This window comes from Carya illinoinensis, chromosome 8 (assembly GCF_018687715.1).
Source record: "Carya illinoinensis cultivar Pawnee chromosome 8, C.illinoinensisPawnee_v1, whole genome shotgun sequence".
NCBI lineage: Eukaryota > Viridiplantae > Streptophyta > Magnoliopsida > Fagales > Juglandaceae > Carya > Carya illinoinensis.
This window is the reverse complement of record NC_056759.1, coordinates 14,412,771-14,473,718: the sequence shown is the minus strand read 5'-3', so window position 1 is coordinate 14,473,718 and position 60,948 is coordinate 14,412,771. Positions and strand designations below refer to the sequence as shown.

At 32.5% G+C, this 60,948-nt stretch overlaps 4 protein-coding genes and 1 pseudogene across 5 annotated transcripts in view; 1 reads left to right on the top strand and 4 right to left on the bottom strand.

The window, feature by feature from the left end:
• The first annotated feature begins 7,996 nt into the window (after positions 1–7,996).
• Positions 7,997–8,410, top strand: LOC122274437 (antifungal protein ginkbilobin-like protein). Its single transcript, XM_043083475.1, has one exon. The coding sequence runs from the start codon at positions 7,997–7,999 to the stop codon at positions 8,408–8,410; it is 414 nt and encodes a 137-aa protein (XP_042939409.1).
• Positions 8,411–9,618: 1,208 nt separating this feature from the next.
• On the bottom strand, positions 9,619–10,752 carry LOC122318370 (annotated as a pseudogene).
• A 10,675-nt stretch (positions 10,753–21,427) lies between these two features.
• LOC122319424 (small nuclear ribonucleoprotein SmD1a) lies at positions 21,428–28,958 on the bottom strand. The gene is made up of 4 exons (XM_043137488.1): positions 28,800–28,958; positions 28,598–28,674; positions 21,807–21,998; positions 21,428–21,723 (listed from the first exon to the last, which is right to left on the bottom strand). Exons 1-4 carry the CDS (start codon positions 28,811–28,813, stop codon positions 21,662–21,664), a joined length of 345 nt encoding a protein of 114 aa, XP_042993422.1. The 5' UTR covers positions 28,814–28,958; the 3' UTR covers positions 21,428–21,661.
• Positions 28,959–30,562: 1,604 nt separating this feature from the next.
• LOC122318920 (uncharacterized isomerase BH0283-like) lies at positions 30,563–33,141 on the bottom strand. The gene is made up of 6 exons (XM_043136675.1): positions 32,980–33,141; positions 32,684–32,890; positions 31,917–32,225; positions 31,438–31,599; positions 30,900–30,983; positions 30,563–30,814 (listed from the first exon to the last, which is right to left on the bottom strand). Exons 1-6 carry the CDS (start codon positions 33,007–33,009, stop codon positions 30,707–30,709), a joined length of 900 nt encoding a protein of 299 aa, XP_042992609.1. The 5' UTR covers positions 33,010–33,141; the 3' UTR covers positions 30,563–30,706.
• Positions 33,142–57,541: 24,400 nt separating this feature from the next.
• LOC122318921 overlaps positions 57,542–60,948 on the bottom strand; it is a 4,784-nt gene continuing 1,377 nt past the window's right edge. For both annotated transcript variants that reach the window (XM_043136676.1, XM_043136677.1), the window contains exons 3-7: positions 59,958–60,066; positions 59,408–59,490; positions 58,945–59,103; positions 58,424–58,525; positions 57,542–58,015 (exon numbers count right to left, since the gene is read on the bottom strand). In XM_043136676.1, the coding sequence (XP_042992610.1) occupies positions 57,863–58,015; positions 58,424–58,525; positions 58,945–59,103; positions 59,408–59,490; positions 59,958–60,066 (606 nt within the window). In that variant the 3' untranslated portion in view covers positions 57,542–57,862. The remainder of the gene's footprint in view (positions 58,016–58,423; positions 58,526–58,944; positions 59,104–59,407; positions 59,491–59,957; positions 60,067–60,948) is intronic.

Genomic DNA, 60,948 nt, shown 5'->3' with positions numbered 1-60,948 from the left:
GGATGCGGCTCCGCCGGAGTTCTGAGTTAAAGTTTAAGCTTTGTTGTTTGGTTTAAAACTATATTTGTGCTTTCTAATATTTTATTATGTATGTTTTGAACAGCTTTGTATTAAACTAAGAAAAATTCTGGTACTTAGTTATTGACTTTGCTATCCGCTGCGTGTTTCTCGTGCACATTCATTGCTTATACACACACTTGGCACACGTCGATAGGGTAGTGACCCGTGATGTCATCATCCAGACGTCTTGTTTTTCCGTGTCCGTGCGTGGAGATTTGGGGGCGTCTCATGTTATGTCATATGCCATCTGGCCATCAAACACTTGGCAATTTGAATGTTAATATTTAGAAAGGTGTTTATAATTTTCAAAGTGTTCAATAAAGTCTGATAAAGAAAAATAAGGATGAAATTGAGAACATGATGTCTTGAAAAGAAAATAACTCTGATTAAGAAAAAAAAAAGAATAATATAAGTACAATCTACAAAGAATGAATTAACAAACCATTGGTATATATATCAAACTATTAATGTGAGGCCAAAGTAGATTGAGACTGAGCTTCTTTTCCAAAATTTGTCTCTACAACAATTAAAATCAAAATTGATTTTTATTAATAAATATAAAACAATGTAGAACAAAGGAATGATTTAAGAGCAATTACTGCTCCTATTGTGATCAACTTGGTCCTCATCCTCGTAATATAATACAACGTCAATTTAGTTGAAGTCCACCACATCCTAAACTTGAATTGGCTATCAAATTCTGAGTGCACATCAAGCCCTCCACTATGCTAGGATACAATAGACTTTTAAATTGGTGCAATATGCACCACTGGTGGTAAAAGTGGACTATGAGATTGTGATAGAAAAAAAGATGGTCAAAACACTACAAACTATCGTTGCTACATAGTTGAATGTAGATTATACTATACATATACTAGTATACTATATATAGTATGTTTACATAGTATATATACTTTATATATACTACATAGTATTTTGACATTCGTTCTTTATAATAATATAAATAATCTTCTGTATTACAATTTTAAAATATATGAATTTGGATAGTTGAATGAGATTTATAATAATTTGATAAATGTTTAGTATATATAGAGAATACTTATATTTATAATATACTAAAACATATATTATATAGCTTTAGTTTCTATAATAAGTTAATTAATTTATGTAGATTAATAGAATCAAGTACATAAATTAATGAAATTTATGTTCTGCTGTTCAAATATAACTATATTGTCAAAAACTATAAAGTATATTCGAATGCAAATATAACATTTGAACAATTAATCACGTAACGTTTGAATATTATATAATCTATTTAAACACAAACTGATGTGAATAGATACTCTGTTGGTACACATCATTCAAATTTCAAATTTCTCTTTCTCACACCCATTAGAATACTAAATCTCCACTCACCACCATCACCATCGCACAGTTTCCTAGCTGCCAAAAGGTATTGTTTCTCATTTATTTAATATAGCTAATTCTTTGAATTCCTTTTGAATGGATTTTGAATTCCTGTTTGTGGATCCGAACACCCTTTTTTTCGGCCACTACACATGGTGGATGGCCATGTGAATGAAGAAGTAAACTCATTCCCATTAATCGCAAAGATTGATGGCTTTTAATTTTAGAATTTCAGGAACGAGTTGACTCGGACTGGGTTTGGAATACCGAGCTCTACTTTATTTCTCCAATTTAATCTCCGCACAATGAATTGAGCGGACCTCTTGCTTCTTTCCTGCATCGAGTTCCCTAACCTCTATCTCCCTCTCTCTCTCTCTAGCCAAATCTGCAACCTCCTTTTGATAAAACTTGAATTGACAGGTCATTGTGGAAGCGGATTTTGTTTTATTTATTGATTGAGTTTATAACATCTTTCTTTTTTAATTATTTGCATAATTTGCTAACGGTTTATCTCAAGTTCTCTTGGATAATTGCAACTTATTATATTTGATTGTCTCTATATTATTTTTGGCATATATAATTTATAGGCTATATATTAGACGGCTCATATAACCCATAATAATAAATATTTTTTGGCTATTCATTGTCATACTATGGACATGCTTATTATAAAGTAATCTTTGTCGCAATGAAGTGTTCTTAAATTAATTATTTGATATAGCACAGAATGGAGGGAGGAAGTGGTTCGAATAATGAGCCCCAGGTGAAGTCCAACAATGCAACCGAAGGTGCATCAAGTAGTAACCAATATCCAATGTGAAATGGATACCAAGATTGGAGAAGGCCTGATAACATACATTGGAATCGTATAGCCATTCTATTGGCTATTGCAGAAGAGGTGGAATCTATAAGGCCAATGGTTGAGCGAATGCCGCAGCATAACATTGGCTTATGCGGATAAGACTATATAGTCATAATCTTCAATGGACATCCCAAAAATTGTAGAAACATGTTCCGGATAGAAGTTTATGCATTCTAACTATTATGCAATACATTAGACATGGATACCATTCTGGAATCGACAAAAAGTGGTTTCCATGGAGAAGGTCGTTACAATGTTTACATTCACTGTTAGACATGGGACAGTTCAGCCAGTCACAGGCGACCAGTTTTAACATTTGAGTAAAATCGTTAATCGACATATTTACGTAGTGTTGTGAGCACTATATCACCTTGCACTTTAGGTGATTGCACCTACACATATCGCTGGGGTTGCGCCTTATATTGAAGGTAATCCCAAACATTATCCATGGTTTGAGGTAACAATTTCTTACTCTAAGTTAAGGAATGTGATATGCGGTTGACACTTTATAATGTGGTTGGTCTAATATATTAAAAATTTGAGAAATCGTAATTTTATTATATGATTGCATAAATGTTATGGTGCAATCAATAGGACTTATATCGATGCATGGAAACTCGCCAAGGCAACTAATGCGTATATATCTTGGCATCAATGAGTTAGCCAAAATATACTGGCAGCCTGTGATTTTGATATGAAATTCACGTTCATATAAGCTAGGTGGGAGGGCACTGCCCATGATGCGCGCATATTTATGGATGCATTGAGTCGTCTAGGGATCAATTTTCCATGGCCTCCTGAGGGTAAATATTATTTATTAATTAATTTCTAAACAAACAGTTTTTCGTAAATATTTTTGATGTGTTTAATATTTTTAATGTTATTATTACTTAGTAGATTCCACATTTATGTGTACTGAGGGATTTATGCCCCCATATCTTAAGGTGCGGTATCATAGGTCTGAACGTCACGGCAACCGTTCATTTCATAGATATAAAGATTATTTCAATTGTCGGCTTTTTTCCTTTGGAATATTATTGAGTGGACTTTCGATGTGTTAAAATAATGATTTCAAATTTTACAATCAATGAACCCATATAAGTCAATAAGGCAACAATATATTGTTGTAGTATGTTGTGTCATACACAACATTATTCGTACAATTACATCTGATGATCGCATTTTCCGTTGTTTTACCAACTCGAGTCATTATGAAGGCCAAATAAATGTAAATTACCCGAATCTTCTATTGCTTACTCTTGACATGTCATCTGCAGTGGCACAAACCATGGCTGCAACTAGAGAATCTATCACACAACCTATGTGGGCACAAAGGAGTGCGAATTGATAGTTGTAATATTTTGTATCATATTGTGTAACCATTTTTGTACTTGTCAAACATGTTTTGAAAATTGGAAACTTTCTGTCGTTATATATAAGTATTTTTTATCAGCGAATTTGTTAAATGAGAAATGCAACTGATGTTGAAATTGGGTGAAAATTTATGTAGAAGATTGAATATTGGTTTTTATCTCTTTTATAAGCACACTGGCAATTAAAAAAAATTGATAATGGGTGAAGCATGAGAATATCATCTTCATAATTGAAATAAAATGATTTTTTTTACAAGTTTGGAATTAAATAATTTCCATTCTTGAAGAATTTTAAATGAACAACTTGTTGGCATAATTTGAAAATTTTTAATTAAATAAGTATTGATGTGGTAAAAAATATTTATTACGATAAAATATTTATTATTATTTACATATTTTTAATTAATAAAATTTTGGAGAGAAAAAATGGTAAAATAACTCAACTAGTTGTGATCATAATATATAGCCAAAGTTGGGAACAAAATGGGGACATGAGAATATTGTAGGAATAATTAGTTGGTATTATATATATTTTTACCAATTTTGATTTAAATAAATTTCTCTAAAAAAAGCTTGTAAAAAATTAATTTTTAAAGGTGTTGAGAATCATTTAGCATAATAATTATGTTTATAAATACAACATATAAATAAAATTAATATTTCACCATCATTATTAAAATTAATCATTGATGAGATCCACACTTTTTTTCAACTTCCTACTCAAAAGTCAACAACAAGTCAACATACTTCATACATCCAAACACATTAAACTAATCTCAATGGGAATGCAGAAACCCACTCAATCTCTACTCACAACTATTCACAACTATTCTCAACTTTTTTCAATACCCAAACGTAACCTTGGCCATTGATTTCTTCTCGAGTCTCTCGTTCAAATATCTGCTCTAAACGTTTGAATGCTTAAAGTTGTCAAACACTATTTTTTAACGTTCGAACACTAGATAGTAGAGTTAGTTCATTACTTAAGGTTTAAATATTAGTTCAACATAGCTCTATCCATTCGGACCATGTCGGTTGGCTCAGACCATGTCGGTTGTCCATTCAAACATATAAACAAAAGTGTTCTAGTTACGCTTTGTTTACATACTACTTGTTGTTTTAACAAAATTTGCATTCGTTCGAACACCAACCTAAATATGTGTTCAACTTTCCACTTTTGTTTATATACTGCTTGTTGTTCAAATGAAATTTACATTTACTCGAACAACAACTCGAATACGTAGTTCAACTTACGTTTTGTTTACATACCGCTTGTTGTATAAATTTCATTCGAACAACAACCCATATATCGATTCTAATAACACTTCACATATAGTCTTTTGTTCGAACGACATTCATGTTTGTTTGAACACACATCAAAATACATAACCTACTTAAAATACCAATGTATCGGAATGCTTCAACTATTTATAAATCTTAACGATCATTTTTTTTAGTTCTCAAACTTTATACATCACGTCTACTTCTAGGTCAAAACCTAGATCATCAGAGGGAACATCGTTGATTGCACTGAACTGGCCTCCAAGGTCAATACTTACTGAGATGGTCATTAAGCTTAATGACTTCAACGACATCATTTGGGAGAGTAGGACCTTGGAGTCTATATTCACTGACAAGGAATGAGGTCCCATCTCTAACCAATCAGGGATTGCCTATCCTAACCTAGTGTACGAATTCTATCAGGTAGTCAATGAGACGGATGTTGCAAATGAGGCATTCACCTTCACTATACAGATGTGAGATTTACGTTCCTATCCGACAAGATAACTGTATTGGAAGCGGTTGAGCAAAAGGATAGAACTGAGGAGCTCATGAAGCAGATTGTCCCAAAGGATGAGCTTTCTAATGAGAAGGTATGTTGGTTGATGGTCGAGGATTCAGCTCCTCCTTATCATGGTGGCAAGGTCATTCGGCAGGTTGACTGCACAATATTTTTTTAATGTTGGCACTGATCGCCGCATATAACATAGACCCAAGGAAGCCTATGACGAATTTTAACATCTATTAGTCTAGATTCATCTTGCAATTGGTGAAAGGCTATCCGATTTATCTACCTCTATATTACCTATCCCAAATAAGAGATGAGTCTCGATACTTGTCCGGAAGTAGTCTGCCATTTGTGCTAATGAACTCTAGACTACTTCTGCTTGCAAGTGTAGTGCTAACTCTGGCTAAGCATTAGTAATCACAAATCGCACCAATTAATATCGTCACTTTCGACAAAAACACGTGCCACCTCCATAGTAAGTAGATGTTAGAGCCTAGCCACGAGTACTCCACCATTAGGGAGACCTACTACCCCAACCATAACAACTGGACATGCAGATGAGATTGGTGATATTGTGCACACAGAGATCCATACAACATTTATTGATATTGTACGTATGCACAGAGATTCATGTTGCCATTGCTGATATTCTACCCACAAAGTACGGCAATTGCTGAGCTACTGACAAGTCTAATCAATGATATTAAGAGGAGCATGATGCATCTCATTCATCGACTAAACATGATTGGTTGTTATTTTTTTATGATAGAGGAGATTATTAGGAGTCTGTGCATGTAAATTAATTACAAGACATATATTTTGTTTTATGACTTGTTATACATTTTAATATGATTTTCTATTTAGTTAATGATTTGACACAATTGCTATTATGTAAAAATATTTGCAAATGATCTGTTTTTATATTAATGAAACTTAAAACGATGTGAGTTCAAATGAAATCTGTGCATTTGAACAACCTATAGTTTGTTTGAATACCATATATTCTCTTTTGAACAACATTAATTACGTTTGGAGTACAACATTTTAGTTTTAACAACATTCAATACTTCACACCCAAAATATATTCAATTCTCCTTCCAAAATGTCTATTCGAACTACTATTATATGTATATTCGTTCACAAGGTGGGCCATCAATTCAAACAACAAATCTGTTTGGGGACATATTTTCATCCCAGATCCTTCCATTGGAACATCACGTTCATTATTTGAATGATTATCGGACGGTTAGGACTTTCTATGATGGAAATAAGAATTCTATCCCTAAAAGTGACATTTTGGGAAGAAATCGTCCTAAAAGATCATATTTGCTGTAGTGATAGTTACAACTATATTTATAATACACTTTATTGATATAATTATATGCATGAATATTATATAACAACATACAAATAATCATCAATGTGTTATAAAGTTTCCCTAATTCTTTGTTATTACGGCGGATGTTTTGGTATTAGTCTCTATTCTTTTAATTCGCATATAAGCTACATATCTTTATGCAGATTTGGATTTTTATTAGTTTTTGTGAAATATATATGTTGTAAAAAATAGTTTAGGTAGAGATATTAATGTTATTTAACTGTAATATACATTGTTCTTGTTGTTTGAAAATGGTTTATTAGAAAGAAAAATTATATTCATAAGTCTCATACACCACATACCACTCTTTTTGTTATTTTTTTTTTATTTTTTTCTCTTACCAAATGTGTAATATATGAATAATTAGTAGAAGAGTTCAATTATTTCAAAAATAATAAAATTAAATAAATTTTTAAAAAAAATTAAAATAAAAAATAAAAAATTATGTGATGTATGGTGTATAAGGTTTATGAATAACAAAGCTCAAAAAGAAACTTTGGATATAACAAGATTTTTGTAATCTAGAAATATATACTTTTATAAAGGTCATTGAGATGTGTTTAAGACTAGATCTTTTATTTTAATTTTTGAAGTGAGATTGAAATTTATGTTTGCTACATGACAGAAAAATGGTTAGATATTATTTATTGAAGTTGTTGTTAGAATAAATAATTGAATTATTTGTTCTTGGAATGTTATTAGCTATAAATATTGCTTGAAATATGGTTACTTTATCAAAATTCCTCCTTCCAATAAATGTGTCTTTTCAGGTGTGTATAAAGAAATGAGTAATGCTACGTACAGTTGTGAAATATATAAGTGTCATATAGCGATTTTAAAAAAGAATGAGGTTTACTATTAAAAAATTAAGTTATTTTTTATAAATTTTGCATTTATTTATTATTTTTCAAAATAATTATATGGTGCTTGCATACTACTACAACTATCATTATTAATAAGAAAGAACCAAAATAATCAAAAGAAAACAAATCAATAAAGACAAAATATATATTACTATATATCATAAAGGTGAATGATGGGGAAACTAACGAGATGGCCACATAAAAAAAAAAAAAAAAAAAAAAAAAAAAAAAGTCAAAATCAGAACTTCTTCATTTCAATTGGGAAGAAGAAAAATCCAAGAAAGGAATAGATACAGAACGATGGGTTTTCCTCCAAATACTTCGTTGATCTTAATCACAATCTTCTGGCTGTTCATTATTCCAGGAAGCATTCCAAACACTACAGCCATAACTGCACTCTGCAACATGGGGATGTATTCTCAAGGTGATCCCTTTGGCATCAGCCTCGACTACGTTGTTGCAGAATTAGAGAGGGCTACACCAATGAGCAAGAACTACGATTTCTTTAACATTTCACCTTTTCCTAATGCTTTTGCCTATGGACATGCTACTTGTAACCTAAATCTCACCAACTCGGATTGCGCAACCTGTCTTGGTGCAGCAAAGATGACAATGTTCGGCACGTGTCTGAGTCGGATAGGGGTTCGTGCAATGCTCCAAGACTGCACAATCAGGTATAAGCAATACCCATTTACCGATGAAGACGATGGGTAACCAGAAGAACATAGGAAGACTGTGTGTGTTGTGTTTTCCACCAAAGTGCACCATGTTATCTATTTCTTATCACTCTTTTGGTCAATGGGTTCTGTTGCATCTATCTTTTCACTCTGTTTTTTTCGTTAAATTCTATCCTGGACTTATTTACAAGTTGTATGTTCCCCTGTCATCCATGAAGGTCTTAGTGCACTGAGTCAAACCAATTGTCTATTGAACTGTGATGTAGTTGATTCGATTGCTGATGAGCTTTGACAAAAATAATTGAGGCATTCTCCCAGGTTCCAACTGAATAAAAACAATTTCCAAATTTTCAGTGGTAGATTCAATCTAGGATTCCCCCAGTACTCGACCCAAAACCATAATTCCAAATAAACAAAATGAATAAATTAATCCACATCTAGCTAAAACACAATTAATCTTACTTATGAAATGGATGTAATAGTGTTCTTTCCTAGCAATCGAGGCTACTGCACATGTAGATCTGTTCCTTAGTCAAAGATACCTGCCTTTGACGGAAGTAATTTGATTATTTGGAAAAGTAGTAATGATAAGATGAGATAAAATGAAATAAGATAAAATAATTTCACTATCCAAATAGGAGTCTAAAGATTTAGTGGCAAACTATTGCCAAGTATGATAATTTTCACATTACAAAGTCATCAACTTTGCTGCACCCGCTAATGATTTTCATCAAGTAATACTTATTAACTTGTCCCCTGTTAAATTAACAATGTGGAAGCGAAAGAGTTCATAGTTACAAATAATTAAATCAAGTCAGATGCATTTTCATGGGTTTACTTGGCATGGCATTCTATGATAAGATGGAAGTAGCACGTGTTTGTACTCTGAGACTACCTAATAATCACTTGTTAGCATTCGGGTAAAAAACCATTGAACGACCTGGATCTCTGTTAGGCCCCCCACCAAAATAGGAAAAGGAATTAATGAACAAACATGTATATATTATCCATCCAAGAAAGTGAAAAGTCATACGCACTATCTTCCTGGTCGATACATGCTTGCTTCCCAAAGGTTTTTGTTGAACAGTTGTACAGATAAACTTGTATTCTCAAGTCAACTAAGAAAATGGGATCGATTATTAGCTAGAGAAAAATTGAATATTACATTAGAAGAATTAGAAACTTTGAGGGTCTGGCTAGAGCATTTTCAACTAAAAAGTGATCAAACGAAAGGGGCAGATCCATTTATAATATGCAGTACAAAAACATCATGAACGCACCAATGCCACTTAGGATGCACAGTCTCTCGAACCTGCTTTCATTTCTTATCTTCTCCTCTTTTAACTTACTCTGTACTTTTGAGTACAAATGACAAGACTCGAGAACTTCACTATAATTTTTGCTCCTGTGGCAACTCAATGCTTCCTTTAGGATAAGCAAACTGTTTCTTCCATTAACATGGGCACCTTCCATGTCTTCAAACTACATGCTCAGCTCTGTTACTTTGAGAGTTGTCTGGCCGCCATCTCCTTCAGTATGGGTCACTCTGAGTTTCATACTAAGGATGCATTTAACAACTTGACATGGAAGAACGTCTTTGGCAGGAAGGACAAATCCAAAGCGTAACACAAAATCCTTGTCTGTTGGCCAATGCCTTTGCCCACCAAGAGGGCTCTAGCTAGCAAGATTAGTAGCTTGCTTTATTCTTCTATTTACAACAATCCAGCTAAGCTGGAATCCATTGCAGAGCTCCAGCCATAGCTTCCCATCTTTCCTTTCTCTTTCTATTTCTATCGATGCAATTTGTGGCAGACCATCAGAAATAGAAAGGGTAAACTCCCCATCATTTTCATCATCTCTAGCTGCATAAGTTAGAAGATCAATCCGAAATGGGCAATCATAAAACCAACCATCAAAGCCAGTTGCATTTGGAATGCCCCAAAGGATTTCTGAGCATATTGGTTTCTCCTTGTACCTAATAGCCACGATAGAAATAAAATCGAAGGGCAACATACTTTCAAATTCATCCATGTCACCGTAGTATTCAACCTCAGTCCATTCTTTAGTGTACTCAGGATAGTTGTTCCATTTGTTCTCAAAGACTTCTTTGTTTACAATAAGGGGAAAACAATTTGCATAGAACTTTCTGAATCCACCAATGGATGAGATTAAACTTTTGACATCTTGCCGATTGGTTGAAGGCCACATAGAAGAGCACATATTTTCCCATAATTTCTCTTCTTTTGATATGGAAAAAAATGATGCACAAGCACAAGATGCACTTGCCAAAGTTGGACCATCAAGACGCCTTAATATATCATAGTAGACATCACTGCTAAGTGATGCCAAACTCCCAATCAGTGCAAGTGACATTGCCATAGAACTCTAATCGTTAGAGGAATGAGTTAAAAGTAGAAAACACCAGCTCAATCAATAATAACAAAAGAAAAAGGAATCATGTTTCAATGACAGATGTCAAAATGGGGTCAACATATTTTTTTTCATCAATGAGAAATTCAAGATATAAGCACAATTAAATGTATCACTCGCACAGGGCCTTGATTATCTCTTGGTAGATCAGTTAAAACAATTTCTACTGGGAGACAACTACACTTCCCCTACGCAATCCTCAATAACGAGGTATTCTCTATTCAAGGACATATTTTTCAATTGCTAAACATTCAAGACCATCAAGCGTGGCTGGCCTTGGATTTGATAGTTTATTACAAAGTTTTGAAATCCGTTCCGGAGACCATTCCGGTTGAGACACTGGAACGGAATATTTCAGTACCAGTACGTTTCGATGTACCGTTTCGAGATTAATTATATATTATATATAAATATTTATATGTATATATAAACTAATAATTAATAAAATAAATACATATATATGTAAGTGTGTGATATGTATATGTGTATATATATAGAAGAATTAAAGATTTATAAAATGAATATATATTGAAAAAAATCACAAACTTGAGTTAAGACACAAAAATAAAGAAAAAAAATTAAAGAATAGACAGATTATTAAAAGTAACAATACTTCTAGTACACGGAAAGGGATATTTGAATTCTAAAAGTACAATTTTATTCATTATTTTTCAACTTATTTACAAGAGAGTTTTTTTTTTTTTTTTTATGACCAGAATTACTATTCCGGCTTGAATTTGACCCGGAACGGAATAGATACCTATCCCATTCTGATCACTATTCCGGCACGAAAAATTTCAGCCATTCCGGCCGGAACGGAACAATTTTCAAAACATTGGTTTATTGTCAAAAAGAAGGTTTCTCCCTGCCTACACTTAGTGCTGATGTTTCTACATAAAAGCTAGTCACACGCTTTATATAGGGCCTTTGATTTTATTCTTGAAGAGAATCGACCAAATTTGATTTTCCTTCAATAGAGCATTTTAATATCTTGAGCATCCCCATATGCAATAATCTGTAAAGTGCCACATTTTTTATTTTTTTATTTTATTTTTTATATAACATACCCAAATCTATAGCTTCTAAGCAACATCAATTACAGTAAGCCCAATCTTCCTATAATTTCTGGCCAAACTTGGAATTTGAATCAATATGAACTTAATTGGTGGGACTTTGGAGATTGCAAAATTGAATAATAACAATTATATATATATATATATTACATATAGAATAATAACAACAGAGTTCACAAGTTTTGTAATAAAATTCTCCAAACAGAAGAGTGGCATGTTGGAATATTTAGGACAGGCACCTGTTCCTCCACGTCTAACAATCATTCGGAGGAGTTCTAAAAGAAATTACCTTTATTCGACTGTAATGTGAAAAAAATACAATTTTCATTCATTTTCATCACGGAAGCTGCGCATGATTGTTATTTTCATGGCTCTATACGACATATGGTTTGTCCACTTAACACAAACTTTTGAAATTATCACTAGTATGAGACCATGTCCCCAAATTGAAACAACTCAAATTTGCATGCAACCCAGGCCCAAGACTACAAATACTTTTTAATGCTACGAGCCTTTAGAAATTTTTCATTAAATTGCTTGAATTCATTTATCAAAAGGCATAAGGCATTACAATAGTTATACTTTAAATGAGTTTAGGTGCTAAAAACCACAATAGTTATAATATTTATTAGTTAAATTTTTTCAAAAGACCAAGAATTTGATTCATAAAACAAAAAAGGGCATCAATACTTGGGAACTTCTCCATTTGCGAGATCTTTCGATCTCCATCAACTATTCTGCTTACTGAACATCTCACATTCTTTTTTAATTTTCTTTTTCTTCTTACTTAAAAAAAAAAAATCTCCATTAGTAAGAATTTTCGCCATGGGAGATTCGCAACATTACAATCTGATTCAAAGAATACATGGTCCCAAACATTGACACGAAGGATAATTAACCAGAAACACGTCTAAGGAATAAAGCCTCAGTCCAGGAAGGCTCAAGTGAATTGACACAGGATTCTAAACAAAATTACAAATAATCATGTGATAAATGAGTTGATAAAACCACGTAGGAAATAGGAACGAATTCTAAACTCAAAAAAATAAAAAGGCAAAAAATGTAGAAGCTTAGAGCTTTTTTTGCACCAAAAACAAATTCCAATCATCAAATAAAACACAGACAGAGGAGAATGCAAATACAGCATATACTTGCTACATGGGTGTTCTACCTTATTATTCTTCGTTATTTACAATGAATATGGGCATTCATTTTTTAGTTTTTTCAATAAGATGGCCCTTCAACTTTTACCCAATGATCTAAGATATACAATCTCAGAACATTTATATTCATCCGAACAACAAGAGTTCCTGGAAAATGAACGGTAAAGGTTCCAAATCCTTTTAAAAAGTAAAATTCTACAAGTACATCATCATAAATTGGAAACCAACCATGTAATCATGTGCAGTAAGTGTGTGTGTGTGTGTGTGAGAGAGAGAGAGAGAGAGAGAGAGAGAGAGAGAGAGCAGGCACCTCTCATAGACTCGCTAACTGAGGTACCCAGACAAGAAAGAAAGAAGCTTTTTGAGGAATGTAAGGGAGACCCAAATGGAAGGATGATGATCCTATAGCGAATCCTTTCTAATGTTGGTCAGCTAACCGGTTTAAATGTTTAGTTGAATTGAGAGCATCCGCAATGGCCTAGCCATTGCCAATTGTAAGTCTAAAATAACTAGAATTGAGGCACGAATTGGCTGCAATGGCCTCGCCAAATTCTGAAAGTTTAACATAAACGCTACAGTATTTGTTAGCTGCTCTCCAGACTTGACGAGGGATTGTACCGAGTCGAAAGAGTATTTTATCATTTTTCACACTACCCGCTCTCTCCCTTTTCCCTCGTTTTCTCGTTTTCCCCCAACAAACAACACTTTTCTCTTTCTTTCTCCCGATCAAACTGCTCGGATTTGCCCTTCTTCTTCAGCGGCCGCCATGAATCAAGTCCAGTGGTCGCCTTCTCCAGCAGACGCCGTCGTCTCCGAACTGTCCAAAGTAAGTATCTCTTCCTCGCTCTTCTCTCCCTCTTCTCTGTTAGTATTCCTCTGAACAAAACTTAGCCCTCTTCTCTCCCTCTTCTCCGATTGCCAATGAAATGTTCATGTTTTTTGATCCATTTCGTGCCCTGTTTTTCCCAACCAGGTCGAGTTGCTCAGCATCACTTCTGATACCTGATTCACGCCGAAGGCTCCACGAATCTCCAGTACAGGTACCGTCTGTTTGGGGAAATGCATAGTTTTTGGTTTTAGGTTTTATTTTTTTGTAGATGAAATGGTAAACGGTTGGTTGGCATTATTGTTTTTATTTTTCCTGCATTTGGGCGAGAAATTTGTTCTCCTTTAAAATCTGGAAGTGCTTGGTTTGTGAAGGTTTGTTTGACGTTGCTTGATCATCCTGTTTGGGGTTGTTGCTTGACATTGCTGGGTTTAGAGTGTTGTTTGTCTGTTTAATTTTTCTTCAATGTGTTTAGCAATGTCACATCTGTAGTTGGGGATTGCTATATGTTCTTCCCACAGGTACTTGTAATTATTCTGGCGTACATGCTTGACTATAAAATTTTCTTGTTGATTCTTCTTATTTTAATCATTTGCGAAGTTTGGAAACGGCGGATCTCTAGAACAGCATGGATTTGCAAGAAACAACATTTCTATAATTGATGATAACCCTCCTCTGCACCCTAATGATTCCCATGGCAAACCTTTCGTTGACCTACTACTTAAACCATCGGAAGAAGACCTAAAGTTCTGGCCCCATAGGTATATGCTTGAGTCCTGTTTTATTAACGAGAACCACAAGTGGTGGAATTGACATATGATGTATAGCACTTCAGAGTTGGTTGTAACTTTTATGTTTCCATTAACTATGTTTTACACCATCAATTTTGCTGTAGATAGAAAATACAGCAGGTGAAATATAAGGTCTTTTTTGGTGTATATGGTCTAAATTATTACTGAAATTAAGAGGCACTACTGGTATCCCAAAATGTACTAGATAACATGGTAGCAAAATTGAGTTGAAATTTTGGAATGTTGATTTTTTGCTATTGTCAAACTATGGGACCGCGTACATCAAGTTTCTATAGTGACCAACTCAATCTTCAAAACTCTCTGTTTCTGGCCAACATGATAATGTCTTGGTTGTATCAATTATGAAATTCTCCTTTGATCTCCATGTGGGCTGTTCTCCTTTGGATCATACGCAAAATGATATTGACATAAAATGATATATGGACTAAGATTGACATTATGATGTTGAGATGCTTTATGATTCTTAGCATCTTGATGCTGAGGATTTAATATAAGACTTGAGTATTGGGCAACTTTTCTGACTCCTTGAAATATTAATATTTTTCAAGGATGGAGGAACATTTTTATGATGACCCCGTCTTCACCACTCTATTGCAAAGTGGAGGAGGAGGTTGTAATAGCACCCAACGCAACATGATAATGTTGTAGTCCAAGCAACTCCAAATGACGGTGAAAAGAGGCACACATCAAAAAAAGTTCAACGTGATGCATCTTTCACTGTTGAAGAGGATAACCTCCTCGTCTCAGCTTGGCTCAATATTAGCATCGATGCGATAAGGGGTACTGATCAAAAATCCACGCAAATGTGAGAAAGAATTACCACATTTTATCATGAATATAAAAAATCGAACAATGCCAATCGTTCGGAAGGGTCATTGATGAATCGGTGGTCTATGATTCAAAAATTGACAAATAAATTTTGTGCATATATAGCACAGGTAGAGTCATTGCACCCAAGTGGTGCAACGGAGCAAGACAAGGTATGTACCCTAAAACCTTTTTGAATTATTAATATGTAATGAACTTATTTATGAACTAAGTAATATTTCTTTCACCTTGGTAGATTGAGAAGGCGAAAGTGTTGTACAAAGAGTTGGTAGGGACCAATTTCACAATGGAGCACTGTTGGTGTCTTTTGAGACACCAAACAAAATGGCAGCAACACATCTCCACCCTTGGTAAGAAGAGAAGATCGCCTGAAAAAGTGTCCAATATTATTGATATTGACCAAGCTGAGGAGGACAGAGGTTTTTGTTGAGAGACCTCCAGGCAAAAAAATTGAGAAAGAAAGGGAAAGGAAGCGGAAGTCCATGGAAGGCAATGATGGTGAGATCAAGACCGCATTGGCTAAAATGACCGAGGATCAAGCGACGACCATGGAAGAGCGTAGATCTGCGAACCTGAAGGCATCCCGAGAAAGATCAGCAAAATTTGAATTAAAAAAAAAAAGGAAATTCGAGGCAAAGATGATGTTGCTAGATCTCATTGGCCTGAATGCCATACAACAAGAATACTTTGGCTATATTCAACGGAAAACTTTTGAGGAATGGAGGAAGAATATCGGGGATACATCTACATCTCCTTCGACACCTTATGAACTTCTCTAACTCTAATGTTGGTAGTAATGATGTAATTTTGAATATTTAGTGGTTGCCCAGCCACATGTGGGCTGGATAAACATGTGGCTGGGTAGCAACTAAATTAATGGACTGTTTTAGATAAATTAGTGGATTGTAGTAATTATTTTTGTGGACTGTTAGTTTGTACATTTATTGACTATATTGGAAATATGTAGCAATTGCAATCATAGATGTTAGTATTATTTCGTAAATCCTTGTAGCTCTAATTACTGTTTTAGTAATTTTTGAGATGTCATTTTTATGTTTTTACAATTTTCTAATATAAAAGTTGGGTAGAATAAATATTGGTATGTTTATATATGTTATTGTTGGGTGAATGGTTGGCAAAATATAATTATTTTTATAATTAAGTAAATTATAAAAATAGTATATTTATAATAATTTGAAGTTAAATAGTTAAGTGCATATATTAGTTAATAAAGTTATTAACTAATATATGAAGTGTATTTGTAAAAAAAAAAAATTATTATTATTAAAATATATAATATTTTATTATTAATTGGACTTTAAGATAGCTAGTCCAATGTAGAACAATATATCTAGAAATCTATTTTAGACTTTAAACTTGACATTCTAGCTAAATTATGAACTCTGCAATGCCAATGCTCTGAGTTAGGATAAAAATTGAAAGTTGAATAAAATATTATTAAAATATTATTTTATAATATTATTATTATTTTAAAATTTTAAAAAAATTAAATTATTTATTATATTTTGTGTTGAAAGTTAAGAAAGTTTTAATAATTAAAAATGAATTGAGATGAATTAAAGAAGAGTTGAGTAACAAAACGCGGCTTAAATGAAAAACGAAAACAAGTTTGGGTTTATCCACTATTTTTGGGGACTGGATTGGTTACCAAAAATTAAATAATTTTATTTTATCTCTTCTCATTTAATTATTATAATTTTTTTAAATTTTATATAAAATATAATAAATAATTTAATTTTTTTAAATTTTAATATAAAATTAATAATAAAAAATTATATTATAATAATATTTTTTTTTATTATTTAAAATATTTCATCTCATCTTATCTAAACTGTATAACTAAATATAGCAAAGAGTTTCGTCTGGTCTGTCAAGCTTTCCTTGCTCGGGTGCGGTGCTTCGCTATCCTGTCTGTAGCTTTGCCACAAAACTCTACTTTGTTCTGGGTTAGCAACTTTTGCTCCCCTCTCCCGTGATTTCATGGATTGACATAGAATTTCGTCCGAATTATATATACTATGATATTAGATGTTTACATATGCAACAATCAATATTGAATGATTAGAGAAGAGAAGAGAGAGAGAGAAAAAAAAAATCAATCAATATTGAAATTTTTTTTATCATTATCCTTGTACTACATATTATATATAATTTTTTTATTTTTATTTTTTATTTTTTCTTATTAAATACGTAGTGTATAAATAATAAGTAGAATAATTTAATTAGTTTAATAAGAATAAAATTAAAAAATAAAAAATAAATGTAAATATAATATATAATATATTAGAATGATGAATAGTAAAGCTCATAAATATTATAAACTGATGAATTGCCTATCAAAACATATTAGCTACTTCCTAGCTGTAAAGAATTAACCCTTAGAATAGCTGTTGTCCACCTTTCATTGAAGCCCATAAATAAAGATAAGGAAAAAAAATTATAAAAATAAAATATTTATTTGAAAAAAAAAAAAAAGAAGGGAGAAGAAGAAGAAAGAGGTCTTTAAGAAAGATGCATGTGAGTGTAGGTGGTACCATTCTATCCATTAATATTCGGGTGGTGGAATGTCCCATTCTATCCATGTGATGAGCTTAGGTGGTATTTATTCTATCCATTTTGCTTCCCAAACAATTCTATGGTTGGATCTCATACTTTTGGTGAACTTGATTACAAAGGCAATTCCCACTTGGATGTTTACCAATTTCGTTTGTTCCTAGAATGTTTTATCGCTTCTTGGGTATGCCATTTTATAGTTTGGCTTTTCTATTCACATGTTCTTTTATAGCTAGCATCTTTTAAAGCTTTTAATTTTTATATGAATTTTTTAAAACTAGAATGAAAAATAGATAACCATATAAAATATATTATACGGTATTTATTGAGTATTTATTTTTGTCAAAAAATCCATTTAAATATTGTATAGTCCACCTAAAATCCATATCTACAACTATAAATGTTTATTTGGATAGTAAAATGAGATGAGATGATTTTAAATGAAAGTTGAAAGTTGAACAAAATATTATTAGAATATTATTTTTTTAATATTATTATTTTTTTAGAATTTAAAAAAGTTGAATTCAATATTTGAAAAATATGAATTGATTATTATATTTTGTATGAAAATTTAAAAAAATTGTAATAATGAGATGAGATGAAATAATTTTTTAATCCAAACGGCACCTAAATGTTTTGTCATCTCGATCAAGGTGAGCCTCAAGAACTTTTTTTAAATATTCTATCATGCCAATAACTAATCAAGAGAATTAAGACAAGTGAGTGGAAAACAAAAATGAGGGGAAGAGAATCTGAGTGCATTTCCATTTCTGTCTATTAGATCGACAGCATGAATCAACCTTAGATGATAAACATAGTTGGTGTACAAGAACTAGCATTAGGATAAGGGTGATACTTCTTTTAACAAAGGAGAATCAATAATTTTCATGTGAAAACTATGCTTATTATTATATTTATAATTAGGGCTGAGCAAAAATCTAAAAAATCCAACTCCAAATCGAGCTTCACTCTGACTCCAACAAAATGGACTCGTAGTTGGATTTTTTTTTTTTTTTCAATTTTTCAATAGAGTTAGAGTTGGAGGTGTCTCTAGACCAACTCTAACACCGATCCGATCTGACTTCGACTTTTCCCTTCAACTCTAATTCTAATATTGTACATATTTGATAAAAATATATATTTATCATATATATTAATATAGTCATATAACTAGAACTTATATAGTTAAATTCAATAGCATACTAGTATGAGCTAATTCTTATTATAAAATAATATACTCAATACTATAATATAAATAAATTAATGATAGTTTAATATATGAAAACATCATAGTATTACTACCATACATAATCAAGTATAGAAATAAGTTAGATACTAATATAATATAATAACATGTAATATTATAGTATAACAGCATAATTAGATACTAAAAATAATATGTAATATTATAGTATGATAACATGTAATTAGACATTATAGTATAAGTCTAATATAAAAATAAATTAAATATTAGTATATAAATAAATTAGTAGTGAATGATTTAGTTTTAAGTTTTAATTTTCTCAAAAATTGATATTTGAAAGTCCATAAATTTTTTTTTTTTTTAAATGGACTAAATATAAAACTTAAATGAGGAAGTCCAATGCTGAAAGCCCAAATCCGGTTCCATTTCAGCAGGGCAAAATCGCATCAAAGTCTACACAAGTTAGAATCGGAATTGGAATTCAAATTTGAACTCTAAAAAAGTAAAAGTCAGTCAGATTTTTAGAGAAATCTAACTTCGCCTAAGTCGGTACTCACGCATGTTCATAACCAGTTGTGCCTCCTTAACTTGATAAATTACTTATCCTTTGACCCTTCGCCAACTTATAAGTGGATTCGAGCCACTGACGCAAGAATTTTCAGTGCTCTAATTAGCTACCAATTGAATTGCATTAACAAACTAACAAAAGGCCACATGTTAATCTTTAGGTTAACACTTGACATCATTATGTCACTTCAATCAATCAAATAAATACCGAAACATGAGATACTAACGCTAGATGGCAATTCTCCCATTAATTTTTTAACAAAACTTTTGTATAATTATTTTTACATATTTTTTTATGTATTATATTAATATAATTAAATATATATTAAAAAAATTAATATAGTTAATCACATTAATAAAATACATAAAGAGTATATAAAAATAATTATAAGTAGCTTTATTCATTTTCTAGGACAGATTGAGAGAAGTAGTACCTAGTTGCCTTTTCCTGAAATTCAATAATCAATTTTATGTAAGCTAAAAACGTAAAAATATTTAGACTAATTTTGCAATTAAACTACAACTTTAGGGTGCAAGGAGAAAAGCCTTCCAAGTGGGGTCCATTTGATTTATTTTTCTAAACATTCTTATCATATCCCATCTATTTCATCTCACCGATCCTATCTCATCCATTCCTATCTCATTTTCTTTTCAAACATTATTAAAAAATAAATATTTTTAAACTAATCATTACAATTCTTTAAAACTAATCATTCAACTTTTACAAATTAATCATTACAATTTTTCTAAACTTTTAAATAAAAATAAATAATAATTCTATTTTTTCAAATTCTAAAACAAAATTAATATTAAAAAATTATATTATAACAATATTTTAATTTTATAATTTTTTTTAATTAACTTTTTCTCTCATTTCTCAAAAGTCAATAACTACTTTTTTTTTTTTTAAGAGTAAAAGTCAATAAATACTTAAATCAAACTATCTCACTACTATTTACAAATCATCTTATTACTATTAACAAAATCTCATATTATTTCATCTCATTATCTTATTTCCTCTCGTTTTCCAAGTATCCCTGAATCTATAAATAAATGGCTATAGTTCGCGTTGCGTTGTATATTATTTCTTGATTACCATATTGATGTTACTAGGATTCAAGGGTCGTCAAGCTGGTTTTCTACATTTTGATCATGCCAAGGACCACTGCCATCCGACATGTAGAGTGGAGGGGACCTGACAGATAGTATCATTACTTTCAGAATTGTTAAGACTTCTCTGATCTCAACAGCCAAAGACCCGAAAAATATGATACAAACCATCTATATATCTAATATTGCCTAGGACCGCTGCTATCCCAATGGAAAACTCAAATCTAGAATTGATGATGAAATAAATTTTAAAAGGTATATACAATCCTATCCTATCCTATCATCTAAAAAATAATTATCTTCATGGATATAAATAAATATCATCTACAAATCAGCTGGTTGACCTTCGATCCCTGAAAAACATCTTCTGGGGTTTATCTATAATGGAGGTTCTATTATTTGAGTTCTTTGAGGTCCAAATTATTGTCTATTTATACTTCTAAAATGAAATGTTTCATTCCAACTACTTAATGCAAAAGGTATTATTCTGATTGGTCGGCACCCAAAACAACATGTTTCGTGAGATTATCAATACAAACTATGTAGATGGGCTCTTTAAGAAAATATCAAGCATAACAAATTCAGAACATTAGATTTAATACCACTCGTTTCCGGCTTGTAAGATCACCAATAAAGTCTTCCTACAACAGAGGTGTTTACAAATCCAGGTGCTCCAAAAATTGAAAGCAATGCAACACGACTTAACGGCCACGACCACGTCCACGCCCACGGCCTCGGCCCCGTCCCCGTCCCAATGGCTTCCCTGGAATTTTGAATAGTGTTAGAAAGATTACTAGAAGAAATTCACCGCATGACAACAAAGACATCAACTGAGAGTAGCAATACCAGCAGTCGGCTTCTTGGGCTTGACTCTAGGTGCCTCTTCGACAAGCAAAGTCTCAAGATTCAAGCTGTCTGGAAGGATATAATATCGAATATTGTTACCCCTCACGCTGAGATGATCCAGAGTAACTGGATTTTTTCCCTTCAATGTTAGTTTCACTGTCTTCAAGTGTGTATTCATACTGATATCCACACCTGCAGCCAACAGTTCAATCCATCAGTCAAAACATCTATAGCTTCCGTGCACCTACCTGTGCTTTCCAGTTTAAGAAATTAGTCAAGGAAAATGCAACACTATCCAATCGATCTTAACACCATCTTCAACTCTAAACACGTGAATGACACACAATGCAACTCTGCCTAGCTTAAAGAAATCACAGCTGAGCTGAAGGAAATTCTTAATTTGAAATATCATATATCTTTAAGCAACAAGATTTTGCAGGCGCTAATATAATTGAAGCAAAAACATATTACAACAGAACATTAGTGCTGAAAAAAAGTCCTAATGGTACAGTATAAGATTCGGTCAAATCTATCGAAACACAATGAGCTAACTAAGTGACGTTCTACAAATTGGAAGTTTCCAATGTAAACTGTCCTGGAGAGAGATGGCTCTAATACCAATTGCAAGGTATCTGCTGACATACCAACACAATATCCAGAATTCCACACACAGGAAAAGAACACGAACGGGAATGAAATCAACAAATGAAAGAAAGGAAACCAAGAATCCACTTTATTGATTCTTGAAATAAGGTTTTTGAGGAACCTTAAACCTCCATACATTCCAAGAATGAACTTTAAGCAACTGAACAAATGAATCAAAGTTCACTTCGGTATTTATACAAACAGATGAAAAAGAAACATGAAACGACGCCATAAAGCCTCCATTGCATTTCTTCCTTCTAAGCAAAATGCACCACTTCACGTAAGGATCAAATGCTCGTTCCACTGCTCCAGTAAGTTAATTCCATTAACTTCCACTACGCACCGTTTCACTAAAGTGCTACACACCGTTTTGCCTTCTCTTTAAATCCTCGTCTTCACCTCTTAACCCACACAAAACCAACTACACAGCCTCAATCCTTCTCAGCTTCTTCTCCTCCTTACTCTTTACATCCTTCTACTTCAAAAAGACAGAAGTTTAGGCTATAAGGGCATATTTACCATCTTTGTATTGGCGCCGAGTGTCTGAGAAAAAAATCTCGACTAATCCTGAGGGTGCACAGGCTCTCAGCAAGGAGTTTCCCACAAGTACACCTTGGGTAATTCAAGGGGAAGTTCCCCCCGTTCGATGGCCCCTAGAAATTGCTTACAACCAAGAGGATTCAAACCTTAGACTAAGAGGGAGCATACTGGCCCCTTTACCACTTGAGCCAACAAAGTTAACATCAAATGAAATGCCACAAGTAGAAAACAGATTGGATGAGAATTCCACAATATTATATATCTTCCTTATACATGGGGTCAACATCCAATCAAGACAGTTCTTTAGGGGGCCTAAAAATATGCATATCCAAATCTCTGTTAGATGGACTTTTCTGGAGGTGCTTCGGTTGTTCAAAGTGGAAGCTACCCACATCTAATTTGGTAAGACAGAGATGCTTCAGCTCTTTTTTATTGTTGTACCTACATCTAATTTGGTAAGACAAGGTGTTTCAACTCTATTATTTTTGTGAAGCAGATTTTGTGTGTTTCAGGCGGATTGTATTAGAAGCAAGTAGCTGAGCTCCACATATTAACAAAAAAATTGCAGCCCTTCAAAACTGTCTCAAGTGTTCTCTTTATATTGCTCTCAATATTCTTTCAATCGAAAAAGTAAAAATATGTAGGGTTCGTCTCCACAGAACAGGCTTGGGTACAAAGAGCAGAAATGTCTTCAACCTCTTTGTGCATTGCGCACATACCAAACAAGCTGCACTATTTCATGCATTATTACGTTGATCTTTGTTGGACCATATAATTTCATGCTCATGAAACTTCATCTACTATTTTACTTTTTGAGAAAAAGTAACTTAACCACCTATTTGTAAATTATCACACTTCCCAATGCATCACAAGTTACAACTAGTGGCTTCCCAGTCACCCACACACACACAGAGGGTTAAGGATCCATTAACATGCTTCATTCTTTTTGTCTACCCAAGCATTAAGGACAGAAAAAAGTTGAAAATGAGGAGAGCTTAGAGTTCATTTTAAATAATTATATGAAAAGTGACATTTATTTTTTTTTTTTTTTTTCTTGATGTCGGGGAGCCTCTCCAAGACAAGGGCCCTTCGGACCCACCCTTGCAGAATAAACCCCGGTCCCATGCACTACACCCTTGGAAGTTTCCCTACACAAAACTAGTCAAATCGCTGGCTTTTCACTAGGGGGTGTGGCCCCAAATGATTGTTTGCATCCATGAGGTCTTGAACCTTGGACCTTGAAGAAAGTGATACCCCAAGACCAAGACCTTCACCACATGGGCCAACCTTGGACATTTCAATAATATAGAACAAGGAATTAAGCATTCCACTCATAGGAACTAATTTCTCTTAAAAATAAGCATCCCAACTAAATAAGAAAATTAGGAATAAATTAAGTATCCTGCTCCTGCTGTTTTCTAGTCTAATCACAAGGGAAAAAAAAAACTTTGATATGAACAGGCCAATGCCCATGATATTACTTCCATCAATCCAACCTTTTTTTATAGGGAAAAAGAAATTTTATTAAACCAAGTAATAAGGCATAGGCCAAGTACACAGGGAATATACAAGAGAGAACAACTATTTAGGAACTAGAAAAGGCAATAATGAAACCATGAAAACAAGCCTCATCAAGTACAATAGCAGATGCCCAAAATAATAATGTATGGAAGAAAAAACATCTAATCTCTCCCAACAAGTGTTCTCTATCTTGAAAACTATGGTCGTTCCTCTCAAGCCAAATACACCACACAAGGCATAGAGTAACCATCTTCCAAACAGCAGTGATTTGGTTGTTACCCTAGATACTTCTCCAACAAGCCAGAAGATCCACCAGCTCCCTATGCATCACCCAAGCAATACCAATCCTATTAAAGATTTCAACCCATAGAACTTTTGCCACCTCACAATGGAGTAGCAAGTGATCCAAGGACTCTCCATTCCTTTCACAAATAAAGCACCAACACAATAATGAAACCATGCTTCTCAAATTATCTGTCGTCAGGATTTTTTTCAAAGAGAAGCCAGCCAACCAAAAAAAGCAACCTGAGAGACACCTTGCTCCTCCAAATACACAAAAAAGTCAGGGGATTGGCATGGCATACACCTGTACAAGGATATGACCAAAAATTTCTTGATCCCGGGATGAACCATTGCAACCTATCCTCCCTGCAACTATCAATATTTGAAGCATACAACATGCTGTAAAAATCAGAGATATCACCCACCTCCAAATTCTGAACAGATCTAATAAGTATCACATTCAACAGTAAAGAGCCATTGAAGTTGTCCATATAATTCCCCACAGAAGCATCCTGACTTCTGTCATTCCAACTTGAGACGGTCCTAGAGTTAACCATACACTATACCATAGGTGCAATTTGAAATATCAACTAGCGAACTGATGTAACAATATATTTTTTTATAGGTAAAAGCTGATATTACAATTCAAGGAAAGGCCAAGCCACATCTAGACTTAGGATACATTTGGACAAGCAAAGAATTCTCAAAATTATCAAAACTTCTCATAATTTCATTCTTAAACATCACTCAAACACAAAATACATTTCAATTTCAAATTTCCAACATTTTTATCTAATTATTACCTAATCATTATCCAAAACACAAAAATCAAAACAACTTTTACAAACTTAAAAACAAAAATAATATTAAAAAATTATATATATATATATATATTCGCACCAAATGTCAAGGAAGAACATCCCGACTAATCCCAGGGGTGCATAGGCCCTCGACAACGAATTTCCTGCAAGTGCACCTCTGGTAATTCAAGGAGAAAATCTCTCATTCTAATGGCCACTAGAGATTGTTTGCACCCAAAGGGATTTAAACCTTAGACCTGAGGGGAGCATACCCTCAGGCCCAAGGCCTTTACCACTTGAGCCAATCCCTAGGGGTTTTAAAAAATTATATTCAAACAATTTTTTAACTTTATAATATTTTTATTTAACTTTTTCTCTCATTTTTCAAAACTCAATAAAACATCCTTACTCAAACCATTTCACTACTATTTACAAAATTCTTAGATACTCCAAGTGTCCAAACATACCTTTATACTCCAAAAGGTTTAGCCAAGGTTACAACCAAAGCTCCTTGGAAAAGTTCGGTTATCATTCACCACCATTTCCCTCTTATACTCATTTAGGGGAATTATAACCAAACCAGTGTTGTCAAAAGTGCTAGGCACTAGAGCCTAAGCACAAAGCACAAAGCACAAAGCTGCCCTTGAGCTTAGTAAAGAGCACATTTAAAAAAAAAAAAATGATATGATACAATAAAAAAAGGCTTTAAAAGGTCAATACAATAATTTTTTATAAGCAAAAGGCAATATAATAATATACATTTTTCTTTGCTAAATATAATAATATATTTAGCAATAATATTATTGTTATGCCTATTCCTCATCAATAAAATCTTTATTTACTGAGAAGAAAATATTTTTAGCATATTAACTCTTTTATTAGAGTATTATGCGAATGAAAACTAAGTGATCACTAATTATATAAGAATTTGAACATAAAAACTTATATACTTCTCTTGAGAGATCACAATATTTCTTATGAGAGATCATTTAGCTCTTTTATTAGAGTATTATGCAAATAAAAACTAAGTGATCAACTAATTATATAAGAATTTGAACATAAAAACTTACATACTTCTCTTGAGAGATCACATGCGGATGGGGTCCAAGAAAAAGTGTCTTCTTCTCTTCTACTCATTCCACTGAATTTTTGTTTTGTCTTCCAATTTATTTTACTAACCATGTGTTATATATTTATTACTTTCAGTGCCTAGCTATTGATTCACTTGCTAAAATACTAAAACAAACCTTGTTTTGTTAAAACGTAACAAAGCAAGCCTTTTGCTCTTAAAGCTCCCACTAAAAGAGCAAAGAAAGCTTTAAGAGCAAAAAAGCATGCTTACATGCGCTTTTCAAAATGCACTTTGCTTTTAATAAGTGAAGCGCTTAACCCTTGGCGCTTTGCGCTTAAGTGCGCTTTTGACAACACTGAACCAAACACTTCAATGAATGAAACAACACTATATTATGGCAAGGACTTAGAAATCCAAGCGAAGGTATAATAAATCCAGCAGCTTAGTCCACAACTGTTATTAGGAAAGCTTGATGGCACAACTATATAATATAACATGGCTTAAAGAACAGGTTTTTTACTATCTGATAACAAATCTCCCCTCAACAACTTTGCCTTGCACATGTCAAGGCCACCAAAATCCAAGACACCACATGCATTTCATATACAAGCATAGTACAAAAAAATGAAAACCTATGGGCTTGTTTGGCAAGTGAGAATTTTTGAGATTTTCAAAAACAGTTTTGAGATATGTTTTCTATTTGGTTTTGTGAAAGTGGGTAGGAATAATGAAAATTTTATTTGAAAAAAAAAATTAGATGCGTTTGGCTTGGGTTTTGTGAAGGTGAGGTAGACAGAATGATAAGTTGCTTTGGTTTTTTTATTTTTTTCCTCACAAAAACTGAGGCAAATATTAATATTTTAAAACGTTTTTGCAAAATCTCTTAAACCAAGCATACCCTACTTTTTTGTTCACCCCTGTATTATCTCACCAACCCCTCAAAAAATTTTCATTAAAGATGTAATGAGTCAGTAGGAGAAATTTTGAAACAAATTCCACTTATATCAAAGTCCGAATAATAGTTCTATTGGCATTTAAATAATAACGAAAAAAGAAAAATATGAGTCCAATCCAAAAAAAATAGTTTATTTTTATCAGTAAAAATATTTTTAATTAGTTCACAGTTCTTCAATGAGCATAATGTTGGAAACTGAAATGTCCAACCATTTTGAAGTCAATTGTCTTATGTACACTATGCCGGTTCATGATATATTTGATGCCTATTGATGGTATACGACTAGAATTAAGCAAGAATGAAAGCCCATACACATCCTTCAAAAAAAATAAGACACACAAACGTTCCAACATTAAATTCATTTATGTACCCCGTGGTTCTCTTAATGAAGCAACTGTTATAACATAAAAGAAGAAAAGGAGAAACTACCAAAATTAGAATTCGTACCTCCATTTGCTTCCCATGTCATAAGTTCAACCCAACAATGTCCAGGGATATTTCACAATAATATCAACTAAACATTTAAAGTCAATCCTCCCCAAATCGTAAAGTTAAAATCAGCATTTGTCTTAGAAACAGAAAAAAGAAGAATGAACACAAGTGAACTTTAACTTAAACCGGCTAGAAGAACATATTTGCAATCTATTTGTCCCAATGCGTCATTTCCGTAAACTTTCCAGAAACCTCAGAGCTTAAATGATATAACTAACGACGAAGTGCAATCAAACCATCTATTAATACGCCTACTTCTATAAATTAGCTTTGATCAGAGATCACTGTAAACCCAAGAAAATACCAAAATGCTAAGTTAAAATGCCCAATAGTGACGGTCCAAGATTGACAGAAGCGAGCAAACACTTTTTCCATTAAAAGCTATCGAAGAATACTAGCGGCTAAAAAGACCTAGGGTTTAACATAAACCTTAAATATGTAGGAACTTGTACTAATATGAGAAACGGGCAAGAGAGCGGGAGACCTGTTATAGTGCCGTGAACGACGGTGCCATTTTTGAGTTCGATCGACACGGTCTCGTTGTTCAACTTCATTAAAAACCTGTTCATTATCTCAAATTAAATTTCCGTCATAAAAAAGTCGTTAAGAAGGGGAAAAAAAAACACCACTATTAGCATTGAGAGGAAAGAAAAATGAAGAAGAACAGAAAGAGAAAGTGCGAGAACCTGACGAGCTTCATTGTCGGGGAAGGAAGACAAAGGCTCGATGGGGGATTAAAGACGAAGGCAAAGCAGCGCTGCACCGCAGTTCACAGAGTGAGAGAGACTTTTAAGTTAGGGCTCGGGCTGGCGCTGAACTAAACGCCTTTTTCTTTGCTTGTTGAAACGACGACGTAGCTCAAAATTTACTTGGATACTTAGAGCCGTTTCTTTTTCAAATATCATTAAAATATAAAATATTTTTTAATTTTAAATATTTAATTTTTTATCAAACTTTAAAATAAAACACAAAATTCTATACAACTTTTCCAAACTTTTAAATAAAAATAATATTAATTTTTTAGATTTATAATATTTTTATTCAATTTTTTTTTCATTTTTTTAAAAATTTGATAAAATATTATAATTTAAATTATTTTACTACTATTTACAAATCATTTAACTATAAATTTTCTTAATATCAAAACAAGTTGTTAATTATTTACACCTTCAAGGAATATGGCTAAGACGACTATCATTAAAATTAAAATTCTAAATATATTTTAAATAATATGATTTCGTTGAGATCTTTTAAAAAGTTGTAAGAGAATTGTAGACTATGTGTACGTAAGGAAGTGAGTTTGCTTCAATGCGACCAAAATCCACGTTTGAAAAAGAATAGTAATATGATATGATTCTTAGGAATGTGATGTTCTTCGCCGAGATAAGAGTCTGTTTGGAAACATAATTGTTTGCATATATTCTTAAATATTCTTGTATATTTTATTTTCAAAAATTACTTAAATATAAAATATTTTTTAAATTTTAAATTTTAAATTTTTTCATCTAATCATTATTTAATAATTATAATTTTTCCAAACTCTGAAACAAAATACTATACAATTTTTTCAAACTTTCAAATAAAAATAATATTAAGAAATTATATTTAAATAAATTTTTAACTTTATAATATTTATTTATATTTTTTATATTTTTTAAAACTCAATAAAATATATTAATTCAAACTATTATTTACAAATTATTTTATTACTATTAACAAATATTATAAAATATTCTTAATATCCAAACGATTATTAAAAATCCAGACTATGAACATAAGATTCCTTTCACTAAAATGCCTCAAGGAATCTTAAAAAATTAGAGAAATGCTATTTTGCTCACTCACTTTAACACTTTATTTTGACACCTCAAGCATTTTAATTTTTTTTTTTTTACATAATGATGAAAGAAGTGATTATTAATTTATTAGTATATTGATTTTTTTTTATATTTTTAAAAAATGTTTTAAAATAATAAAAAAATATAAATAAGAAAATTGGTAAAAAATTAAAAAAATAATTTTTGCTTAGATGTAATAAAGAGCGGTGCTACTCAAGTGGCAGAGTAACACCACTCAAAAAATTATCCCCATCCAATTGTCCCATGAGAGTAATGCTCGTCTCTATCATTTATTTTATCATTCTTAATCACAATGCTTAATGTATCATATTTTAAATGAGTTCATAGATCAATTTCTTATATAAAAACTTGCTTAAAATATGATACATTGACTGTTATAACTAAAAATGACAAAATCCAAAATAACATACTTAATTTTTCCTTACCTTTTTCTTAAATACACTGTAGTTTTCCTTGCCTTTATCATTGACACTGTATTTTGGAATAGACATTGGAGGATTAGATCTCACCCAAAATAAAAAGACAACCTTGCTTTAGTTTGAAGTGTGCAAAGGACCAAAACATCAGAAAGTCAATGTCCAAACCAAAGAAGACAGTAAATGTAACAATCTTTAATATATCAAGGTTTGGAAGGGGAGGAGGGTTCATTTCCCATTCCTGGGGATTCTTTCACCCAGAAAAATTCATTTATTTCAATTATACGATACATGCCAATGGATTGCAAATCCATATCTCTAAACTAGAAGAGACCCTTCCATGACAGTGACAGCTTTTCCTCGCAGCAGCACTCTCTTGTTTTGTTCATCTAGACGAACGTTCACTACTCCACTTCTAGGTGACGCCTGAACAAGTTAGGAAATGTACTTAACACGATGAAGGCAAAGATTAAAATAATGAGTTTGAATGCATTAGGGGAATTGAGAATACCGCATATGCGACAAAATCACACTTCCCCAATTTCTTGCTCCAGTAAGGTGCCAAGGCACAATGTGCACTCCCACAAACAGGATCCTGAAAGACGAGTGAGATGACTTTTTATAGAAAATCCTAGACAGTTACTGGAAGTGGATTTTCTCTTCCCACTTTTGGTAAGGCAAATTAGTACTACTGTCCAAAGTATTACTAATCCAAGAACTTAGGACCTCAAAGAAATCGGTAGGAGGAATGTTATGCAGAAGTATTTTTTATGAATAACAAATTTCTTATTGAATTATCGAACAAATGCAGATGTCAGCAAAGTAATGTTAGAGAGTGGAACAAGCTGTATGCAGATGTTCTGAAATAACATGTCTCTTGTTTTCTTTAGCAATGGCATCATAATTCGATTCTGCAGGCCATGATAAGTAGAAATCATATATAGAAAACGTGTAAATGCAAGAAAGACGTACAATAGAGATCTATTTATTAACCTCGAGCGCTTCAAAACCATTACAATTGGTTATTCCTAAAGGCTGACATATTTTACCTCGTTGATCCCTTCTTTGGGGCAAAAGAATCGACTGTAAAAATCAAAACCAGAGCCCGGGGGAGCAGCACCTGAAACAATTATCCCCCTTCCCGGACATTTACGTATAGCATCAAACTCTGGCTTTATTGCAACAACACTTTCTCCTGATGGGAGTACAACCTGAAAAATTGATAAGCATAACGATCTTTTAATAAATATGTTAAAAAAAAAAATGGCGCATTTCTTCATTAAGAATCCCTTAGAAACACAAGGGTTGGCCAGCATATTCCTACCAATCACACATCCAAATTATACTAAAACAAGTCATTATACTCACTTGGGTCAACCAATTAGACACAAATATTTCATGTCATTTATTGTGAGAAATCATTAATCTTTTGAAAGAATTTGGATGCATATGTCATTAATAATAATAAGCATACTGACTAATGTATAAAACTGAGCAAACAGACTACAAATTGGATAGCAGGCATTACAAATAGATCATCTGCAGTAGTTGTTCTCTTGATATCGATGAAAGAAGCACCGCTCAAGGAATTGGAAATTGCTGAAGATTCTGCAGAATTAAAATCTGTTAATGGGACCATTGGGAAATTCAATTCGATGAAAAAACTCTCTTGTGCTTTGCCATTCTGAATATCCGAGCCATCTGATTTGATTTCCAGAACCTTTCTAGCAGATAGAATTCCAGATAGGGTAACAAACTCAATACTATTTGAATTCACCAGACCAGATGTAAACAATGCATGTGAGGCTGCCAGTGTAGCGTGACCACAAAGCTGAACCTGCATAAGAGTATCATATATATGTAGTATTATTGTTTCAGAACAAGAACACGCCAACTTTACACTATTACTTGCTTTAATAAAATTTCATTTTATTAATTAAAAAACAATTACACATACACCTTAATTAACTAAAGGTTAAAGACACACACACACCAATTCGAGCCTATGACTCGAACCCATAACTAAATCTAACCATCACAATGAACATGAATCACATAAAACTAAATCATACTCGTATCACAAATTTAAACATGACTAAAATCAATAAGATATGATAAACAAGAATACCCACAAGGCTAATACTAACATTTCGGTCCTTAAAAAATTGATGTCTCTTTTTTTCTTTTTCTTTTTTTCTAACGAGGAAAGGATAGGAAACACTTTGAAAGTTGAAACAAACTCAATGTTTTTGAATTTCCCCTTTTTGGTATTGAAGTGGAAGTAAAAGAACTGACCTCAGAAACCGGAGTGAACCATCTAAGACGGAACCTAGGGACAGAGGAGTCAAGAGGCTCAGACCCAGTGAGCCTAGTCAAGTAACAGGTTTCAGAGATGTTGAACTCGGCGGCCACCGCTTGCAGCCAATCCTTGTCTCTCTCTTCCTCCAGCAAACACACCGCCGCCGGGTTCCCCTTGAACGCTGAGTCAGTGAAAGCATCAATCTGACCACCACCCAACTCAGAATCAATCTCACTCCTAAAGCTACAATTAATGGGCAACAAGAGAGAGAGAAAAGGAGACAAGAGTATACCACGGAGTATTTGACGAGTTTCTTTGCCATGTTCGAGTTCGAGAGGGTGTCAACGGCCGCCACTATAACGCACTTCCTTCAGAAAGGAGATCGTCAGGTCTCCTACAAATGGTTCCTACAATCATTTTACTATTTTATTTGCAACTATTTTATTATATATTAATCCCAAACAAATAAAATGACAGTTCTCTTACTCCCACATTCACATTGCAACTTTCCTTGACTAAAATCAGGTTGCCACGTCATATTCTTTAAAATCACGTTGAACGCAAAATTGAGAGGCCAGAGGCAGACACGAGCTAATCGATCTCAGCTGCCTTGTTTTTTTTTTTTTTTTTTTTTCAAAAAAATTATTTCAATTTTCGTATGAGATAAATGCTTTTATCATTCTTTATTTTTATTTAATTATTAAAAAAGTATTATTTAATGATATTATAAATTTAAAAAAAAAACTAAGAATATAAAAAAGTACATAAAAATAAACACACACACAAAAAAAAAAAAAAAAAAAAAAAAAACCATTTAGCCTTTTCGATGGACACAATCTGGAGCCAGTGGCTATAGCATTGCCCTTGGTTGAAAATAGAGATGTCACAAAATGGGTCATCCGGATGGCACAATTGAATCCCAAATCAGTAACTTTAGGCCATGTTTGTAGAATCAATTTTTGGTAACCAAAATCTGAAAAATTCTTAACATTTCACAAACAAATGGGAGGCTTTTCTCTAGTAGTTCTGATTATAATCGGAGAAGCTACAACTATTTCAAAGGTTTGGAAGGCAGAACAATGGATAAAGTTCAAAGAAGTTGAAGAGAATCAGTTTCTTTTTGGAAATTTAGAAGGAAAATGATAAGGAAAAAGTGAAACTAGGGAGACCATGATCCTTTGACACATCTTGTTTGCCTCCAAGATTATGAAGGTAGTGCTCCACCAAAGGACATCATTTTTAATAAAGATTTTTTTTTTTTTTTGGTCCAATTTCATAACATGTCATTGGCGGGTATGACAAAATATTTTGGTGAACAATTAGACTCGGCAATAAAGAGGCAAGAAATGGTCGATGTTGATGGAAAAAGCTGTGATTGGGGAAAATTCCTACAAGTAAGAGTGGAGGTTGACATCACTAAACCGGTAGTTAGAAGCATATTGTTGAAGATTGGTGATAAGTAGCTGTGAATTCCTTTCAAATATGAGCATCTGCCTAATTTTTGTTTTTAGTGTGGTGTTATAAAGCACATAAAGAAGAGTTGTTTAAAGTTGATTTAAGGTACGCATATGACGGAGGAGTTGCTGCCCCAGTATGGTCCATGGTAATGAGCAATTTCTATAAATTCCAATGGGAATGAGTCAAAGAAATATGATGGAGAACCGATATAGAATCAAAAATTTAATCGACAACATAGGAGTTCTAGTGAGGGGAATTGTAATGGAAATGAAAAGGGCAATATTGTAACTCAGGAACAATTAGTGGTGTGCTTTGGGAGATTTTGGTAATGCATGAGAATATTGATCATTCAATAGAGCCTAGGATACTACGGGAGCATACACATCATAGATCTGTATGGAAAGAATTACGGTTATAAACATCAATCAATGTTGTGATTTCTCAACAATATAATGATATTGATACGAAAAATCAATCCAAACCAACACTAATGCTTTAATGCAAGAAGGATTCTTGGAGGATAAAGAGGTCGATGGAAAGATGGAATATGATGAATCTGATTAAGTCAAAAGTCATAAATGATCCTTGACAGCTCTATAAGTACATTGAATAAACTCTTTCTAACCAAAATAAAACTCATTCTAAGACTAAAAAGACTGCAAGTTGGAAAAGAAGAGTTAGAGAAAGCTCTTCTAAAAAATCAAACTGATTTACTAGGCATTGTCAATGAGTTTTTAATAATATCTCAAGGCAAATAAGATAATTAATTATGAGGAGATAGATTCGAAAAAGAGAAAATCTTATAACCAGCCCATGCTTTCCCCCTTTAAAAATGCACTCTAATCAGAACTCTCCACATCGTCCACCCATGAGAGAAAGCCAAGGCGCACAACATAGAAATCCATTTTAATCATAGACCATCACCTTCTTCTAATTCAAAACACATCCCTTATCACCCTCTCTCCCTTGCAAACCTGTCATGACCCACGGACCATAGAGCCAGCCATCGCACCAAAACCCATCACACCATCGACACCCTTTCTCCCTTGCTTACCAATGTGACTCTCCAAAGCGGCAAGACCCATACTCGGCAGCCACACTCGTGACCCTCTCTCCCTACCATCACCATTGCGACCCTCTCTTTGAACATATTCTAAAAGCCAACGATGACCCGTAATGGAAAAATTTCCTTGAATCTGGTTTTTGGGACATTGGATGCTCATCACATCCTTATTTGCAAGATTTAGTACGTGGTCAAATGTTAGAAATTTTTTTTATGGTTGTCAGAATCATTGAGCTTACTTGAGGCCTTTCAATTTATGAATTCTCACCATATCCATGAGTCAAAAGGGAGGTGCAGCAGAAATTGTTATTCTATGAGATGGAGTTTTGTACTTCAGAAAGGGTTGGAAAGCGGTCGGTTTGGATAGAAAGATGTTTCCATGCCATCCCATCAATCTCAATATCCAAACATTATAAACACAAATACTTTTCAATTTTTAGTGTTCAACTTTTTCATTTAATCATTATCTAATTATTACAACTTTTTCAAACTTCCAAATAAAACACAAAAAATAATTCAACTTTTTTAAATCTCAAAATAAAAATTATATTCTAACATTATTTTAACTTTATAATATTTTTATTCAATTTTTTCTCTTTCGTTTCTCAAAATTTCATAAAACATTTTAATTCAACCAATTTTTAACTCATCTCATATCAACTCAAATATCACACTACTATTCACACACCATCTCAACTCATCTCATCTCCACTTACTATCCAAATCAGGCTATGTTTTAGTGTTTTCAGATGATAATGTTTTCAATTTATTAAGGTGTGATGTGGCTCATAAAATTAGTATATGAAGTGTTGAGTTTTCAAGCTTTCATTGGAATGTGTTAAACCCCTAAGAATGACTCAACTGTTCTAAAGATGAACTATTCAAAAAATTGCCTTACTAAGAAATTAAAAGCTTTGCTCTTACCTGAAAGGAATCTAAACCAAGATGCATTGGCGGTAGCTGTTATGCAGTCCCACCTGAACCCTTGAATTGCCTTAGTTGGAACTGTCAAAACTTGGGAACTCTCGATCAATATGAGAACTTCACCATTTGATAAAAACTAAAAGCCTAAGTTTTATTTTTCTTATTGCTACAAAATGCAACAAATATAAGGTAGAGAAGGTGAGGAATCGACTAGGTTTTGAGCATAGTTTTGTAATGGATAGTAGGGGTATGAGTGGAGGACTGGCTCTCATGTGGAAGAGTCAGATGTCAATATGCTTAGATTCCTTTACACAAAGTCACATTTCTCTTAGAGTTTCACATTTAGAGACAGGGAGAAAATGGCTTTTAATTGGTTTTTATGGAAGTCCACTTACTAAAAATAGGAAAGATAGTTGGAGATTATTTAGAGTATTGAGGTCAGAAGCTAAGGTGACATCGTTGTATACAGGAGACTGTAGAAGAGATTTGGATAATGAGTTGAGATGAAAGTTGAAACTTGAACAAAATATTGTTAGAATATTATTTTTAATATTATTAATTTGGGATTTGAAAAAATTGAATTGTTCATTATATTTTGTGTAAAAATTTAATAAAGTTGTAATGATTAAATGAGATAAGTTGGGGGAGACTTTTGTATATCCAAACTGGGTTGTTATGATGCAAAATATGGAGTTGTTGTAAGGCCATATAGTCAATTGGAAGGTTTGGAGATGCTATTGAAGACTATGGGCTGAGTGACTTGTTTCAAGGGGCCAATTACGCTTGGAGTAACAATAGAGAAGATAGATATTTTACTAAAGAAAGACTAAAATTTTTTTTGGAAATTTAGTTGGGCATATTCTATATGAACTCACTTTTGTTAGAAGTTTAGTAACTCAAAATTCATACCATTGCCCTTTTTCCGTTACTATAGAAAACAAAATGGATGGAGGAAGGAATAGAAGAAGAATTCTCATATATGAAGCAAGTTAGCCAAAAAGAGAGGATTGTCACAACCTAATAAGTGTATAATGAAACAATTCAGCTAGTTCAGACAATAAGGTGATGGCTGTCACAAAAGGTTTACAAAGATGTATGGTAAAACTAATAAATTGGAATGGAGAGATTTTGGATCATCATAAGGGCTTTATTAATTCCCAAAAAATCCAAATCTTGCATATTCAAAGGCTAAACAATGGAAGTTATACTAAGAGAATCAAAGAATTCAGAAGGAGGCGGATGTGACGCTTAAAGAAGAGAATCTCAAATGGAAACAAAGAGTTAAACATAAATGGCTAAAAGAACAACAAATTCTATTCACAAAAGTACATATGGCAATGGAAATGTTACAACTTTACCCAAAGAGATAAGTGCTATTTTTCACCAGTATTTTAAAGATTTTTTCACATCCTCTTAGCCAGAAGGTATTAAAGAGTGCCTAACGTTAATGACTTCAAAAGTTACTAAGGACATGAACACATCTTTACTTATAGAATTCATAGCTCTTGAAATGGAAGTAGCCATTCCCCAAATGAATCCGTTGAACTCCCCAGATCTAGATGACTTTCCTACAACCTTTCACCAAAACAATTGGAATATAATAAGACAGGAGGTTTGTAAGGCAGTCCCTGAATTTCTTAATCCATATGGTTGGATTGATAATATCAATGAGACTTATATTGCTCTAATCCCTTAGGTAAATACTCCTACAAAAGTGTCTGAATTCAAACTTATGGTCTATGCAATATCTTTTATAAAATTATTGCTTAAATTCTGGCTTATAGACTAAAAGTCATTTTGCCTGTGGTCATATCACCTGCACAAATTGCTTTTATCTCTGTTGATTGATTTTAAATAATATTATTGTGGCTTATGAATCTATGTATACCATAAATAATAGAATATCAGAAAAATCAGGTTTCATGGCTTTGAAACTCAATATGAGCAATACATATGACACAATAAAATGTGAATTCTTGAAAGCAATAATAGTTAAGGTGGGCTTTGCTGGAAGGTGGATTGATCTAATAATGAGATGAATTGAATCTGTCTCTTACTTTATTCTTATAAATGGTTCTCCAAGTATCTTCAAACCAATAAGAGGTATCAGATATGGTAATCCTCTATCACCATACCTCTTCATACTATGTTCTAAAGCTTGGAGCACTCTCCTCAATAGTGCAGAAAGTACAAGTTCCATCACAAGAATACCACTAGCCCGATGCAAGATTTATATTAACCACCAATTTTTTTTACAAATGATAGTTTATTTTTCTACAAGGAAAACTCATTAGAGTGGAGCAAATGATTGGCATCTTGGACATTTATAAAAAAAGAAGAAGCATATAATCAAAAGCTAAATATAGACAAAATCTCCATGCATTTAAATAACAATACCAAGAAGAAACAAAAGATATCATATTGAGCATAATAGAAATTAGGTCAACTCTATTATGAAAAGTACATTGGTCTACCGGCCATTGTTGGAAGACCTCGATCAAAGCCTCTTAAGAGCATTCTGGATAAAGCGAGGAATTGAATCAATAACTGAAAAATAAAATTATTTTCATAGGTAAGGAAAAAAGTTTTCCACAAATTAATAGTTCAAGCTCTATCCACTTATAGTATGGGAGTCTTTAAACTTGCAAGTTCTCTTCTAAAAGATATCAATAGAGTTATGCAAAATTGCTTGTGAGAATAGTGGGAGAATGAGAGGAAGATTTATTGGGTAACATGGAATCAAATGGGAAAGAGTCAATTGAAGGCATATGATTTAGAGACTTGGGTGGTTTCCATTTGGCAATGCTAGCAAAGCAAAGATGGAGACTGATCCAAAGGCCTAATTCCTTAGGACCACAAGTTCTCAAAATGAAATACTTTCCTGAGTCTACATTCTTTCATGCTAAACTAGGTAACATATCATATTTTATTTGGAGTATACTAGAAGCAAGACATTTAATTGAAGAAGACACTATTCAGAGAATTGGAAGCGGAGAATATGTTAAAATTTGGAAAGATAAGTGGATTCCTCATCCTACACTTTTCGAATTCAAAGTGCAGTGAGGTTCCTTGATGAAGATGTAACACAACTCTAGTTGCTTAGAAACAAATATATTGAAATTAATCACTCCAAGGGGAGCACCTCTATAGAAAGAAAATGAAAAAGAAGATAAGAGAAGGAAAATAGAGTTTTTCATTTAGTTTTTGGATAAATCCTTTTAGCAGCTAGAGTTAGCATATATGCTAGAGTCTTGCAAAACATCTAAAAAAGGACTCACCCTTGATAAAACATAACCCAAGACTAATAACTAACGGACTGCATAAAAAAAAATAACAAGCTACAACCCAGCTACTCTATGGCCCACTTTCTTATATAACATAAAGGTAAATAGTAAGTAAAGGGAAACAACAAGTAATAGGCCCAAATTGGCCCATGTGTTCCATTCATCATTGTGACAAACCGTCCCCCATAGAAGCACATTGTCCCCAAGGTGCAGTTTAGTTTCAATCCTTCTCTTGTAGCTGAGGTAAGCTTCTTCCTCGTCATGACCTTATTTCCAAGTTGTCTGGAAAAGGATAGAGACTGCGCATTGAAACCTTTTGAGGTGACGTTTGCAAACTCAAACTGCCTTCTTTAATCATATACTGCAAGTTATCTATCATACTTTGGTGCTTGGGAATGAAGCTCCTTAATTTAAAGTTCTATTCATTTATAGCACCACATAAAAGGATGTATGAACTTCCTCCAATGAACTATTCACTTTTTCTTCTATATTCAAAAGGCATCAAAGCATCCATTATATACTGATGCATTACTTGCACATACGTGACTCAATTTCCTCATCAGTCAACACCAAGCCAAAATCAATGACTTCATCCAACAACTCATATACGAGCACAAAGTTTTTGTTCAACATATCTTCATTGAGTATACCAAGGTAATCTTTAATGACACGTGCAATTCCTTATAGTAGTTCCAAAGCAAGAGAAGATAACATGTTAGCTCTTATTGTAGCAACAAATAACAATCTAGTAACCTTGACATGGAAGTAGTTAACACCATCACCAACATCACACAGACCTCTAATATTAGACCCTTGCTCCCTTCCTTTATCAAAGGGCTTAAAAACAACATTAAGTGGCAAAAAATAAAGCAACTAAGGCGCAAATTTCTTCTCCCCTAAAACTTGCAAACCCATGAATATTTTCCCTCCACCATAGATTACAAGCAAAGTAGAAAGGACTTCATATACCTCATTTCTAGATTGATGCAATTTAGCATGAAAAGCATGTACGTAAAGGCCGTGTACGTGAGACTACATGGCTCCGCAAATTACTAAATGGAGTCGATTTTGTAAATGCATCAGCCTAACTACTTTATATTCCACTTTCTTACATAACATAAAGGTAAACAATAAGTAAAGGGAAACAACAAGTAATAGGCCCAAACTGGCCCATGGCCCATGTGTTCCGTTCATGACTATAACAAAAGAGGAAAAAATTGAAGCTCTCATTGACTCATAAACAAAATAATGAAATTTAGCATTGATAAAAGAAGAAAGTAGTCAAAATTTCAAAATGTCCTATTTGTTTAAAGGAGAAATAATCAATTGCACATGTGTTGTGGGGATGTATTGTAGGAAAATATGTTTGGGATAAATGTTCAAAGAAAATACAGAAGAGTAGAATAAGTAAAAAAAATTTTTGGAAACGCTAGAAATCATGTATGAATTGTTTCAAAATAAGCAATTGGAAGAGACTGCAATAGTTGAAAGAAGATTATGGTAGATAAGGAATCAGTTTGTGTTCAATACAATATTCATCCATCCAAATTGGTGGGCACCATTATGGATTAAGTCTTAAAGATCCATTGGAAAATCTAAATGGGCCAATCACAAAGTTAAGAGATAAGAACATCAAGGAAGCAACGCAACGATTGATGCAATCCACTTGAGAAGTTTACAACTTTATCAAGCAAGACCCAAATATTTAAGAATTAGCTTGTAGCGTGATACAAGCTACAAAAGGGGGTAGCATAGCCTAGTGGTTTAGTGTAGACTTTTTATTTCATTAAGTATAGGCGTGTGGGCTTATTTTATATTTCTATGGTTGTAGGCGTTTGGACCTATTTAATTCATTAACTGGACTTCTTTTATTAGCTATAGGTGTGTAGTTTATGATGTTTTGAGTTTGAAGATGTTCAGCCCATGTCTTTTAATTGATGTAGGCCTTATTCGGCTCTAGGGTTTTATGGAGGGGTTTAAAAAAATTGATAGCCGCATTTTGAGATAAATTTAATGTGAATGAAGTTTTTCTTCATAGAGCATTTACAGTTTTCTCTACTTGTTCTTGATTGAACTAAGAATTTATCAAAAGCAAACCCTTTGCAGCGTTCTCACAAAATCTAGGTGATTGAACTGAAATATTGCATATTTTATATATTTAAAACTAATATATTTTTATTACTTCATAACATTATTATTGGTTTTAGATGAAAAAATAGTTAATATGTATAAACTTGGATTGTGATTTAAATTCATTAATATCATGGTTTATAATTAAAGTTATAATCTCTGATTTAATTGAGCAATATTTCTTCACATGAGTAATGTTTTTATTTGATATTATATTTTTACTTTTTAATTTATTTTTTATTTTCTATTTTTTTGTTGTTGTTTCTTTTCCTTATTTTTATTCTTCCTTTGATTTTATAATTTCATACTGTTTTTAAATAAAATACATGCAATTTTAACACATGATCGGCTTGATTTTGGACAAGAAACCAAAGAAAAAATGCAGGTACATGATTTACTGGGATCCACTCATTATTTTATGGATAACACTTACTTTTTCCTTTTTGTTTCTATACGCTTCTTGTAGGAAATTGAAAAACAAATCTTATGCAGGACCCATGCATGGAATAAAGAAAATAAAAGTTGTCATGGAAGCACATGAATTTTGGAAGACTATATTTCAACTATCATGTAGTAGACTTTGCAACAAGAAAAAAAAAAGGCTAACCTTTTTATGTACTGAGGATGGACTTACAAGGTGTCACGTAGTAGGTTCTGGAGAGATTAGAGGAGTGATTCATAGAGAGGACAGTTCAAAAAATGCAAAACAAAAAGAGTTTGGTGAGAGAAAGAATAAAAAGGAACTTTCAAGAACTGAACGAAGGAGCTTATAGAGAGGAAGAAAAAGAAAGGAGAAGTTGATTCCTGGTGAAAGAAGCTGGACGTCAAGAGTTTTTTTTTAGGATCTATTTTCTCTCACATTTGTTCTTTTGTTCATATTATTTTGTGTTTTATTTTAGTTTACTAATGAAAAATATCTATTTGATTTTCATGACTCTTGTAATGAACATGGTTGGCTAAATATTTTGTACTAATATTAGAGTTGAAGTCTAATGAGTTAGATATTGTTTCCAATCAACAATAGTGTTTTTATTCTGAGTTCAATCGATTGAATGGTTTTATTATTAGAAACTTTGATTACTTATATATTTATCTTGATTTATTGTAATCTCCAGATATATTGGATACTTGAAGAATCCATATGATTTTCAAATGGATTTATGAATGTTTTAATCATCAATTATTTATACTTAATCCTTAGTGATAAATTTTCTTGATTTTAAATGCTAAATTTTTCAATTAAATGGAATTATTATTTTAGTTTAATTGAAATAAATCGATCCGAAACAATATTTTAAATTAGTAGACGGATTCTTGAAACCTTAGTCATACTCCATATCAATTTATTTTATCATTTTAGTTTTATTCTATTACGTTAAAAATCTTCATTTCAGTAATTTTCTTGTCTACTTGATTGCACGTTTATTTTAGTAATTTATTTTTTTTGTTTGCGTTTATTTTCTTCATCACATAAGTCAATTCCTGTAGATTTGACCCTGTTAGATACTACAACACCTGTATACTTACAGGTAAAACTGCACTAAATTTTTTATTCACTAGTTTGAATCAAAATTTAGACGCAACAAGTTTATAGCGCTGTTGTTGGAGTTTGCAACGTGTGATAATATTTTTTTTAAGAAAAGAAAAAATAGAGTAATCTTTTGCTAACTTTCTCGTATTTTTTTTTTTGCAGATACGATTTTTGTTATTTTGACGGGAAAGGAATCAAGTAACATTGCTTTCATATTTATATCATTTGGTAATCTCGTTCCATTTTTTTTTTTTTACTTTCTTGCTTGTTTTGTATTTAGTTTTTAGAAAAGAAGACTTTAAGTAGTGCATGAATTAATTAATTTTGAGATATGTCCATACCTTTTAGTTTTTGGATGTGCTTGAGCCTCTATAATAAATGATCTCGTGGCAACGTGATCAAACTGATAGATTGAGAAAAGAGAAAATTATTTTAAAAGAATTGGTTGATAGTTTGTCTGGTGATTCTAAAATTTCTCATTCTAATACCATGGCTAACAATTATAGTGTTCATGATGAACTTAAAAATGAGGAAACTCAAAATAATCCACCAATCAAAATTTTGCATGAGTATTTGCAGCCAACAAGGACAAGTACTCCATCTTGCATGATTTTTCGTACTAATATGGGAAATTTTGATTTAAAATCGGGAGTAATTTAATTATTTCTCAGGTTTTATGGGTTAGACTCAGAAAGTCCTTACTTACATCTGAAAGAATTTGAAGAGGTTTGTACAACTTTACAAAAACAAACTATCAATGATGATGTTGTTAGATTAAAGTTGTTCCCATTCTCTTTGAAAGAAAAATCTAAAAGTTGGCTGAATTCCTTAAGACCAATATCTATTGGTACATGACAAGAAATATAAAGAGAATTTCTAAAAAAGTCTTTTCCTACTCATAGAACCAACACTCTTCATAGAAATATTATGAATTTTTCAAAAAAAAAAAAAAGAGACATTTTTTCAGTGTTGGGAGCGTTTTAAAGAATTATTGCTAACTTGCCCACATCACGGCTATGAAACTTGGTGTACCATTAGTTTATTCTAAGAAAATTTAACATCTCAAATGCGCTAGTTTGTAAAAATGATATATAATGGTGAATTTTTAAATAAAAATCCTGATGATACTTGGGATTATTTTAACCAATTGGCTGAAAATGTCCAATCTTGGGACAACACAAATTATTCTAATCGGTCAAATAAGCCAAAACTCAATGTCATGTCTCAGGAGGGTATGTATGTCCTTAAAATAAATGATGATGTGAATGGTAGAATAACAAGTTTGACAAGAAAAGTTGAAGTCATGAAACTTAGGAATGTAAATTCGGCTAAAGCCATTGAAAAAAAAGAAGAGAATTCTGGCATATGTGAGATTAGTGGACTCCTAACTCAAGATTGTCCAACAATCCATTCTTTTAAAGAGATATTACACGAATAAGTAAATGCCATGAATTCTTCTAGGAGGCCATGAATTTTTATAGGAAAACATTTCCTTCCCCTTATTCAGAAACATATAATTCTGGATGGAACGAATCCAATTCAAATCAAAATCCTCAAGGACTTTCTTTTTCTACTACTTATGTGCCGCTACATAAGAAAACCCTTTAGAAGACATTACAAACTTTTATGCAGGAGCAAGCTAATATTAACACTCAAATAATGCAGACTATTAATGAGATAAAAAGTTTCATTAGCGACTTAACTTCCGCATTACATGCTCAAGAAAAAGGTAAATTTCCTGCTCAAGGTCAGCCGAATTCCAAAGGGAAATTTGAGGTAAGAAGTTCAAATTCTTCTTATTCAAAATTTAAACATACTAAATCCATCACCACTCTACGCAATGAAAAAAAATAATTGATAAGAGTATTTCAACGAAAGTTAATGAGACCAACAATTCTTTAAATTCTAAGAATGATGGTGAACTTGACAAGGTCGAGCTAGATATGCCTGTGAAAGCCCCAATACCTGCCTCATTTCTCTAAAGGTTGCAACATTCTCACAAATTGGTTCAAAATGCTAATATTCTTGATATTTTCAAACAAGTAAAAATCAACATTCCTTTTGTTGGATGCAATTAAACAGATTCTATCATACGCTAAATTTTTGAAATATCTGTGTACAGTAAAACGTACGACAAAAGTACAAAAGGCGTTCCTCACAGAACAGGTAAGCATCATCCTTTAGAACAATTCTCCTCCAAAGTACAAAGACCAAGTTGTCCAACAATTTCCTATGTAATTAGAAATTTTAAAATTGAAAAAGTCTTATTTGACCTTGGAGCCAGTTTTAACCTCCTATCCTACTCGGTATATGAGCAATTGAGTCTGGGTGAACTTAAACCCACCAAGGTAACACTTCAACTTGTTGACCGTTCAATAAAAATATCGAGATGGATAATTGAGAATGTGCTAGTGCAAGTAAGCAAATTTTATTTTCCAGTGGATTTTATTGTTTTGGACACAGAACCTATCTTTGATGTTTGCATTCAAATTCCTATAATTTTGGATAGGTCATTCCTTATGACGTCTAATGCTTTAATAAATTGTATGAGTGATGTGATGACAATTTCTTTTGGGAACATGACTTTGAAGTTGAATATTTTCAATATTTATAAACAACCTAGCAATGATGATGATGTGCATGAAATAAATTTGATCCAAACTCTTATTCAAAATAAATTTGATTTGTCAATTCTTTCTGACCTTTTTAAGGCTTGTTTGGTTTATGGTAAAAATTTTGATGATGATTATGTGCTTGCATCTATGAATCTTTTGCTAGAGTCTACTCCTATAATGGACACTGATAGATGGATGACACGTTTTGAGGAATTGCCACCTCATTATGTCATGTCCCTCCCCTCAAGTGTGCAAATACCAAAATTTGACTTAAAATCTCTATTTACTGATCTCAAATATATATTTTTAGGCCAAGCAGAGACATTAACAGTGATCATTTCATCAAAACTGGATGAAATTCAGGAGAGAAAATTAATTAATGTTCTCATTGAACACAAAGAGGCAATAGGATAGACCATAACTGATATAAAATGTATCAGTCTTTTGATTTGTACCCACATGATATATCTAGATGAAAATGCTAAACCCTCTAAAGAGATGCAATATTGACTGAACCCCAACATGAGAGAGGTTGTCAGAGCAGAGATATTAAAATTTTTGGATGTAGGAATTATTTATCCTATTTCTGACAGCAAATAAGTTAATCCTACACAAGTAGTACCTAAGAAATTTGGTGTGACTGTAATTAAGAATGCTGATAATGAATTGATCCCAATTAAAGTTACTACAGGTTGGCGTATGTGCATTGATTACAGAAAACTAAATTCTATCACCAGGAATGATAATTTCCCTTACCATTCATTGATCAAATCATTAAACGTGTAGCGGGCCATAAATTTTATTGGTTCCTAGATAGTTATTTTGGATATAACCAAATTGAGATTGTTCATGAGGATCAGGAAAAGACCATTTTTATATATCTATTTGGTACTTTTGCATATCGAAGGATGCCATTCGAACTTTGTAATGCTCCTGCAACATTTCAAAGATGTATGATGAGTATATTCAGTGACATGGTAGAGCGTTTTATTGAAATATTCATGGATGATTTTTCTATTATTGGTGATTTATTTGATGAATGTTTGACTCATTTGGAAAAAGTGTTAATTAGATGCAAAGAAAAGAATTTGATTTTAAACTGGGAAAAGTGTCATTTTATGGTTACTCAAGAGATTGTCCTAAAAGTGTCATTTTATGGTTACTCAAGAGATTGTCCTTAGTCATATTATTTCTTCTCGAGGTATTGAAGTGGACAAATCCAAAATTGAATTAATTTCTAATATGTCCATCCTAAAGAACATTAAGGATATCAAATATTTTCTAAGTCATGCAGGTTTTTATAGGAGGTTCATTAAAGATTTCGACACAATTTCTAGACTTTCGTATAATTTTTTGTCAAAGAAAAATTCTTTTATGTGGACTGATGATAGTGAGTTTGCTTTTACAAAGCTAAAACTTATGTTGATTTTAACCTTAATTATGCGATCACCTGATTGGAATTTACCATTTGAGATTATGTGTAGTGTTAGTGATTATGCTGTTGGGCTATGTTGGGCCAACGTAAGGACAAAAAGCCTTGTGCTATTTATTATGCAAGTAGAACTTTAAATAGTGCTCAAATAAATTATTCAACAACTGAAAAAAGCTACTTGCAGTAATTTTTACACTTAACAAATTTTGCTCTTATTTGATTGGGTATCAAATTATTATTTTTACTGATCATGCTGTGTTTAAATACCTTTTAGCGAAAAAAGATGCAAAACCCAAGCTGCTTAGATGGATCATTTTGCTATAAGAATTTGATTTAATAATTAAAAATAAAAAAGGAGTTGAGAATGTTATTGCTGATCATCTGTCTAAACTTGTTCTTTCAGATTCCATAGAGACAGTTCCTATTAGAGACACATTTCTAAATGAGAAAATTTTTGGTATATCTCAATTGCCTTGATATGCTGACATTACTAATTTTCTTATTACAAGTGAAATTCCTCACATTTGGACTCAAAAAGATAAGAGAAAATTTTTTGTAAAGGTAAAAAAATTCTTTTGGGATGATCCATATTTGTTTAAATCTTACCCGGATCAGATAATTAGACGATGTGTTTCCAATAACGAATTTCCAAGTGTAATGTATTTTTGTCACTTTGGGGCATGTGGTGGCCATTTTTTTGAAAAAAAACAACTCTTAAAATTTTGTGATGTGGTTTTTATTGGCCTACCCTTTTCAAGGACATCCATGAATTTTGTAAAACTTGTGAGTGTTGTTAAAAATTGGAATGGATTACTCGTCGAGATATGATGCTATTAAATCCAATTTTGGTTGTTGAAATATTTGATTGTTGGAACATCGATTTCATTGAACCCTTTCTAATTTCTTTTAGCAATCTCTATATATTGGTAGATGTAGATTATGTATCCAAATGGATCGAGGCCGTTCCTTGCAAGAATAATGATCACAAAGTTGTACTGAAATTTTTGAAAGAAAATATTTTATAAAAGTTTAGAACATCTCGAGCCATTATTAGTGATGAGAGTAAACATTTTTGCAATAAGTCTTTCGAGACCTTAATGCGAAAATATGGTATTACTTATAAAGTTGCAACCCCTTACCATCCACAAACAAGTGGCCAAGCTAAGGTATCTAATCGGGAGATCAAATTCTTTTTAGAAAAAACGATTAACCCAAGTTGCAAAGATTGGTCTTTACGACTAATCGACGCACTTTGGGCATACCATACTGCTTTTAAAATCCTGATTGGTATGTCCCTATATCGACTCATTTTTAGAAAGACGTGTCATTTGCCTGTAGAATTGGAATACAAAACTTATTAAGCAATTAAGCAATTTAATTTTGATGTGGATAAAACTTGCTTTCTTTTTCAGCTTAATGAGTTAGAGGAACTAAGGAATGAAGCTTACGAAAACTCTCGTGTTTCCAAGAAGAAAATGAAAATTTTTCATGATAAAAATACTTTTTGAAAATCTTTTGAGCCTTCCCAAAAAGTTGTATAATTCAAAGCTCCATTTGTATTCTAACAAGCTTCGATCCCGATGGATCGGTCCCTTTGTTGTAAAAACTGTTTATCCTTTTGGGGCCATTGAGATAGAAAATCCAGAGAATGGTGATATTTTTAAAGTTAATGAACAAAGGTTAAAACCATTTTTGGGTATTTTATTCCAAAGGTGGAGTCTGCTACTCTGAAAAATTCTGCTTATCAGAATTAATTTCTAATTTCTCATTATATATACCGTATTTATTTGTTTTGTTTTTTTTTCTTTTACTTTTTGTGTCTTCTAATTTTGACAAAAATCTACTCCTTGTGTGTATTCGAATATTTCAGGTGACTTCTTTCCTCTTTGTTTAGTCATTTTCATTTCAATATATGTTCTGCAGTATTTATCTTGCTTCAATTCATCCTGTATAGCATTTGTCATCGAACATTTATTTGCTGAATATTAAGGACAATGTCACACTCCTTCTGGCATTTTTGTTGTGATGTGCATTGAAACACAAATGATTAACACATTCCTTCTAGCATTTTTGTGAAATTTGAGCATCTTGGTGGAGTGATTGAGCGGAAGTATTTTGTAAAAATTTATTTTCAACCCTAAGCATAGAGCATGACATATGATGCATCATATTTTGTTGAAGAGTGAATTGAAACACTGGGATGCGATATTTATAGAGATGAGAATTAGTATGATTTATATAGAATGAATGACAAGTTTTGAAAGAACATTTTATACATGTTTATAGTTATAGTATTCCTCATTAATGTTCATTGATTTAAAATAGGAGAAATAAACTGCAGGACTATCGAGCCTTATATGAAAGAAAAAAGACGAATAAATCAAAATAAAAAAAAAAAGAAAAAAAGAAATAAAAAGAAAAAGAAGATGAAAGCGCATTAGTTTTCCTGAATAATGGGTTAGAAACAGTTATCCAAAACATTAGGGGTTGATTGTTCAACTTTAAAATAGAGTTGGCGTGAAAACTGCTAGTCCCTTGGGTTTTGAGGTAGTTAAAATCAATAATGATTAATCTTAAAGTTGAAAAATCTTATGATAAATCATGCTTATTAATTAGGAACACACAGAGGTCTAGCTATATACACATATCCGAGTTCTAAGATATTTACTACAATTCTATGTAAACAATTGTTGAGACTTTCCTTGTAGATACAACACCTAGTGTTGAGTAGTAACAAATCGATTTTTTGTAAGAATTTAGAATTATATTTGATTGCTTTTGTTTGAATTTCGAGTTTTATACAATATTCATCTCAATTAATTTTTACTATTTTACTCAAAGATTAGCAAAAAGCTAGTTGGAGGTGTGATTGATCTGAAATATTACATATTTTATATATTTAAAATCAATGTATTTTAATTGCTTCGTGACATTATTATTAGTTTTAGATAAAAAATGGTTAATAGGTATAAACTTGGGTTGTGATTTAAATTCATGAATATCATGGTTTATATTTTAAGTTATAACCTTTGATTTAATTAAACGATATTTTTTCACATGAGCAATATTTTTCTTTGATATTATATTTTTACTTTTTAATTTATTTTTGGTTTCTATTTTTTTTTTCTTTTCTTTATTTTTATTCTTCATTTGATTTTATAATTTCAGACTGTCTTTAGATAAAATACATGCAATTTTAGCACATGATCGACTTGATTTTGGACAGAAAATCAAAAGAAAAACACATGCACATGATTCAGTGGGACCCACTCATTATTTTATGGATGACACTTACTTTTTCCTTTTTGTTTCTATACATTTACTTGTAGGAAATTGAAAAACAAATCTTATGCGGGACCCATGCATGGAATAAAGAAAATAAAAGTTGTCTTGGAAGCACATGGATTTTGGAAGCAAAAGCACACATGGATACTACATTTCAACCATCATGTGGACTTTGCAACAAGAAAAGAAAAGGCTAACATTTTGATGTGCTGAGGATGGACTTACAAGAGTCACGTAGCAGGTTTTGGAGAAATTAGAGGAGTGATTCGAGGAGAGGGTAGCTCAGGAAACACAAAACAAAAAGAGTTTAGTGAGAGAGAGAATAACAAAGGACTTACGAAGACTGAACGAATGAGCTTACAAAGGGGAAGGAAAAGAAATAGGGGAGGCTGATTCCATTTATTCTTTTTAATTCTTGCATTTGGGTTTTATCACTTACCCATTCCTAGTGAGCTATGGGTAGACATATCTATAAATCTTATTTTGGGGCTGCCTAAAATAAAAAATTATAGATATTCTATTTTTGTGGTAGTGGATAGATTTAAGAAAATGACACATTTCATTCTATGTCATAAAACAGATGATGCCACAAATATAGCTGATTTGTTTTTCAAAGAAATACTGCGACTCCATAGTATACCTACGAGTATTGTTTCTAATAGGGATGTTAAATTTCTTAGTTACTTTTGGAAGGTTTTGTGGGAAAAATTAGGTATCAAGTTTTTATTTTCCATTACTTATCATCCACAGACTGATAGACCGATTGAAGTAGTCAACAGAACTTTAACTCAACTCTTATGCAATGTCACTCAAAAAAATTTAAAAACTTGAGTGGACTATTTGTCATTTATAGAGTTTGCATATGATGGGACTATGCATACTACTACCTCTTATTCTACTTTTGAAATTGTTTATGATTTTAATCCACTTATTTTTTTAGATTTGATGCCTTTAGCTACTGATGAAATGAGTAGTTTGGATGGATATAGGAAGATCGAATCAGTGAAGTCAATTCATGAGAGGGTATGGCTTCAAATTACTTAGAAGAATGAAAAGTTTGCTTCCTCAGCCAATTTAGGGCGAATGCATGTCATTTTTTAACTAGAAAATTGGGTTTAAGTTCACATGTGTAAAGAAAGATTCTCAGCCCGTAGAAGGACTAGATTGCATCGTCAATGAGATTGACCTTTCCAAATCCTTGAAAAAATTAATGATAATGTAAAATGGATCTTCCAGGTGAGTATAATGTCTCTGCTACTTTCAATGTTTTTGATATTTTTTCGTTTAATGCAGGTGACAATTTGAGGTCGAATACTGTTGAGGAGAGAAAGAATGATGGGCACCATTCTAGATCGAGTTTTAAAGATCCCTAGCAATTTCCATATGGGCCAATTACAAGGTCAAGAATTAAGAAGATCAAGGAAACAATAGAAGGATCGATGCAATCCACTTGAGCCGAGTTTGCAAATTTATTGAGCAAAATTTCAACATTCAAGATGAACTTAAAAGAAGAAGAAACAACTTTAATCTATGTGATATAAGCTACAGAAGGGGGTGGCATAGCATAGTGGTCTATGTAGACTTTTTATTTCATTAAGAATAGGCGTGTGGGCCTATTTTATGTTTCTATGGTTGTAGGCATTTGGACCTATTTAATTCATTAAGTGGACTTCTTTTATTAGCTATACGTGTGTAGTTTAGAATGTTTTGGGTTTGAAGATGTTCAGCCCATGTTTTTTAATTAATGTAAGCCTTATTCGGCTCTAGGGTTTTATGGAGGGGTTTAAAAATATTGATAGCCGCATTTTGAGATAAGTTGAATGTGAATGAAGTTTCCCTTCATAGAGAATTTACAATTTTCTCTATTTGTTTTTTGTTGAACTAAGAATTTATCAAAAGCAAACTCTTTGTAGCGTTCTCACAAAATCTAGGTTCCTAAAATAAGATTTCAACAGGTCTAAATTTTCTTGACTTGATTCCTAGTTTTCTGGATAAGTTTTCAATTTGATTGTGGGTTCAAAGGATTTCAATCCCACGGGTTCATATCATTTGGAGAGTTCAGTTCCAACTTAGGTCTAATTTATTATTTTTAATTCTAACATTTGGGTTTTATCCCTTACCCATTCATAGTGAGTCATAGGTAGACATATCTATATATTTTGTTTTGGGACTGCCTAGGATAAAAAATTATAGAGATTCTATTTTTGTGGTAGTGGACAGATTTAGCTGATTTGTTTTTCAAAAAAATACTGCGACTTCATGGTGTACCTAGGAGTATTGTTTCTGATAGGGATGTTAAATTTTTTAGCTACTTTTGAAAGGTTTTGTGGGAAAAATTAGGTATCAAGTTTTTATTTTCCACTACTTATCATCTACAAACTGATGGACCGACTAAAGTAGTCAACAGAATTCTAACTCAACTCTTACGCAATGTCATTCAAAAAAAATTAAAAACTTAGGTGGACTGTTTGCCATTTATAAAGTTTGCATATGATAGGACTATGCATATTACTATTTCTTATTATCCATTTGAAATTTTTTATGGTTTTAATCCACTTACTCTTTTAGATTTGATGAGTAGTTTGGATGGATATAGGAAGACCAAATTGGTGAAGTCAATTCATGAGAGAGTATGGCTTCAAATTACTCAGAAGAATGAAAAGTTTGCTTCCCAAGCCAATTAAGGGTGAAGGCGTGTCATTTTTTAACTAGAAAATTACGTTTGGGTTCACATGTGCAAAGAAAGATTCTTAGCCCGTAGAAGAACTAAATTGCATCCTCGATGAAATTGACATTTCCAAATCCTTGAGAAAATTAATGATAATGTAAAATGGATCTTCCAGGTGAGTATAATGTCTCTGCTATTTTCAATGTTTCTGATATTTTTCCGTTTGATGTAGGTGACGATTCGAGGTCGAATACTTTTGAGGAGAGAGAATAATGGGCACCATGGTGGACTAAGTCTTAAAGATCTCTTGCAATTTTCATATGGACCAATCACAAGGTCAAGAACTAAGAAGATCAATGAAGCAATAGAAGGATTGATGCAATCCACTTGAGTCAAGTTTGTAAATTTATTGAGTAAAATTTCAACATTCAAGATGAGCTTTAAAGAAGAAGAAAAAACTTTAATCCATGTGATATAAGCTACAGAAGAGGGTGACATAGCCTAGTGGTCTATGTAAACTTTTTATTTCATCAAGTATAAGCGTGTAGGCCTATTTTATGTTTATATGGTTGTAGGCGTTTGGGTCTATTTAATTATTAAATTGACTTCTTTTATTAGCTATAGGCATGTAGTTTAGGATATTTTTGCATTGAAGATGTTTAGCCCATGTTTTTTTAATTGATGTAGGCCTTATTCGGCCCTAGGGTTTCATGTAGGGGTAAAAACACTTGTAGTCATATTTTGAGATAAGTTGAATGTGAATGAAATTTTTTTCATAGAGAATTTATAATTTTTTTACTTATTCTTGATTGAACTAAGAACTTATCAAAGGCAAACCCTTTGTGGCATTCTCACCAAATCTGGGTTCTTAAAATAATATTTCAACGGATCTAGATCTTCTTGACTTGATTCATGACTTTCTTGGATAAGTTTTCAATTTGATTGTGGGTTATAGGGATTTTGACCCCACGAGTTCACATCACAAATACTATGATGCAGTATTTAAAATAATTTCTGTTAGATTTTTAAGGAAGTGCATCTTGTTAATGCTCTAGTAATGCAAGGATGTTAGGAAATTAGAACTGTAGTTGGGAGACTCCTCTAAAGGAGGTTGTTAAGATCAATTGGGATGTAGCAATAAATAAAATTCAATATAAAGTTCGAATTGGGATTATTGCTCGTCGCTAGGAGGTAAGAGTTTTGGTCATAAAGAGAATACAAAGAGATATTTAACTTGATCCCTTATTGTTGGAAACTTTTGGTGCCTTTCAAGCAACAATATTTGGTGCTGAGATTGGACTAAGGAACATTATGTTAGAGGGTGATATTCTTCAAGTGGTGTAAAGCATTACAAACTTTGAAGCCCTTTGAAATAGCTTAGGTATCATCATCAATGGTGTTAAACAAAAACTCTTAAATATGAATTTTTTGTCAGTTCAACATGTTAGAAGGGAGGCTAATTACATTGTGGCTCATGTTCTAACAAAAGATACTTTAGAAATTTATGGTTGTATTATTGATATGCATGAAATCCCTTTTGTATTCATTCCTTTTTATAAAAGAGCTTATAAATAAAACATATTTGATTTTTAAAAGATTTGAAAAATTCTTGAGAATGTATAAAAGAAAATCTAGTCTTCCGAATAACTTGCTCCCTATGAACTTGGTGCCGGAAAATAATTCTCTCTCTAATGGATGTGTATGGAAAAAAATCTAGACCAATATCTCTTTTGTCATAAAATTGCCTATCCGCGCATGAATATTGTGTTAAATATATATATATATATATATGAGATCTATGTAAATACGCTTTGTAAACTAAAGAATAAATAAAATAAAATAATTTAGGAAAATAAAAACCGGTGTTGAGACACATTATATCGGATCCTTTCTTTGGAGTAAATTCTATCGTCTCCAAGTCTTAACATGCACTAGGCTTCTTGACAATCTACTCCCAAGATACAAATAGGATACAATAGAAGGATGAAGTGTTTCTCTAGTTATCTAGAGAATTGTAGTGTTTAAATTCATAGGTGGAGTTCTCTATTTATAAAAAATGAAATGGCACTTGCGAAATGTCATTATCATTGCACAAAAACCTTTATGGTGGCGGCATGAGATGACACAGATACTTCCAATCAGATCCATCTTTCAAGTCGACTACCATATTGTGTTGACCCTTACATGCATCATCAACTGCAATTCATTGAGGGCATAAAATCATCTATGAAGGCTCAATATATAGAGGGTTCTGCCACTGCCCAAGGCACAAGCAACTCTCTTGTATTCAAACTACAAATGCTACTCTACTGTTATGCTTGCTCCCTATATTGACTCAAGTGTTGGAGAGTTCCCTTTTGGTCTCCCGGTGTCTCTATGGTGGCAATGAGGGACAACACAAGTTTTGTTGAGTTAGATCAATCCCATCATTTCAAGTATCTCATTGATTGTGTAAAGTTTTGCGAATTGATGCATGATCATTTTTCAAATTCAGTGATAAAGATTTTGCCTCATCAACATTTTATCGCATCGATATTGAAATTAAGAGTAGTATTATTTGAAAACCTTTACACTACGTACCATCTATAATTTAATTTTTAATATTCAAATTTCAACATTTATCTTTCGAATCAAATTATGCAATGTAGATAGTATGTTGTAAAGGCTTTCAAATAGAATTAGTTTCAAACAAAATAGTCAACATAACTTATTGCCCTAAGATCAACGAGTGTGATCAGTTCAGTTTGGTTAGGTTTATGACATATTTAATCGAATAGGTCTAAGTCTATTTTGTAATTTTGAAAACCAATACAAACCGATCCATCCAGAAAATTGGGACTTTTACAAGTTTGATTTGGTTTTGGGCTTTTTGTTGTGTAGTTGGTTTTTTTAACCCAAATGAATTTCTTTTACCATGACAGAGTCCAAGACTTTTTTTCAAAAACACCATGTATATAACTACAAGAAATGAATAAAAATGTACTTATGAAAAATGAGTTTATCTATATATATAATGTAGTCTTATACTTATAACATATTATATATGTAATCATATAACTTAATATATAAGGATAATTGATAAATAATAACTCAATATTAATACCCATGTTTAAGAGTAGGTTTATATCAATAAAGCTTAAATAATAGGATAAAATATCATGTTATATTAATTTTATAATATGTATAATATATATAGCATATAATATATATAATATAAAAATACTATTTTTTTTTATAGTGTTTGGTCTCTATTTTCGTGATTTTCAATCCAAATCAGTTTTCAAATCACAAAAACCAGAACCAAACCAATTTTGAATCGATTTTTATTCTTAAAAATCAAAACCGACTAAACCAATGTAATTGGACCGAATTGATTCGGTTCAATCGGTTTTTTCTTACACCCTTAAGCATCAATGAAGTATGTCAAGGTGTCTTAAAATGAGAAATTTGAAATTGCTAATAATAGAGATGAAGGATTTAAAGACGAAGAAAAAGAATTAAACTTTTGAAGACTTGAAAAATGAATGTCAAACGTAGACATTAACATTCTCTCTTTTTTGTTTGTCCCTAATCAAGTTTCATATATATATATATATATATAACCAAGATCTAAAGCCAATAACCCCTATCCATTTTCCATAAATGAAAGAGCTTAAAGTGATTTTTTTTTTGGCAACCGATTTAGTAAACTATGACATTAATACGATTAAAAGTTGTAATAGATTGCGTTGTGCTGCACTTTGTCGGTCTAGTTTGGTTAAAAGAGATACCCACTTCTTTTTCCTTAGTTAGGATAAGTGCTAACATCAGAAAATAACATCCGGTAGATGGTCTGATACTCCGGCGAACAACCGTTAGTAGCTATGAAGGCATATGAGAATCACATACCACTATTGGTGAAAAGATATTTGTTGGATTTGCAAGACCCAAGGCTGTTGATCCTATTTTTGCCACGCGTGGTGGCAGAACACGCACCTTGACGCGACAGCTCGTGGATCTCACGTGCTACTTAAATGGATGCGATTTTTCTTGAAGCCAATAGATTGGTAGTTGGGGAGTCTTGTGGAGCTACGCATGACGATCGAAGATGATCGTAAATCAGTATATCAACCCATCTCCGTGCTCTTTCTGGACAATAAAGGGACAAACTAGACAAAAGCTGATGGACAGTGTTAGAAAGTATTGAAAGGAAAGATGGAGGAGTAGCTAAAGCTCCCACCCCCCTCGGTGGGCATAAGGATGATCTTTAGGAGATAGTTTTGAAAAAAAGTCTTAAATCTCCCACTACTTTTAACATTCTCCCTTTTAATTTGCGGTATTTATAGGATAAGTTATTGCAGAAATGGCAGATATAAACATACCCAATTTCGAGGTGGTGACTTTCCAAGAAAACAAATTAAACAGTGATGGCTGAAGTAGTGCCAATGCCAAGATAGAATGGAAACTAATGGTGACATCTGACAGTAACAGAAATAAATATGGCTCACATTTTTGTTGTGACTTTACTAGAAACCAACAAATTGAAATTAACTACATAAGCAATATCTTCTAAACAGATACCAATACAAAGTAAATTTGTTCTTATTGAGCCCTAAATCTAGTTACAATCAACTTGTTAGTTGACTGATGAAACAATCACAACACAATAACTTTTTCAAATATACAATGTTTATCAACTACTTCTGCTGATTATTGGGACTGAACATGATACATTTCAGTGTACATTAAGTTAAAAACTAAGCACGCACTCATTATATTGACAGACAAAGTTCGTGCACAATTGAATCACCAAGTTCCTTCTTTGGACATCCTTAGAAAATGAGTCAGAGTGATACTTGGGAGCTCAGCAGCACTCTTTTTCTTCTTTGTTATCCTTGTCATCTTCGATGACCCTGCATCTTTGGACTCTTTAACTGTCACTGAGACCAAGTTGTAGAACTGTTCAAGGACAGAAGTCATGTGTATTAGATAAGGAGAAAAATACTAACACGAGCACTTTAATGTCAAACTTTAGACCAATCTTTTGATAAGTTATCAACTGAATCATTGTGTTACATTATTTATAGGAGGTTGATGATGTTTTCTATATCTAGCAACTACTTTAAGTCTTGGCAAACATTAAAATCACCATAAGTTTTTTGCTCTTTTAGTTCTAAAAATAATATCCTCTAATAGTAATTGACTCGATTGTAGATTTTCTTCCAAACAAATTGTTTCTCAATGTCTAGATATATACACAGTACCCAGTTAGCCTAACATTAACTTTCAGTAGTGTAGCCAAAACCTCCATGTCTACAGCATGAAACAAACTGCCCCAATCCAGAATGATGGTATTTGGAAACTTACCTCACAGACTCCATGTAGCAATAATCTATGAAAAGGATCTTGAACCCGTAGCACAAGAATATCCCCATCTCCACTATCTGTGATGAAGGCTCGTATACACTCCTAAAAGGGGGAAAATTAAAATAGCTATTAATAACAACAAACCATATTGGTTGGTTGGCAAAGAATTTAAGTGCCAGAAAGTTCAATCCACAATATTGAGATGTGCTGAAATTAAAATAGCTCAGAAAATAAAATAAAAGAAAACAAGCAAGAACCATTAACAACTACCGAATCTAGGTCTGAGTAACAGTGGGATATTCAGTTGTGTCATATGGCACAGGCAGACAGCCCAGCCAAGCAATCTACTTTCACATTTAAGAAATAAGAAAATCAGTAATAAATCAAAACAAAATTTTCTTCCCAGATAAGAGGCATGTAGTTATTAGTAGACACTGATGATATTCATTTATTTAAAACACGAGCCAAGGATATTTATAAAAAAAAAAGTTATATCATTGTATTTCATTAATTCAATATACCTCGTAGCCCTCAATAAGTTCTGAAAGAAAGCTACGCCGAAGTGCCTCTCTTGTTCGACAGTTAACTCTATGCCATGCATTCAAGACAGCCATCTTATCAGCATCAACACGACCTGGCTTTTTCGATGGTGATCTTTCTAAAGCATCAATAATGGTAGCCTAGCCAAATAAATAATGAAATAATAAACATTTGCTGGAGTTGAAGCATGTTACCACATAGCATGCCAAAAATGACAACAAACAAAACAAGCTTCAATCCAAAGTTGATCAAAAGTTTTTTTAGAAGTAACATACAAAAAGCTAGAGTATGCAAAGCATTTCCAAGATCTAAAAATACATTAGCTAATACTATCCATAACTTATTGAAATATTGAAAATTACAAAGGACAAAAAGCTTTCTCAACAGAATTTTTGATTAAAAAAATGGAACCGAGATGTTCATAGGTGATGGAAGCAAAAAGACCTCTTTATCCATGTCTATATTCCTAAATTTGTCCCATTCTCCAACATTTGTCATGCAAAATGCTGACAATGGTACCTCATCACCTGTAAAACAAATTTCAGATCAATATATATTATGAGACTTGACAGGACAATAATGGCCATAAAGAGACTGTTGCAAAGTGGGTGTTTGTATGTTTAACCTCAGTTAAAATTACCAATGGCCAAGAGGTTTACCAATATAAATACAAGACTTGACACTTCTGCGTGTTTTTGTGTTCGGTCCCAGTTAAAAGTACCAATGGCAAAGAGTTTTACCAAGAAAAAGTAAAAGACTTAATACTTTAATTAGTAGGCATTAATTAGTTTTTGTCTAGTACTTACTATAACTAAAATGATATCTCTAGCTCGATTCTCACCTTAGGGAAAGTCTTAGGAGGTGCTACTATAACTGTATAATAGTTTCATGGTCAGAACTTGTTGAGGCTTAATCAAAGGCCCAAAATGGTATTGATTTCCCATCAAGACTAAAGAAAAACAAAAGAGATGGTTTCTTTCAGAGATATAATTACCCCAAGGTGGGGGTGCAAACAAGCCTCTAATCTCTTCTGCATTTAAACAGGGAACAAGTTCCATGAGAAGACGGTCATTTAACCATCTGCGAGACCGACGGTTGCTAACCTGCAACAAGTAAAACAATAATAATATTAATTAAAGATCACATGACTTGAAACCTTCCAACGGGATCAACGAATAAGTTTCCAAAGATCACCGATAACCAAGCCATAGGATTGAAAATAACCAAGTCACGATTTAAACAAGTAAACACCAACAATGTCTGGATTTGAAAAAACAAGCAGTAGGGACAATTGTAACTGCTACATTCCCAAATCCTTCATTATCAATGAAGTAAAACAAGCAAGAGTTTTTTCCGTGTGAAGAATCATTGGAACTTCTTAACCTACAGAAGGATCATTAGCAATAGAAGGAATATGTTCGCTACTATCCGTTGAATATAAGAAACTGTAATTTAACAGTTGGAATACGCTAGATGCCTCCATTGGAATGTGCATAAGTTAATGAGAGTTCTTTTTTTTTTTTTTTTTATAAAATTTAAAGAAAGGGCCACCATAAATAGAGAACTCATATACCAATTAGGATTGTTTGGAAATAATTTTTATCTCATCCCATCTCATTTCATTCTCAAACATCACTCAATCACAAACACTTTCAAACTAATCATTTCAACTTTTCTAAACTAATCATTACAACTTTCCTAAACTTACAAACAAAACACAAAAATAATTAAATTTTTTCAAATTTCAAAATAAAAATTTGTTTTGATAAGTAAAATTTTCAAAACAAAAATTATATCCTAACAATATTTGAACTTTAAAATATTTTTTATTCAACTTTTTCTCTCTCCTTTCTCAAACCCAATAAATACTTAAGTCAAACTATCACTACTATTTAGGGGTGTAAACCAATGCGTCGGCGTCGGTTTCGGCGCCAAACCGAAACCCCACCGACTTGGGAAAACGTTGCTTACAACCGGCCAAAACC

What these genes read in the sequence shown, in the direction of transcription:
- LOC122274437 (XM_043083475.1), top strand. Translation starts at nt 7,997, where the DNA reads ATGGGTTTTCCTCCAAATACTTCGTTGATCTTAATCACAATCTTCTGG.
- LOC122319424 (XM_043137488.1), bottom strand. An exon ending in CGTTCACGGCACTATAACAG is followed by an intron (nt 21,999 to 28,597) that starts GTCTCCCGCTCT and finishes TGTTGGCTGCAG; the next exon opens with GTGTGGATATCAGTATGAAT. An exon ending in GCCCAAGAAGCCGACTGCTG is followed by an intron (nt 21,724 to 21,806) that starts GTATTGCTACTC and finishes TCAAAATTCCAG; the next exon opens with GGAAGCCATTGGGACGGGGA.
- LOC122318920 (XM_043136675.1), bottom strand. Translation starts at nt 33,009, where the DNA reads ATGGCAAAGAAACTCGTCAAATACTCCGTG. An exon ending in GGTTCACTCCGGTTTCTGAG is followed by an intron (nt 32,226 to 32,683) that starts GTCAGTTCTTTT and finishes ACTCTTATGCAG; the next exon opens with GTTCAGCTTTGTGGTCACGC. An exon ending in CCAAAGAAGGGATCAACGAG is followed by an intron (nt 30,984 to 31,437) that starts GTAAAATATGTC and finishes CTCGTCTTTCAG; the next exon opens with GATCCTGTTTGTGGGAGTGC.